Here is a 72,089-nt window from a genome sequence, read left to right as displayed (position 1 = left end):
CCATTGTAAGAGAATGTAGTCTTTCAGGAAATTTCCAATACAGTGATCCCTCATCTATCATGGGAGTTATGTACCAGAGACCCCTGCGATAGATGAAAATCTGCAAAGTAGCGGTGTTATATTTATTTTATTATTTATATATATTTTAAGGCTTTATAAACCCTTTCCACACTCCTATAAACCTTTCCCACTCTCTTATTAACCTTTCTCACATGCTTATAAACACTTCATATGCTCTTAAACACTTTCTACACTCTTAGACCTACGTAATTTTAACAACATATAAAATTCTATGTGGGTACTCACCAGTGAAGTATACAGTCATCCCTTGCTATATCACAGTTCACTTATTGCGGCTTCACTGTATCGTGGGCTTTAAAAAACCCTCAATACAGTGAAGCCGCAATAAGTGGACCGCAATATAGTGGGTGATGACTGTACTACACAGTTTATTAGATTAATAGAGAGAAATTCTAATAGAAATTGGATTACCATATTTTGCTGTGTGTAATGTGCACCCATGTTTTTGTGGGCATTGTAAATAGGATTATGTAATCATTATCCTCCTGTCTAATGCCCATCCTTATGTTTTCCTCAAAAATTTGGGCAAAAAGTGTGCATTATACATAGCAAAATACAGTATATATACCTGGGTGTGCTCAATTAATTTTGTTACCATAGTCATTCAATATTGATCAATTGTTTACTGTGCTAGATACTGGGAATATAACAGTGAATAAAGTTCATCTGCCTTCAAGGACCTCAAGTTCTCAAGAGCTGTGATGATTAATTTAATATGTCACCCTGACTGACCACAAGGTGCCCAGATTAAACATTATTTCTGGCTGTGTCTGTGAGGTTTTTTCCAGATGAGTTAGCATTTGATTCAGTGGACTCAATAAAGTCAATTGCCCTCCCCAATGTTAAGTGAGCATCATCCAATCTGTTCAGGGCCTGAATGAGACAAAAGTCAGAGGTAGAAGGAATAAGTCATTTTTTTTCTTCCTGTGTGCCTACTTGAATTGGGATAACTGACCTCTTTTCTAACCTTCAGATTAGGATTTAAACTATTGATTCTCCTGGTTCTCAGGCCTTTAGACTCGGACTGAATTTTACCACCAGCTTGCCTGAGTCTTCAGCTTGCAGGTGGCAGGCGATAGTACTTCTCAGCCTCTATAATCGCATAAGCTGGTTTGTCATAATAACTCAGTCTCTCTATGCACACACACACACACACACACACACACACATATATATATGTCACTTATCTATATCTATCATCTCCTACTGGTTCTGTCTCTTTGCAAAACCCTGCCTAATAAGGACCTTAGATACAGACTTTAGATCTTTCTCTTTACTCCTAAAGTCCAGATTCAGCTTAGTTGCCTGGACTGCCCAACAAATGATCCTTGTACATTTGAGGAAAGCTCTAACATAAAAACCATAGACAATAACAAACATAGATGACACAATGAGCTGAAGAAAACTTCCAAAAAATTACAATTTTTATACTCAGAAGGGGTGATTAGAATGAGAACAAACAGGACCCAGCCCTGAGGCCTGGTATTAGCCCCATTAGGTCATACCAGTCAATGAGTTCTAAACCAAACTCCTCTTACTTCCCAAGACAAAGCTCTTTTCCTGTGTTTCCCAAGCCACCGCCATAGCATAATGCTGTCATAGCATCATACTGTTAGTCACCCAGTCTGAGACCTTCACATTTTTCCCTCCCTCTCCCTTTGTAACCCCATATCCAATTGGTCACCAAGTTATGTGGGTTCTACCCCTGAAAATTGTTTCTCAGTTGTCTTCTTCTTATCACATAGCTGCTACCCTATTCTAGAACTACCTATATCTCTCCTATTGCAATAGCTTACCAACTAATCTCCCTGTCTGTATGTGGCCTTCCATTCATTCATTCTGTCCCCAGTTATTTATTTTTTTTAATATGGGACTAATCATGTTTCTATCTTGCTCAAAAGTCTCTGATGGTTCTCCATTGTATACAGCAGCAGTCCCTAAGGCTGCCTGAGTAAGAATCATAATCACCCAAGGAACTTCTAAAATATATATTTTGGCCCTGGCTGGTGTGACTCAGTGGATTGAGCACTGGCCTGCAGAATCAAGGGTCGCCAGTTGATTCCTCGTCAGGGCACATGCCTGGGTTGCAGGCCAGGTCAGGTCCCCAGTAGGGGGTGCACAAGAGGCAACCACACATTGATGTTTCTCTCCTTGTCTTTCTCCCTCCCTTCCCCTCTGTCTAAAATAAATAAAATCTTAAAAATATATATGTACTTGACACAGGGGACGTGCTTTTTCAGGTCAATCTTCTGCTATGGTACCCTCTGGTGGCAACTTCAAGCAATGGCCAATCATCATTTTACCCACAAATGTTCCCTCTGAGATTCTAATTCCGTGGATCTTCCTGTTAGTTGGGGGAACCAATATATTAGAAAATAAAGTCTTAGTATAGAGTGTTCAGTCCATCTCTCTGCTCTTCCCCATAACATCTTCTTTTCCTCACCATTTCTCTTAAACTCCCATACAGTCACACTGGATTGAGGAAGACTTTACCAACACGCTTCCTCTGTTTGGAATGTCCCTCCCCTCTGCCTCTGCATTGTTTAAGACTCATTCAAATACCCCTTCCTCTAGGTAACCTTCCTAAATTAACCTGATATCTCTTTTCTCTGTGTTCTCACAGTATTTCATACTTCCTCAGGGAAGCCTTCCCAAATTATATGCTCTCATAACTCCATGTCTTTTAGTGTTTTATGACAATTCTTTTTTTTTTTAAGATTTTATTTATTTTTAGAGAGAGGAAGGGAGGGTTAAAGACAGGGAGAGATACACCACTGTGTGGCTGCCTATTGTGCACCCTGCACTGGGGACTTGGCCTGCAACCCAGCCATGTGCCTTGACCAGGAATCGAACTGGCGACCCTTTGGTTCACAGGCCAGTGGTCAATCCACTGAGTCTCACCAGCCAGGGCATTATAACAGTTCTTAATGTAATTAATAGTTATACATTTATTTGTGAGATTTAAAAAAAATTTTTTTCTCCTACATTGGAAGTTCCTTGAAGGCAGGAGCCATATTGTTTACCATGTACAATTAGTACACAATATAGAAACTCAGTACTATTTGTTGACTAAGTAAATTAGTGTTAGAATCAAAATTATAAAAATCCTAGAAGAAAACATAGGCGGTAACATCTCAGGCATTTCTAGTAGCAATATTTTTTTCTGGTACATCTCCTCAGGCAAGGGAAACAAAAGAAAAAATAAACAAATGGGACTACATCAAACTAAAATGTTTTTGCATAGCAAAGGAAAACATCAACAAAATGAAAAGACAACTCACTGCATGGGAGAACATATTTTCCAGTATATCTGGTAAGGGGTTAATATCCAAATTTTATAAAGAACTTATAAAAACTCAACACCAAAAAAACAAACAATCCAATTAAAAACTGGACAAAGGACCTGAATAGACACTTCTCCAAAGAGGATATACATATGATCAATAGACATATGAAAAAATGCTCAGTGTCACTAATCATCAGAGAGATGCACATTAAAACCACAATGGTATATCACTTCACAACTGTCAGGATGGCCATCATCAATAAATCAGCAAACAAATGTGAGGATATGGAGAAAAGGGAACCCTCTGTGCACTGTTGGTGGGAATGCAGACTGGTACAACCATTATGGAAACAGTATTGAGTTACCTCAAAAAATTAAAAATGCAACTGCCTTATGACCTAGCAATTCTATTTCTGGGAATTTATCAGAAGAAACCAGAAACACTAATTTGAAAGAATATATGTACCCCTATGTTTATTGCAGTGCTATTTACAATCACCAAAATATGGAAGCAGCCCAAGTGTCCATCAGTAGATGAGAGCATAAGACAACCATGGTACATTCACACAAGGAATAATACTTGGTTGTAAAAAAGGAGAAATTTTTAGCCTTTGGGACAGCATGGATGGACCTGGAGAAAATTATGTTAAGTGAAATAAGCAAGTAACAGAAATAAAATTATCATATGATTTCACTCATATGTGGAATGTAATGAACAAACTGAACTAGTAAACAAAAGAGACAGACTCAGATGGAGAGAAGGATGACAGCTCTGGTGGGGGAGTGTTTGTGGGTGAAGGAATCGAGCAAAAGAGAGAAAGAATTCATGGACACAGGCAACAGTGTGGTGATTTCAGGAGGCAGGGAAAGGGAGGTGGGTAGAGGTGGAAGAGAGTATGGGGGGATAAATGGTAATGGAAAAAATATAATAAAACATAAACTATTAAAAAATGAAAAAATAGCTCTGGCTGGTGTGGCTTAGTTGATTGAGTGCCATCCTGCAACCAAAGGGCCACCAGTTCAATTTCCACTCAGGACACATGCCTGGGTTGTGGGCTGGGTCCCCAGTGGAGGGTACATGAGAGGCAACCACACATTGATGTTTCTCTTCCCCTCTTTATCCCTCCTTTCCCCTCTCTAGAAATAAATAAATAAAATCTTTAAAAAAAATGAAAAAATACAAAATGGAGATAATATTGTTGTAAGTAAAAAATGATTGTATGAGTAATATGCTTAACATGTAATGTGTTCAATAAATAGTATTCACTTTAGTCATTAAAAATTGAAAACATTATATGTACATCAATGTGGGATTGATTAATGATCTAATTAATGCATAATTAAATTAAGACAATTTAATTATAGTTAAAGCATCTTTAAAAAGAATCATATATCATGTGTAAAGATAAAAAAGGGACATTAGTCTGGTACATATCTCTGCACTAAGCCCTTTCTTTTTCTTGTGAAAGTAAAATAAAAACTTTGCTTTCTGAAAAAAAAAAGAAAATAAATATTAGGGACTTCTGGCCAAGAGGAAAACATAGGTAGATACACTTTGCTTCCTCGCATACCAAAAAGAAGAACAACAACCAATTTAAAAACAAAAACCAACCAGAACTGCCAGAAAATCTAACTGTAAAGAAGTTTGACAATGAAGGAGTTAAAGAAGAAAGATTCATCCAGACTGGTAGGAGGGATGGAGAGGACACTGAGCAAGACTGTCACTGGTGGACCCAGTGGGTGAGGCAGTGGATGGTGGCTGGGGCGGTTCCACATTTGAGTACAAATAAACCAGGAGGAACAACTGGGGATCGAGACCGACTGCACAACCCAGGGTTCCAGCACAGAGAAATAAAGCCCCAAAACCTCTGGATGTAAAAACCTGTTGGGTTTACGGCAGGGGGAAAAACTCTCAGTCTCACAGGAGAATCTGTTGGAAGGACCCATGGGGTCCTGGAATGTAAACAAACCCACCCACCCAGGAATCAGCACCAGAAGGGACCAATTCACTTGTTGGTAGCAGGGGAAGTGACTGAAAGTGGGGTGAGAGCTGAGCAAGCAACATTGTTCCCACTCTGAACCTTCCCCCACATACAGCACTATGTAAAGATGTGAGTTGCCCCACCCTGGCAAATACCTAAGGCTCCATCCCTTAGAATGTAACAGATGTGCTGAGACAAAGAAATGTAGGCCAAGAAAGAACAGATCAAAACTCCAGGAAAAGAACTAGTCAATGAGGAGACAGCCTATCAGATGCAGAGTTCAAAACACTGGTAATCAGGTTGCTCACAGAAATGATTGTGTATGGATACAAAATGAAGGAAGATGTGAAGGCTCTACAAAGTGAAATAAAGAAAAATATACAGGGAGCCCTGGCTGGTATGGCTCAGTGGATCCAGTGCCAGCCTGTGAACAGAAAGGTTGCTGGTTTGATTCCCAGTCAGGGCACATGCCTGGGTTGCAGGCCAGGTCCCCAGTTGGGGGCATTCAAGAGGCAACCAATCAATGTACCTATTGCACATCAATGTTTCTCTCCCTCTTTCTTCCTTCCTTAGCCTCTCTCTAAAAATAAATAAATAAAATCTTTTAAAAATAAATAAAAAGAAAAATATATAGGAAAATAACAGTGAAGACAAGAAAACTGGGACTCAAATCAATGATTTGGAACAGAAGGAAGAAATAAACATTCAAGCAGAACACAATGAAGAAACAAGAATTCAAAAAAATGAGGAGAGGCTTAGGAACCTCTGGGACAACTTTAAACTTTCCAACACCTGAAGCATAGGGGTGCCAGAAGGAGAAGAGGAAGAGCAAGAAATGGAAAACTTATTTAAAAAAATAATGAAAAAAACTTCCCCAGATCTGGTGAAGGAAATAGATGTGCAAGTCCAGGAAGCTCAGAGAGTCCCAAAGAAGCTGGACCCAAGGAGGAACATGCCAAGGCACATCATAATTAAATTACTCAAGATTAAAGAGAAGGAGAGAATCTTAAAAGCAGCAAGGGAAAAGGAGACAGTTACCTACAAAGGAGTTCCCATAAGACTCTCGGCTGATTTCTCAAAAGAAAACCTTACAGGCAAGAAGGGGCTGGAAAGAAGTATTCAAAGTCATGAAAGGCAGGGACCTACATTCAAGATTACTCTATCCAGCAAAGCCATCATTTAGAATGGAAGGACAAATAAAGTGCTTCCCAGATAAGATCAAGTTAAAGGAGTTCATCATCACCAAGCCCTTATTACATGAAGTGTCAAAGGGACTTATCTAAGAAAAAGAAGATGATCAAAAATATGAATAGTAAAATGACAACAAACTCATAACTATTATCAACTGAACCTAAAAAAACACACAAACAAACCCAAAACAGAAACAAAAGCAAACTAAAGAAACAACCAGAACAGGAACAGATTCAGAGAAATGGAGATCACATGGAGGGTTATCAGTGGGGAGGGGGCAGGGGGAGGATGGGGGGAAAGTTATAGGGATTAAGAAGCGGAATTGACAAGGGGGAGTGGAGATGGGAGGGAGGAGCAGAGGGCTGGAGGTGGGCTGGGATCGGGGTAGAGGGCAAAGAACTGTACTTGAACAATAATTAAATAAATAAAATTAAAAATAAAATAAAATAGAGGTTAATGCCCAAAATTTCTAAAGAAATTATAAAACTCAACACCAAAAAAAAAAGAGAGAAGAGAATTGATAGGTACAAAATAGGAAATAGACAGGGGGAGCTTAAGAATAGTATAGGAAATGGAGAAGCCAAAGAACTTATATACACGACCCATGGACGTGAACTAATGGGAGCAAATGTTGTAGGGAGGAGGATGAAGCGCTGAGGGGGGTAAAGGGGACAATAAAAATGGGATGACTGTAATAGTATAACCAATAAAATATACTTAAAAAGAAAAAGAAATATTAACAAAAATCAAATTGTAGATGTTCTGCATAATATCACATTTTTAAAAAACATCTAACATGTTTGTTTTGTATTTTGGTTATATGGAATAAGATCAAGGGTGATGGGCTTTCACTTTCCAATTTATAAACTTGTTTTTTAATTTTTTAAAAAGAATAACGAAGTGCAACATGTGATCCTGAATTTCTATTGTTTTCTTTCTTTCTATAAACGCCATTTGTGGGACAATTGGTGAAATTTGAATAAGGTTTCTAGATTAGATAATAGTATATCAACATTAATTTCTTGATTTTGATAATGGTACTGTGTTTATGCAAGAGAATGTACTTGTTTATGGGAAATGCACGATGAAATATTTAGGGGCATTATGTCTGAAAACACTGTCAAATGAAACAGAACAAATAATGATAGAGAATCACAAAGCAGATATGGTGAAGTGTTAACATTTGGGGAATCTGGTTTAAAATAAACAAGAATTATTCTATCTTTGCACTTTTTCTGTAAGTCTGATGTTATAAAATTAAATGTTTTTAAAGCTATAGAACAAAATAAAAGTATGTTGCCATATATATATAGGAGACTGTTTTGTGTGGCATGGCTCAGCTCTCAGTAGAAAGCAAGGTCTGATGCATAGGACCCATGCCCATGGATAGGTTCTCCCATGGGGAATCAGGCTTGCATTGTACCTAGGCTGCTTTGAAACTTGCTTTTTGCTAAAACTCCCTCACCTTGAATTGAGGCAGCAAACAGTTTACTGCATATCTTCAAAGTAACTTCCTAAAATCTATGCTAAACCTTCCAAGGACCAGTGTAACCAGTTCAACCACTTTTCCCTTTGCATTTGTAAATATTCTTCTTCTGTGATGTGATTAGTGGTGTCCTCTCCTTTGTTTTCTGTAAAAGATAACCACCTAAAGTGAACCTCTGCATAATAAATGAGGACCATCATGTAATGTGCCCAGAAAAGCAATAAAAGCTTGTCAAGGCAAAGGCCAGGGTGCTCTCCTCTTGAGAGCATGGCCGTGAAGTCCCTTTTCTTCCACAGGATTCAGTAGTCTGTGTGAATTTGTCATGTCTCATCCACAATATCGTGGACCCCACGAGCCGAGGTCTGCATCAATATATGTGTGGAAAAGGAAATATAGCATGTGCATATATTTGTAACTACAGAAATGACCTGTGAAAAGACACACAAGAACTAGCACTATTAACAACCTTTGGAAATGAAAATTTGGTGGTTGGGAGCAGGAAAAAAAGAAAGACAAACTTCTTATTGTATATCCTTTTAATTTTTACTAAGTAAATAATTTGCTTATCAGTCCTGAGTGATGGTTATTCCAGATTTTAGTTGCAATTTTGATGTGGTTGTGTGGAGGGGTGAATCATGTCTGTCTACACTGCCATCTTGACTGACAGTCTTTATTTTTTTTTTTAATCTTCACCTGAGGATATTTTTGTTAATTCTAGAGAGAGGGGAAGAGTGAAAGAGAAAGCGAAACATCGGTATGAGAGAGAAATATCAATCAGTTGTCTCCCACATGCACCCCAACCTGGGATTGAACCTGCAACCTGAGTATGTGTACTAACTGGGAATCAAATCAGCAACCTTTTGGTGTACAGGATGATGCTACAACCAACTGAGCCACCTGGCCAGGCCTGAACAATTAATTTTTTGAGAAATGCAATTTAGTTGAGAAAATACAATCTTTTCAATGAATAGTGCTAGAACAATTGAATATTCATTTGCAGAAAATACAAACAAAACCACAAATACATATACATGAAAGAACTTTAATCTATATCTCATGCCATATAGAAAAATAAACTTGAACTGAATTACATTCCTAATGCAAACCCAAAACTGTAACTCCTGGTTTCTAGAATTTCTAGAAGAAAATATGGGGGGAAATCTTTGCAACCTTGGATTAGGTAAAGATTTCTTCGATATAACATAAAAAATGCTCTGTAAAAGAATAAATTGATAATTTGAATTTCATGAAAAGTAAGACCTGCTCTTAAATAAACCACTATTAAGACACTGAAAAGACGAGTCACAGACTGAGCATATATTTGATAAAGGAGTCTCATACAAAGGTTTTTTCTCACTGCTCCTAGGAGAGAGGTATTCACCCATGTCTTCTTCCAGTTCTTGTGTGTTTCATTTTTATATTTCGATTTCTGACCCATTTGAAATATCCTGAATAATGTGAGAAACAGATCCAATATTACATTTTTCCAAATAGCTATTTAGTTGTCCCAACTCTATTTGTTAAGAAATTCACACCCTCCTCCATTGAATTCCCCACTTTTATAAATAAATTCCAAATATACATGATTCTATTTCTGGCTCTATTCTATCTAAGTCTTTCTTTATCCATGCACCAAACCACACTTTTTTAAAGATTGTATTTATTTATTTTTAGGGGGGGAAAGGAAGAAGAAAGAGAGGGAGAGAAACATCAATGTGTGGTTGCTTGCAGCCCCACACCAGGGACCTGGCCTGCAACTCAGGGAAGTGTCCTGACTGGGAATTGAACCCATGACCCTTTGGTTCACAGACCAGCACTCAATCCACTGAGCTACACCAGCCAGGGCCACACTTTTTTAATTATATAGGCTTTATAATATTGTAATACCAAGGAATGTCTAGCTTTCTGCTCCACATGACTCATGGATATTCTTGTTTGTTTGTTTGTTTGTTTGGTCATTTTCCATATGAACTTTATAATCATTTTGTTTAATCCTAGAAAGGCAACCTGCCAGTGTTTTTTGTTAGGATCATGTTAAATTGACAAATTAACTTACAGAGAGCTGACATCAAGATGTTGACTCATCCTGTCCAAAAACAGAACTTGCTTTTCCATTTTTTATGTTAACTTCTCCTTCTCTTTCAGTAATATTTTAAAATTTTCTTCACAAACATTTGCATATTTCTGTATTGCCTAAGGATTTTATCTTCCTTGTTGCTATTTTAAATAGCAACAAAGATTCTATTTTAAATAGAGTCTTTTCTCCCATTATGTCTCCCAGTTTGTCATTATTTGAACATGGATAGGTTACTTATTTCTCTTTGTTAATTTTATAACCTGTTACTTTACTAAATTTTATTATTTATAGTAGTTTCCCTATTGATTGTCTTGGATTTTTCAGATATATAATACAGTCATATAATCTACTAAAAGAAATATTTTTATCTTAACCTTTTAAATTAATATTTTGATACCATGTTAAGTGTAGTGGCATTCTTGCCTCAGTCCTGACTAGCAAGAATATGTCTAGTGTTTCCTCATTTAAAAAACTGGCTTTTACACACACACACACACACACACCTTTTAATCATGTCAAGGAAATATCCACTGATTCCTGCTTTATTGAAATTTTAAATCAGAAATGAATGTGAATTATGAAAATTCTTTATTGGTACTTGTGAAGATGATGTGATATTTATTTTTAGAAATATTACTATAATAAATTACATTAATGCATTTTATATCCTTGAACCATCTTTTCATTCCTATAATGAACATCACTTGGTTATAATGAGTACTTTAAAATATGTGTTATTGGCTTCTATCTACTAATACCTTATTTAAGATTTTTGCATAAATATTCACAAGTGAGACTATTCTGTAGTTTTCTTTTAGGTGTGTATACAGTCTTTATTGTTTTTAAATGTCAATGTTATGTTCATTTCATAAAATACTTTGGAAAGTTTCTTCCTTTTTCTATGGCCCAGAATATTCAATACAGTTAAGATCACATTTACAAAAACCATTTATGCTATGGTTTGAGTTGTAACCTGAAATAATAACTTTTTAATGAAACAGCATTTTTATTGAAAGAACAACTAACTATAGCTATTTAGACTTGGGTATTTGGTAGACGTTTTCTCAAAAATAAACAAAATGAGCTTGTCATGCCAAAGAAAACAAGGAACACTATCTGTTGTCAATGATAAAATTCAAGATTTAAGATGAAAATTAGAATTTGGGTTTAAAAAGTATTTTTTTTAATACATTGACTCACATATTCCCCATCCCATGCCTCAGAATTCTGTTCTCCCCCAGACAGGGCTCCAGCCTTGGCATTAACAGACCTGTTAGTGCTGAGAATTTAACTTTGTCTGGAGCTCTGCTTCTTTTACAATTTTATGCTAGTCCTGGTCTTCAGTTTTTTCTACCTTTCTGATGCAGGAGATGAGTCTCTTCATATGTTGTGAGGAGAACAAAAATAAAATTTAGAAAAAAGAAAGTTAGAATTTTGAAAACCTTATACTGCAGCTGTGAGCCTGACAGCTAGCTTCTCAATACTCAAAGACTTTCCTGGTGAGATAGGTAGTGATATTAATAAGAGTGATTTTTAAATACTGTGTGTGTCAATGTGCATAACTCAGTGAGCCAATATTTTCCAAATGACCAGTTTGGTCTACATGTAAGTAAGATGTTACATATTTATTGATCAGAATTCCATATTGCAGCTAGCTTTTAACAAACTCCCACTTCTTGAATTTTGGAATTCTGGTACAGTACCAAAGGAAAATGTTCACAATTATCTGAGTAGCTATTAAGATACTAATTCCTTTTCTAACTACATATTTTGGTGAGTCCAGATCTTGTTCACACACTTTAATCAAAACAGCATTCTGCAACAGAGTCAACACAGAAGCAGGTGTGTGAATCCAGGTGATTTCTATTAAGTCAGGTAGTAAGAGATTATAAAACTGTAAAACAATGCCACACTTCTCACTAAATTGATCTTATTTTGGAAAATATAGTTATTTTTCATAGTTTATATTACTATTTAATGGGTTTATCATTGTTTTCAAATGAATTAATAAATATTTTGTCATTCAGTTTTAATTATTAATATGGTAAATATTGATAGATACAATCCATATAAACAAAAGCTCTTTGAGGAGAGGGGCCCTCAATAATTTTTAAAATGTAAAGGAGTTCCGAGACCAAAAAGTTTGAGAGCCACTACTTAGCAGTTTCCTCAGGAAAAAGCTCATGTTCTTATTTTGCAAGTGGCCTTTACACCCTAAAGGTATAAAATATACAGTATAGGGGGAAATAAAATTCTTGGATCATATTTTCTTTTTTAAAATCTTAAAAATGCTCTTTCATTGTTTCTAGCATAAAATGCTGCTGTAGAGAAGTTTCATGCCAACCTAATTTTTTTTTCTTGTAAGTAAATAGTACCTTTTGCCTGGATGCTCAAAGAGGTTTTTTTGGTTTTGACTATCCTGGATCAGTTTTCTCCAATAGACAATATGCCTTTTTAATTTACAGATTTATATCTTATTTTATTTCAAGAAAAGTTTTGCAAAATTTGTTTTAAATGTTTATTCCGATACATCACTCTGGTTTTCCTTGGGGTAATAAATATTTATGTATGCATGTCTGTAAAATCTCTTGGTTGTTTTCTATACTCATCGCTTTCTCTTAAAACTTTTTATCTTTCTTTTTTCATCTTTCAGGCTGTAACTGTGCTTTCTTCCAGTTCTTTTCTGAAAAATGTTTAATAATTTCTTGCTGAGATCTCTTAGTTTTTATATTACCTGATTGTTCTCTATCCACACCACTTTTTAGCTTTTCTTTTTTAATATTTTATTTATTTTTAAAGAGGGAAGGAAGGGAGGGAGAGAGAGGGAGAGAGAGAAACATCAATGTGGGGTTGCTGGGGGTTATGGCCTGCAACCCAGGAATGTACCCTGGCTGGGAATCGAACCTGGGACACTTTAGTTCCCAGTCCACGCTCAATCCACTGAGCTACGCCAGGCAGGGCCGCTTTTTAGCTTTTCTAATTCTGATTTGTGCTGTTCTTTCAAAGCATCTATTATCACCTACTTCACTTGAAAACATTAGGATGAAGTTTGCATCTGCTTTGTGACCACAATTTTCTAGCATGTTATTGTCTACTGGAACATTATGAGGTTTACTGTATTTTCACCTCGTCGTTTCCACAGTAACATGTATGCAATTAGTTCATATTTCTTATTTGCTCCCAATCTTCAATGAGGTAGATATCCACGGACAACTACGCAGAACCTGTGTCTGCCAAGACAAAGGAACCCCGCCCCGCCCCCGCCCCCGCCCCCGCCCTCGCCCTCGGCCCCGCCCAGGCACTGAAACACTTTGCCCTGGCCCCGCCCATGCCTCGCACACGCAGCCGCGGGCCACGCCCAGCCTATTGCCTCTCCCTCCTACGAGGCTCGCTGTAAATTTTCCCGCCATTTGCAGCACTTTGAGGAGAACTGGATAATTTCGTTGAGATCCGCGGTCTTCTGGGATCATGGCGGCCAGTTGGGCAGGGAAGATAGTTGTAAAATAACTACTGGAAAATTTAAGACTCTGCCAAATCCCTGTCACCTCTAGAGACCAGGCAAGTCTTGTCCCACGAACCCTGTTAACTGCCTTTCTTATAGGGATTCATCTGCCCAACTCATTTGACTAAAATTGTTGTTGCCTCTAAACAAACCACGGCGTGTATAGTGGGGCCTTTTCAGTAGTTCTGCAGACTCACTTCCGGGTAGAAGTTAGTGTACAATGAGCAATAAATTGAAACCTGAAGCTCATGGCTTTGATTACATAATACCTTTGCATTGATTTGGTGAGTTATTTTATCGTGAATCTTACCTTATGTGACAATAATTTAAAGTTTGGAGCAAACTACCTACCATTCTTTCAGCAAACCTCCATAAACTATTTTAAAATATTTTTTATAAGACTTAGGTGTGGGGAAAATTACTTCTTTTTAAATTATTTTCCCAATTTAATTTCAAAGGATAGCCAAACTAGTAGACATTATATCCTTTTAAAAAGTTTTTTTTTTTTTTTTCCCTGACTGGTGTGGTTTAGTAGATTGAGCACCCGTTTGTGAACCTGGAGGTCGCTGGTTCAGCTCCCAGTCAGGGCCCTGTGCCTGGGCTGTGGGCCTGGTCCCCTGTTGGGGGCGCTCAGGGATAACCAATCCATGTTTCTCCCACACATCGGTGTTCCTCTCCCTCTCTTTATCCCTCCCTTCCCCCCTCTCTAAAAGTAAGTAAAGAAAATCTTTTTAAAAAAGTTTTTTTGAAGCATCATCTCCTTTAATCCTCACAACAGCCCTGTGAGCTCAGACCTCCTAATGAGCCCCTTAATGGATGTGGAACCTGAGGCTCAATCAGGCTCCAGTTTCTTTGAGTTCACAATGGCAGCACCTGTGATTCAAACCCAGATTTGCTTAAAAGATCAACTTTTGAACCATTTACTATAGGTATATATAATTACCAGGTCTTACAGATCATACTATTTTTGAAGATTATGGATAAATATAAAATTCAGAGCTGATAGCTAAGTAGGTCAGAAACCTGGCTCCTTGTCTTCCTTCACTAGAGTGGAGACTACAAAGGCTAACAACATCTTTTTAAAATAATATTTTATTAATCATGGTATTACAGTTGTCCTGGTTTTATCCCCTTCTGCCCCCTTCCATCTGGGATCTCACTCCCTCAGGCAATCCCCTCACCACTGTTCATGTCAGGGGTCATGTATGTAAGTTCTGTGGCTACTCCATTTCCTGTACTGTACTTTACATCCCCAGGGCTATTCTGTAACTACCTATTTGTGCTTCTGAATCCCCTCACCTCTTCATCCATTCCCCCATACCCCTGTTCCATCTGGCAACAATAAAAATGCTTTCCGCATCCATGATTCTGTCTTTGTTCTTCTGCTTAGTTTGTTTTTTAGATTCAGTTGATGGATGTGTATTTATTGCCATTTTATTGTTCATAGTTTTGATCTTCTTTTTCTTAAATACGTCCCTTTAACTTTTCATATAATAATGGCTTCATGATGATGAACTCCTTTAGTTTTTTCTTGTCTGGGAAGCTCTTTATCTGTCCTTTGATTCTAAATGACATCTTTGCTGGGTAGAGCAATCTTGACTGTAGGTCCGTGCTTTTCAAGACTTTGAATACTTCTTGCCAGTCCCTCCTTGCCTGCAAAGTTTCTTGGAGAAAATCAGCTGACAGTCCTCTGGAAACTCCCCTGTGGGTAACTAACTACTTTTTTCTTGCTGCTTTTAAGACTCTCTTTATCTTTTTAAACTTCGGCATTTTAATTATGATGTGTCTTGGAGTGGGCTTCTTTGCATCCATCTTGTTTGGGACTCTCTGTGCTTCCTGTTCCTGGACTTGCATGTCTATTTCCTTCACTAAATTAGGAAAGTCTTCTTTCACTATTTTTTCAGATAGACTTCCAGTTTCTTGTTCATTTTCTTCTCTTTCTGGTACCTCTCTGATGCAAATGTTGGGCCTCTTGAAGTTGTCCCAGAGGCTGCTTAAACTATCCTCATTTTGGGGGGTTCTTTTTTTCTTCTTGTTGTTCTGATTGGTTGTTGGTTTTTTTCTTCCTTTTGTTCCAAATCATTGAGTTGAACCTCAGCTTCATACTGTTGTTTCCCTGTAAATTGTCCTTTATTTCAATTAGTGTATCCTTTCTTTCTCACTGGATCTTTTTTATGCTGCTGAGGTCCTCACTAAGTTCCTTTAGCATCCTTATAACCAGTGTTTTGAATTCTGCATCTGATAGATTGCTTATCTCCATTTTGTTTAGCTCAGGAGTGTCCAACTTATGGCCCGTGGGCCTCAAGCAGTCCAGGATGGCCATGAATGCAGCCCAACACAAAATTGTAAATTTATTTAAAACATTGTGAGATTTTTTTGTGATCACATGTCACAATGTATTTCATATGTGGCCCAAGACAATTCTTCTTCCAGTGTGGCGCAGAGATGCCAAAAGTTTTGATGCGCCTGGTTTAGCTCTTTTTCTGGAGTTTTGGCCTATTCTTTCATTTGGGCCATGTTTCTTTGTCTCCTCATTTTGTCAACCTCTCTGTGTTTGTTTCTATGTATTAGGTAAAGCTGATTTGACTCCATGTCATGGTAATATGGCCTAATGTAGTAGGTGTCCTGTAGGGTCCAGTGGAACAGCCTCCCCTATCACTCAAGCTGGGTACTCGAGGTACACCCTTCATGTGGGCTGAGTACACCGTCCTCTTGTAGTTGAGCCTTGATTGCTATTGGCAGATCAATGGGAAGAAGTTACCCAGGCCAGTCAGCTGCAAGGATTGGCTGTGACCATTTACCACCAACCTCCACCTTCCGTGGAGGATCAGCTGTGCAGGGGCTGGGTGGTGGTGCTCTGACATGATCTGTAGCTGTTCACTGGCTTTGCTGGTCCTGGCATTTCCCAGGTGGTGCCGGCCAAGGTTAGCCCCGACCTGTGTTTTGCTCGGGGCCATTATGCCTGAACTATAAAGCAATCTGAGATGGCTGCTATGTGTGCTGGGCTTGGAGATTCCTAGGTGAAGCCAAGCGGTGAATCTAGGCTGGCTGCTGGCAGTACCAGGCCTGGGGCTCACTGAGGCCAGCTGTTGCTTGTGTGAGAGGGTTTAGGAAGTTGTATAGTATGAGCCAAGACCAGCCATTCATATGGAAAAGTAACTTGTGTGCACCCATAAGTTGGGTGGGGCAGAGTCTCTGGGGATTCCAAGGCGGGTCAAATAGTGTTAGCCATGTTGATGGAGTCTCAGATATGGCACCAGCTTGCTGTCTCTGTGGGGGGAGGGTTTAGAAAAGGGACAATGGCCTCTGCTCGCCTTGATGCCAGACACTATTTCCTCCCTTGTGCCACTGGTATTTTTCAAGCTGCTACCCCAGTGCTGGAGTTCAGAGCGAGTGAGTATGAGCAGGTGAGTCGATGTATGGGTTTTTTAAGAGGAAGTGCTCGGGACTCCAGAATTTTCTTTCACTAACTCAATCCCCACTGGTTTTTGAAGCCAGTTGTGGGGACTTATCTTCCTTGCACTGGAATCCTGGGCTGGGGGGGTACTGGTGGCAGCAGCTGCAGAGGTGGCACCCTGGGGTAGGGCAGGGCTGGGAGGTCCCTCCCCACCACGTGGACCGATATTACATTCTTAAATAGCATATTCATGTAATCAAGCATATGAATTCATTAAATATGTAATTATACCTCTGTATGTACCAGCTCAGTTCTGTATTTTTACATGTCAATATCTCCATTTTAAATCTTACAAAGTTACATAGTTATATATTTAACAAGTTATATGGAATTAGCATTGGCAGAAGTATAGGACGTATGGTTACCATGTCTAACACAAAGGTGTACTTAATGTGATAGCAAGAACTTGATGCAGGGAATAAGAGGGCAGGCTCTAATCCCAGAGCTGCCACTAAATAAAGATGGAATTTAGCACAAGTCATTGAATTTCAGTGAACATCAGGTACATCTTTTGAAAAATGATGGGACTGGACAAAATGTTAAATTATTTTCAAGACCCCTTGTGATTCTGAGTTTCTGCAGAGTAGCAGGGAAAGAGTACAAGCTGAGAAACATTATCATTCACAAATCATGTTTCCCTTTGTTAAAAAGTGGCCAATATGTGATCTTCTGTATTTAGTCCACTCTGCCTGATTCTACCTCCCATATCATAGGAAACTATTAGGAAAGAAATAGATGGTTCTTTTTTTAATTAAGAGATTAATTGTGAATTAATCCAGAAAACTTGGGAAAAAATGTAGAGGTAACACACACACACCCATGATCACATCATTCAGAAAGAATCTTGTCATTGTCCTATTACTTTTCTAAATATGTATATATGCATTTTTTAAAGCTTTTAATGAGCTTTTTAATAAAGCCTTTAAAGCTTTTTAAATAAGTCTTATTTATTTTTAGAGAGGGAAGGGAGGGAGAAAGAGAGAGAGAGAAACATCAGTGTGCGGTTGCCGGGGGCCGTGGCCTGTAACCCAGGCATGTGCCCTGACTGGGAATCGAACCTGCGATGTTTTGGTTCACAGCCCGCGCTCAATCCACTGAGCTTCGCTAGCCAGGGCTATATATGCATTTTTAAAATGGTATAACATAGTCTGCAGTCTGCCCTGGCCAGACAGCTCAGGTGGTTAGAGCATCCTCCTGATACAGCAAAGCTGTTGGTTCCATCCCTGGTCAGGGCACATAGAAAAATCAACCAATGAATGCATAAATAAGTGGGACAACAAACTAATGTGTGTGTGTGTGTGTGTGTGTGTGTGTGTGTTTCTCTCTCCCTCTCTCCCCTTCCTTTCTTTCTCTCTAAAATCAATTTAAAAAACAACAAAACAGTCTTTAGGCTGCTTTTTTCACTTCAGAGCTGTATGTAACTTTCCTACAACTGGTTGGAATACCCACAATAATATGCCCACATATCAATAAGATAGGACACAAACAAACATTGTTATATAGAGTTTGGAATGGCTATAATTCTATTATGCCCCAGGCTATTCTTACTCTTTTCTATTTATCTGCTTCAGAATGGATTGGTTTCACTGTAACCGGTGTTTCCGAAAAGATGGGGCCCATTTCTTTGTCACCAGCTGCGGCCATATTTTCTGTAAGAAGTGTATAACTCTGGGTGAGTGACTTGCCTGTTTTCAGAATTGGGCAAAGATGTTTTTAACTTGGAAATAATGATTAGCTATTTCTCTCTGCGACTTCGGGTAAAAATCAGTAGGACACAGGTGGTGTGGATAGAGTAGAATACTATCGATTATGGAAATTGGAGGAATCTATTAATAAAGAATGATTTAGCAAATGGGATACCAATTACTTGAGCACCAGAAGATACTTGCCAGTGTTTTGAAGCCTGAGGTAGTGAGAAAGCCACAAGATTATCAGACTGACTAGAAAAAAGACAAAAAATAATGAGTAGGAATGGGGAAAAGTTTGGTTGATAACAAGAGCCATATCTAAAGGGAAGTGGTCTAGCCTGTGAAATCAATTTGATTAGAAATGATGATGGTGGTGGTGGTGATGGTGGTGATATCTCTGCAGTTTAAAAAGTATTTTCACATGTACCAATTTTATGTATTCTCACCACAGTCCCAAGAGGTAATTATCAATAGACCCACTTTACAAATGAGGAACTGGTTCAGATAGGATAAGTGATTTAACCAAATTCTTACAGCTATTAAGTCTTAGAAGTAAGACTTGAATTTAAGGTGTTGTTTTTAAATGCTAAAATAGTTACAAGGTAAGGAAGTAACTCAGAAGAGGGACTTAGGGTAAGGTACTTTGATCAGGAAAGATTTTATAAGGAGAGATGTTGCTTCAATTGAGTTTTGAATAATAAATGGAGTTTGACAAGTGGATAGGCAAGTAAGGTCATTCTAGTTTAAGAGAATAACATGCATCAAGTCATACCACATCATAAAACCATAGTGTAGTAGACTACTCATGGTTGAGATTTGTAGAGTGTAAAAAGTAAGGTAAGATTTTTCCCCCTCTCTTAAAAAAATAGATAAATAAAATAGTTATGCCCTGGCTGGTGTGGCTCAGTGGACTGATTACAGGCCTGCAAACTGAAAGGTTGCAGGTTTGATTCCCAATCAGGGCACGTGCCTGGGTTGCAGACCATGTCTCCAGTTGGGGGTGTTCAAGAGACAACCGATGTATCTCTTGCACTTCAATATTTCTCTCCCTCTCTTTCTCCCCCCCTTCCCTTCTCTCTAAAAAAATAAATAAATAAAGTATTTAAAAAGAAAAAAAGGTAAGATTGGTGATTTCTGAGTCTAGATAGATAGGCAGTGGCCAGATGATGAAAGGTTGTATATTCTGGGCTAAATAACTGAACTTTATCTGTAGGTGATGGAGAGCTGTGCAAGTTCATTTGTTTTGTGTTTTTCTTAAATAAAAGAATGATTTGTACTTGCTACCTCACTCTGGCAATTATATGGAGGGAAGACTGGGAAAAACCTTTAATCCCCAAGGAAAGAAGGGTCAGGTTAGATAGCCTCTGGAGAAGCCTTTCTCTTTGTATCAGTGATTTTCAACCCGTGCGCCACAGCACACTAGTGTGCTGCAAGAATTGTTAAAACATGCAACATCTGAGTATTTAGTAAGGAGCAGTGACTTCTTTTCCCTTGGATTGTCAAATAAAAAAATGACAACAGCCAAAACAACAATAGCAGTCCAGTATGAAAGAATCAAATTTATATCAATTTTCTTGTCAGATCAGCAAAATATATAGTTTTTGGTGTGTCACAAGATTTTAGTAATTGCTTCATGTGTGCCATGGGATGAAAAAGGTTGAAAATCGCTGCTGCTCTATATGAACCTCATGAACATTTAAAATGATCTGTTAATGTAACAAAGCCCTGGACTATGGTGATAGCAGCTCACTTTGGAGTGGTTTGTCTCAGTGAAGCATATGCCATGTGGTATTTTCTCCTGACAAGGCATTTATCTTTTTAAAAAAGATTTTATTTATTTATTTTTAGAGAGAGGGCAAGGGAGGGAGAGAGGGAAAGAAACATCGCATCAATGTACTGACGTGCAAGAGAAATCAATCAGCTGCCTCTTGCACACCCCTAAATGGGGACCTGGCCTGCAACCCAGGCATGTGCCCTGACTGGGAATCGAGCTGTAGACCCCTTGGTTTGTGGGACGAGTCTCAACCCAGTGAGCCACACCTGTCAGGGCCTGGCAAAGCATTTATCTTAATAACTGGCACCGCTCAGATTTCAACTTACAAGGAAAAATTGGGAATTTTAATTTTCTCATCCTTCAGAAAGCGTTAATTAGAGAATGAGAGTAGGAGATCTGGGAAACAAGATGTAGGAATATTAGCAAAGTGAAAACAGGGCAGGAATAATTGGGGAGTTTCTTACAGTATGTAATGTGCACCTACTGTCAGGGAGGTGGGATAATAAAGAGTAACTTGAAATTGACATCATCAGTACTCTTGTACTCTTCCTAGTACTCTTGTAGATGTACTCCAGTACTCCTGCTGGGTCATTAGAACTGGACCTCGCCCACAGAAGAAAATTGGGAATTTGTAAACAGGGAGATGGGTAGAGGTACAGTGTGAAAATCTTACTTGTCATCAACACACAAGTTTGGAAATGCTGATTTAGAGAACAGAGCTCAAGTTGATGTCTTTTTATAGCAAATTGTATTCTAATTTTTTTTCTTCTCTTGCTAGCCTTGTTGGCTGTTACCATGTACTTTAGGAAAATCTTACCTCATATCCATGAAAACCAAACATTGTCCCCTTTTCTCCCCTAGAAAAATGTCCTGTTTGTGGAACTGCCTGCAAGCATTTGGCTCTTTCTGATAATGTAAGTTTTTCTCTCCCCCTCCTACCCCTGCAACCATTTTATTCCATTCCTGGCCTGTAGAAGTATATAAAGAGGATAAATGATAAGTGACTAAGCACTGAAATTTAAGGGAGGAAGAAAAGAAAGAAGAGACTTCCGGCAAGATGGAGGCATAGGTGGATACACCGTACCTCCACGCACAACCAAGATTGGAGCAACAACAATTTAGAGGCAGAATAACACCCAGAACTGACAGAGAATTTATCTGAATAGAAGTCGGACAGCCAAGAAGTTGAAGTGGACCTGTTCATCTAGACTGCTAGGAGGGGCGGAGATGAGCTGGCGGGTCACAGTGCTCAGAGTTCAGGGAGAGCTGGGCGCCTAAAGCAACCAGGAGCGAGTAAGCCATCCGGGGCGCGCAGCGGGTAGACTCTGAGTACGCAAGCGTCAACTGGTGGACCCATTGAGGCTGCGGTTGTGGACCAGGGCAGAACGCACAGCCCAGGATCCCAGGGAAGGGACTGAGATCCCAGGAGATTGGAGCTGCCGCCATTGTTGCCTCCTTGCCCCGCCCTCACATACAACGTCACAACCTAGTGACTGGGGTGCCCAGCCCTGGTGAACACCTAAGGCTCCGCCCCTCACTGTAACAAGAGCAACCAGACCAGGAAAAAAAGAGTGAGCTATGGCTCAAATAGAAGAACAAATCAGTGCCCCAGAACTCATCCTTTTGAGCAGCCAAGAAATAGCTAACCTATCAGATGCCAGTTCAAAACACTGGTGATCAGGAAGCTCACAGAATTGGTTGATTTTGGGCACAAATTACATGAAAAAATGCAGGTTACCATAAAAGAGATGAAGGAAGATGCACAGAGAACCAATAGTGATGGGAAGGAAACTGGGACTCAAAGCAACAGAGTGGACCAGAAGGAAGAAAAAAGAAACCAAACAGGAAATAATGAAGAAATAAGACTTCAAAAAAACGAGGAGAAGCTGAGGAACCTCCAGGACATCTTTAAATGTCCCAACATCCGAATTATAGGGGTACCAGAAGGGGAAGAGGTAGAGCAACAGATTGAAAATGTATTTGAACAAATAATAAAGGAGAACTTCCCCATTCTGGCAAAGGAAGTAGACTTCCAGGAAATACAGGAAGCTCAGAGAGCCCCAAAGAAGTTGGACCCAAGAAGAAACACACCAAGGCACATCATAATTACATTAGCCAAGGTAAAAATGAAGGAGAGGATCCTAGAAGCAGCAAGAGATAAGGGGACAGTAACCTACAAAGGAGTTTCCATCAGACTGTCAGCTGATTTCTCAAAAGGGACCTTACAGGTAAGAAGGGGCTGGAAAGAAATATTCCAAGTCATGAAAGACAAGGACCTATATCTCAGATTACTGTATTCAGCAGTTTTCATTTAGAATGGAAGGGCAGATAAAGTGCTTCTCAGATAAGGTCAAGCTAAAGGAGTTCATCATCACCAAGCCCTTGTTTTATGAAATGTTAAAAGGACTTATTTAAGAAAAGAAGATAAAGAAAAAACATGTATAGTAAAGGGACAGCAAACTCACAATTATTAACAATCACACCTAAAGCAAAACCAAAAGAAACTAAGCAAACAACTAGAACAGGAACAGAGCCACAGAAATGGAGATCGCATGGAGAGTTAGCAACAGGGGAGTGGGAGGAGGAGAGAGGGGGGAAAAGGTACAGAGAATAAGTAGCATAGATGGTAGGTTGAAAGTAGATAGGGGGAGGGTAAGGATAGTATGGGAAATGTAGAAGCTAAAGAACTTATGACACATGGACATGAACTAAAGGGGGGAATGTGGGTGGGAGAGGGTGTACAAAGTGGAGGGGAGTGAAGGGGGGAAAATGGGACAACTGTAATAGCATAATCAATAAAATATATTTTTAAAAATGGAAAAAAAAGAAAAGAAAGAAGAGAAAAAAGGAAAGAAAGGACTCGCTGATAGCAATTGTAAAAAAAAAAAAATAGAGTAAACAACAGATAGGAGAATTATTTGTGGCTGCTGTTACAGAAGCCCAGGGTTAGGATAATAAGGATAGTATAGTCTGCAGCTCCTAGAGCAGTGGTGATTGCTCTGCTCTCTCAGCACAAGGAAGTAGAACCAGGTGCTTTGGAAGGGGTGGTACATCCTTTGCCATATTGGGGAGTATTTTATTTCATTCCATCAATGAAATTCTTAGGAAAGTATCCCTTTCCTAAATGTGGATATGCTCAATGTTTCTGTTACTCTCCTCATAGCTGAAACGTCAGGAAAAGATGTACTTCAAAAGACCTGTGGAGACAGCTTTGCAGCATTTTAGTCACATCTCTCAGGTATGAGAAGCAAAAGTGAAAAAACTCTGATTCTCCAGGCAAGTTGAAACTGCATCTTATTTCTTTATCAAAGGTTCTATTTAGACTGCACATACACAGTGGACAGAATGGATTTCTCAGTTTGCTCTTTTCACTGATGATATAAAACTCAAAAGTTAACTTTTTTTCTCACTAAAAAAGTTAATTTTATGCAGGAACCACATAAAATTTAGTTTTAGTGTTTAACATTTAATAGCACAACTAACCAAGATCCAGGATGGGAAGTTACCATGTTCAAGAAACTGGGGGTGGAGGGAATCACTCTCTCAACTAACTACATAGAGTACGATAAGAAGAACACACACTTTACAATATAAAACCTGCCTGTGCATAGTAATTAGTGGCCAAAAGCCATTTTGTCCTTTTTTGGCTTATAAAAACAATGTTCCAGATTTTGGTGTAAATTAGCAACCTTCGGCTCTTCTGTGTAGCAGGCGTCTTGTTTCCACCTTCCACCTCCCTCCCAGCCTTTGTCATGAGGTCTGCGGTGTTTTTCTCCAGGAGCATCAATGCAACTACTCTTACCGCCATTTCTTCCAGTGATCTGGCCAGACATTCAACCACCATGGTTGAAATGTATCTTGCATCTGTTGCAGGAGTGTCTGCACCACTGAGGGTAGATCCTGCATGGTCTTGGGGTCCGTGTTGACCATATCCTCAGTTTCCAGCTTAGCAGTTAACTTTTCTCAACAGTTAACTTTTTACTGACCCAGAGTCTGTGAAAGGCTGTAAAAATTATTATGTATCTGACATCTTGCCTTGTACTTCCTAGTTCTGTTAAGTAATTTATAAGAATAAAGGAAGTTCTAGGGAGCTTTATTATTTTTTCTGTGCAGATTAATGAATCTTTTAAAAATTGATTTGAATACAGGGTCTGGCAGAAGTAACGTGCTTGACAGTGTGAGATTGGTAGGGGCAATAATATAGGTGTAATCATTTATAGTTTTAATTTGAACATTTCACCTGAAATGTTATGTGATGTGCTTGAGTGTGATATTATTAGGTTACAGTTACATGCCTATGACTTTGTAATAAAAAGGGGCATTATTTGTGCCAGACCCTATATATAAGCCTGACCCTGCAAACAATGAAGTTAGTGGTCTCTCAACCTTTTGCTTAAAGTTCAAGAATGGATTTCTTGTTTCCCATTCTCACTTTTCTTTTTTTTTTAATTTATTTTTTAAATGTATTTTATTGATTATGCTATTACAGTTGTCCCATTTCCCCCTTCTCTCCCCTCCACCCTGTACCCCCTCTCCCACCCACATTCCCCCCCTTTAGTTCATGTCCATGTGTCATACTTATGAGTTCTTTAGCTTCTACATTTCCCGTACTATTCTTGCCCTCCCCCTATCTATTTTCAACCTACATTCTATGCTACTTATTCTCTGTACCTTTTCCCCCTCTCTCCTCCTCCCACCCCCCTGCTGCTAGCCCTCCACGTGCCCTCCATTTCTGTGGTTCTGTTCCTGTTCTAGTTGTTTACTTAGTTTCTTTTGGTTTTGCTTTAGGTGTGGTTGTTAATATTTGTGAGTTTGCTGTCCTTTTACTATACATGTCTTTTCTTTATCTTCTTTTCTTAGATAAGTCCCTTTAGCATTTCATAAAATAAGGGCTTGGTGATGATGAACTCCTTTAACTTGACCTTATCTGAGAAGCACTTTATCTGCCCTTCCATTCTAAATGAGAGCTTTGCTGGATAGAACAATCTGGGATGTAGGTCCTTGTCTTTCATGACTTGGAATATTTCTTTCCAGCCCCTTCTTGCCTGTAAGGTCTCTTTGGAGAAATCAGCTGACAGTCTGATGGGAACTCTTTTGTAGGTTACTGTCCCCTTATCTCTCGCTGCTTCTAGGATCCTCTCCTTCATTTTTACCTTGGCTAATGTAATTATGATGTGCCTTGGTGTGTTTCTTCTTGGGTCCAACTTCTTTGGAGCTCTCTGAGCTTCTTGGATTTCTTGGAAGACTGTTCCCTTTGCCAGATTGGGGAAGTTCTCCTTTATTATTTGTTCAAATACGTGCTCAATCTGTTGCATTTCTCCTTCCCATTCTGGTACCCCTATAATTCGGATGTTGGAACGTTTAAAGGTGTCCGGGATGCTCTTAAACTTTTCCTCGATTTTTTGAATTCTTATTTCATCATGCTTTCCTGCTTGGTTGACTCTATCTTCCTTCTGGTCCACTGTATTGTTTTGAGACCCAGTTTCCTTCCCTTCACTATTGGCTCTCCTCCGCGTATCTTCCTGCATCTCTTTTATGGTAACCTGCATCCTTTCATCTAAATTGCACTCAAAATCAACCAATTCCGTGAGCTTTCTGATCACCAGTGTTTTGAACTGTGCATCTGATAGATTGGCTATTCTTGGTCGCTCAAAAGGATGAGTCCTGGGGGACTGATCTGTTCTGTTGGAAACATGTCTTATATCTTTCCCTATCTCTCCTCCTTTTTTTTTTTTTCGGTCTGGTCACTCTTGTTACGATGGGGGGCGTATCCTTAGGTGTTCACCGGGGCTGGGCACTCTGGTCGCTAGATTGTGATGTTATATGTGGGGGTGGGGGTGGGGGCGGGGGCGGGGCCGGAGGGAACAATGGCCATAGTTCCGTTATCCTGGGCTCAGACCCTTCTCTGGGATTCTGGGCTGTGAGCTCTGCCCTGGTCCACAATCGCACTGGGTCTCCAGTTGCAGCTTGCATACTCAGGGATCACCGCTGCGTTCTTGCGCCCTGGATGGCTGTCGCGCTGATTTCACGCCAAATTTCCCTGACCTCCGCGCGCCGCCGACCCGCGCCAGCCCCGCGACCGCCTAGCTGGTCGTCTCCTACCAGTCTGAATGTATGGGTCCACTTCGACTTCTTGGCTGTCTGACTTCCAGTCAGATAAATCCTCTGTCAGTTCTGAGTGATATTCTGTCTGCAAATCTTTGTTGTTCTAATCTTGGTTGTGCGAGGAAGCACGGTGCGCCCACCTATTCCTCCATCTTGCCGGAAGTCTCCCCATTCTCACTTTTCAATAATATTTCTTAGTAATGCATATAGATTTAATTTTTCATTTAGTGTTCATAATTGGTCACCTGAATTTTAGAGAAATATTTTTCTTTTTCTGGTGCATCATCATGTGTTGACATTACCATTGACTTGGCCAGGAGCGATAGGAATGTAGAAACACATACACGACAGAAGACAGGACAACTGTTTGAGAGAGCTCCCAAATTGTAAAGGCTTTGGTCTTTCCCTTCCACTCCAGTTCTCCCCTGAGATTATTTCACAGTCTCAGTGGATTCCTATCTTGGCGTGTTTCTGGAGGTTTTTATTGCTGTTCTCCTTCTACTCTCACTCCTCATTCTTAGGAGAGTATCCCTTTCCTAAATGTGAAGAGGAGCCTTAGTCATCTTCTGGCTGAATATGGTAGATTTAATTTTAATTTGGTTTCACTCCTCAATGCTGACTCTGGTGATAGAGGAAGGGGAATTGAGACTTTGGCTGCATCCTGCCTTTAGCTGCTGGGGTGAAACATCATATTTTAGGTACTATTTAACATTATGGGGAGATAAAATCCAGCTGAGGCTGAAGGAAAAATGTAAACAAGGTCACATGAACAAGAGAACGAGCAGACCTTTGGTTAATAACTAAACCCAGGATTAGTTAATTATTAATAGAGAAATTATACAGTCTGAATCAACCTACCTAATCATGGGACCAATTATACATGGTTAAATAATCAAGATAAAATAAGTGGAAAGGGTCAGTTAATCATCACTTTAGTAAAGGGCTAGTTTGATGAAGTCAGCAATGTCTGAAAATGTGTTTTCCTAATCTGTGGAGTTGAATAGCTGATCCAAGTAATACCTAGGCTGCCTCATTCAGGCTTCTGCTCAAATTTTCCTTTCTCAGTCAAACCTTTTCTGACTCTCCTATCTCAGATAATAGCCTCAACACTCTCTACTTGTCTTGCTTTATTTTTCATCATAGCTCTTATCTCTAACATTCTATATTTGTTTAGTGCCTGAATCTGGCACTGAAATGTAGTAAAGTCCACAAAGGCAGAGATTTGGTTGGTTTGCTTATTGTTATATATATAGCTCTTCAGATAGGTTATAATATGTAGTAGATACTCAAAAATTGTGGAATAAATGAATGAGTATTGATCTAAATATCCATTTATGTTTTAATCATCTTCAATCTCTGTAATGACTTAACAAGGTCATTTTCCTGCTGTACTATTCTGTGGCCAATAGTTGATTAAGCTGCTCATTTTGAATTCTTTACTCACCTCTAGATAAAACTATCTAACCAGCCCTGGCTGGTATGGCTCATTGGGTTGAGTGCCAGCCTGTGAACCAAAAAGTCACTGGTTCAATTCCCAGTCAAGGCACGTGCCTGGGTTGCAGACCAGGTCCCTGGTTAGGGGTATGCAAGAGGCAAATGATTAATGTTTCTCTCACACATGATGTTCCTCTCTCTCTGTCTTCTCCCTCACTTCCCATCTCTCTAAACAAACAAACAAAAATGATCCATCTATATTTAGGGATTGGAGAGCTCCATATGGATCTTTTAGCTTTCTTCCTTTCCAAGGTCATAGACTGCATGCATGCACTCTTATCCACAACTAGCCATATTTCAAATGCATGCCAGTAATTGTTCCTTCTTTGTTAACGCCTTCATTGATTCCTGTAGGCATATTTTTACTCATTCCTTTGTCCCACCTTGCTCTTAACTCTGCAAAGGTGTTTTGATTTTTTTGTTCATGTGTCTTTTTCTCTCACTGGACTGAAACTTTGAAAGGCAGGTAACATATTTGTATTGCCCACTGCCTAACTAGGTACCTGGAACAAATTAGGTACAGAAGAAATGTTTGTTAAATGAATGAATGCACATGTAAGGCTGTAAGGGTGGGAGAGAGGAATAATTCAAGGTAAGGTCAGAAAAAGAGGCTTATAGTATAGGGACTTGGAGGCCATGGTAAGGACTTTAGAGTTTCCTCTAAATGTAGTAGGTTTTAAGCAAGGAAATAGCATTATCTGATATATAATTTTCAAAGAGAATTTGGCTGCTGAATGGAGAATGGACCAGAGAGAAGTTAAAAGTAGAAGCAAGAAGACCAGTTATGAGACTATGGGAGAAAACTAAGCAAGAATGCTTGGGCCAATGTGGTGGCAACATAAATGGAGAGGGGTAATTAATATGAGATATGTTTTCTAGGAAGAACGAGTAGAACAGCTGTGGAAGGAGAGCTGTGGAAAATGAAAAAAAAGAGAAGCATCAAGCAAGATGTCTGGGTTTTTGTCTTAAACAGTTAAGTGGGATGACTGTACCCTTTACCAAGACTAAGAAGACCATTTTTGGGGGGATGCCATTTTGGATGTTAATAGGTTAAAATGCTTGTTAGAAATCCAGGAGGAGAAATCACAAAGGCAGATAAATTTACTATTCTGGAGCTCAGGACATAGGTTAGAAATAGAGATATAGGTATGAAACTCATCAGGATATAGTTTTTAAAGCCTTGGGACTAGATGAGATTACCCGGGAAAGAGTCCCTTTGATGTCTAATAATTAGGTAGAGGAGAAGTTAGCAAAGAGCAGCAAGAGAGAGAGGGGGAAACAGGAGAGTGTGGTATGACAGAAATGAAGAAAGGAAATGTTTCAAGAAGGAAGAAATAACCAGCTGGGTCAAATACTACTGAGAGATGAAGATGAAAGCAAAGGAAGGTTAACTGGATTTGGTAACATGAGGATTGGTGGTGACCCTCAGAAGAGCATGTTGAGTAGAGTCCTGAGAAAGAGGATGGCATTGGAGTGCAGTGATGGGCGTGTGTCTATACTCAGTCGTCTTCACCTCCCAAACTTTTCCTCAACCCTTAGCAGCCTGGCTTCAGATTGTCTCACTAAAACTGATCTTGCAAGAACATTAACAGCCTCCTTGATATCAATTCCAATGGAATCTTTTTGTTGTTGTTCTTACTGCTTTTGATTTCTCAGCAGTAGTTGAGGCCCACTCTCTACTCCTTAAACTATTTTTTTCTTCAACTACCATCACCAATTTCTGTTTTCTGTTTGCGCTCCTCTTCCTCTATCTCTTAAATAGTTATATTTCTCAGAGTTCTATACTAGATACTGTCTTTATTTTTTATACTGTACATGGGTAATCTCATCTACTCCCATGCTTCAGTTATCATCGATATATGGATGATTTCCAAATCTATTATCTCCAGTAAATATCTCAAATGCCACCTCAGAGGAGCCTTCACTGATCACTAGTACTAAATTAGTTCTCCCCCTTTACTGTCTGTCATAGCAACCTTTTTGTTTGCTTAATTACACTTGGGTAATATGCATTTTTAGTATTATTTATTATATATTTTTGTATCATTTATTATAAGTTTATTATATGCTCCATAGATTGTAAGCTGCATAGAAGCAGAGACTAACTTTGTTTTGTTCATTGTTGTATCCCCAGCAATGATTTTTTAAAAGATTTTAATTCTTTATTTTTAGAGAGAGGAAGGGAGGGAGAAAGAGAGAGAAACATTAATGTGTGGTTGCCTCTCACCTGATCCCCACCCCCGGAGACCTGGCCTGCAACCCAGGCATGTGCCCTGACTGCGAATCAAACCAGCGGCCCTGTGGTTTGCAGCCCAGTGCTCAATCCACTAAGCTATGTCAGCCAGGGACAGTGATTTTTTTTTTTCCACATAAGAAGCATTCGATAAAACTTTGCTAAATGAATGAGAGTGCTCTCTCTTTCTTCAGAGATATATATTCATTTGCCAATTTGATATTGTCACTAATTCAACATGTCCCAAACTGAATTCACTATTTTTAACAACCTTCACCATGCCCACCCCCACATATGCACAGGAAAACAAGCTATTCTTTCTGTTTATATCATAGTGAATGATAACCACCATCCACATAGTAACCAAACCAAAATATAGAGTCATTCTTATTTATTTATCCTCACTGGAGGATATATTTATTGATTTTTAAAGAGAGAGGAAGGGAGAGAGAGGCAGAGGAGAGGGAGAGAGAGGCAGAGGAGAGAGAGAGAGAGAAAAACATTGATGTAAGAGAGAAACATTGATTGGTTGCCTGGGAATTGAACTCACAGTCTAGCTATGTGCCCTGACCTGGAATCAAACCCAGAACCTTTTGGTGTACGGGACGATGCTCCAAACAGTTGAGCTACCTAGCCAGGGCTATAGAGTCACTCTCTTTTAAAATATATTTTTATTGATTATGCTATTACAGTTTTTCCATTTTTTTCCTCCCCTATATTCTCCTGTGCCCTACACCTCCTCTCCCACCAGCATTCCCCCACCTTAGTTCATGTCCATGAGTATTACACATAAGTTCTTTGGCTTCTCCATTTCCCATACTAGTCTTAACCTCCCCCTGTCTATTTGTACCTCATATTTATGCTTCTTATTTCCTGTTACCTTTCCCCCATTTATCCCACTCCCCTGCTCCTTCTCCCCTGATAACCCTCCATGTGATCTCCATTTCTCTGGTTCTGTTCCTGTTCTAGTCATTGCTTAGTTTGTTCTTGTTTTTGTTTTTTTTAGGTTCAGTTGTTGATAGTTGTGAGTTTGTTGTCATTTTACTATTCATATTTTTGATCATCTTCTTTTTCTTAGATAAGTCCCTTTGACACTTCATATAATAAGGGCTTGGTGATGATGAACTCCTTTAACTTGATCTTATCTGGGAAGCACTTTATTTGTCCTTCCATTCTAAATGATGGCTTTGCTGGATAGAGTAATCTTGAATGTAGGTCCCTGCCTTTCATGACTTTGAATACTTCTTTCCAGCCCCTTCTTGCCTGTAAGGTTTTCTTTTGAGAAATCAGCCGAGAGTCTTATGGGAACTCCTTGTAGGTAACTGTCTCCTTTTCCCTTGCTGCTTTTAAGATTCTCTCCTTCTCTTTAATCTTGAGTAATTTAATTATGATGTGCCTTGGCATGTTCCTCCTTGGGTCAGCTTCTTTGGGACTCTCTGAGCTTCCTGGACTTGCACATCTATTCCTTCACCAGATCTGGGAAGTTTTTTTCATTATTTTTTTAAATAAGTTTTCCATTTCTTGCTCTTCCTCTTCTCCTTCTGGCACCCCTATGCTTCAGGTGTTGGAAAGTTTAAAGTTGTCCCAGAGGTTCCTAAGCCTCTCCTCATTTTTTTGAATTCTTGTTTCTTCATTGTGTTCTGCTTGAATGTTTATTTCTTCCTTCTGTTCCAAATCATTGATTTGAGTCCCAGTTTTTCTTGTCTTCACTGTTATTTCCTATATATTTTTCTTTTTATTTATTTTTAAAAGATTTTATTTATTTATTTTTAGAGAGAGGCTAAGGAAGGAAGAAAGAGGGAGAGAAACATTGATGTGCAATAGGTACATTGATTGGTTGCCTCTTGAATGCCCCCAACTGGGGACCTGGCCTGCAACCCAGGCATGTGCCCTGACTGGGAATCAAACCAGCAACCTTCTGTTCACAGGCTGGCACTGGATCCACTGAGCCATACCAGCCAGGGCTCCCTGTATTTTTTCTTTTTCTTTTTTTTTAAAAATATTTTATTGATTTATTTGTAGAGAGAGGGAGGGGAGGGAAAGGAGAGAAAGAGAAACATCAATGTGTGGTTGTCTCTTATGTACCCCCCACTGGGGACCTGGCCCACAACCCAGGCATGTGCCCTGACTGGGAATCGAACTAGTGACCGTTTGATTGACAGGCCCATGCTCAGTCCACTGAGCCACACCAGCCAGGGCTATATTTTTCTTTATTTCACTTTGTAGAGCCTTCACATCTTCCTTCATTTTGTATCCATACACAATCATTTCTGTGAACAACCTGATTACCAGTGTTTTGAACTTTGCATCTGATAGGCTATCTCATCACTTAGTTCTATTTTTGGAGCTTTGATCTATTCTTTCATTTGGGCCTTTTTTTTTTTTTGTCTCAGCACTCCTGTTATGTAGTAAGGGGTGGAGCCATAGATATTTGCCAGGGCATGGCAACCCACATCGCTGTGTTATGGTGCTGTATATGGGGTGGGGTCCCAGAGGGAACAATGCCGCTTATCTGGCTGTCACCAGCTTTCAGTCACTTCTCCTGTACCCACAAGCAAATTGGGTCCTTCTGGTGCTGATTCCTGGGTGTGTTGGTTTTTGTACCTTCTAGGACCCTGTGGGTCTCTCCTACTAACTCTTCTGTGAGGCTGGGAGTTTCTACCACTGCTTCAATTCCCACAGGTTTTAACAGTAAGAGGTTTTGAGCCTTTATTTCCCTGAGCTGGAACCCTGGGTTGTGTACTCTGTCTTGCTCCCCATTTGTCCCTCCCAGTTTATCTGCATGCAAATGTGGGACCACTCAGTCCCCCAGCCACTGCATCTTCTAGTCTACCAGCTGCCACCTTGCGGCGTGTCCTTTCTGCCTTGGCTGCCCATCTCTCCCCCTCCTACCCATCTGGATGAATATTTCTTCCTTAAATCCTTAGTCGTCGGACTTCCATACAGTTCAATTTTCTGCCAGTTTTGGTTATTTTTATTTTTAAATTTGTCGTTGTCTTTCTTTTGGTTGTGTGAGGAGGCACAGTGTGTCTACCTATGCCTCCATCTTGGCCAGAATGTAGAATCACTCTTACTTTCTTCTTTTTGTATATCTAGTCCATAATTAAATCATGTTTATTCTGTCTCTCTAAAATATCAATACTTGAATCACTACTTCATCCCCAATCTCTTGGTCTAGTCCATCATAGTTTCTCATCTGGATTACTGCAGTAGTTTCCTAACAGATCTTTTGACTTCCAGTTTTTCCTTTTTGTATCAGTTCTCCATTAAAGCCAGAAAATTATTTTAAATAGAAGTATTATTGTTTTATTTTTCCATTTAAAATTATTTAATACAACCATTGCTCTGAGGATAAATCCAACCCCTTAACATGGCCCATAAGGCAAGACATGCTTTGGTCCCTGCTTATTTCTTCAGTCTTATCTCTTATTCTCCCCTCCCCATGTCATTTATAATATAGAGACTGAATCTCTTTTAATTATTTATATAAATAATTTTTCTGGTTGCTTCTGGGCCTTTGTACATGCTGTTCTTTGTGTCTGGAACATTTTTGTCTCCAAACATATACATGGATAAGTACACACAGTATAACACTATGTTGCTGCATTGTATTATAATTTTCTGTTTGCTTGTGTGCATCTTCCTATGAGGACAGGGACAGTATCAATCTTATTCATCTTATATATTAATTCCTGATATAGTATCAGGAATATAGGAGGAGTCAATAAATACTTTTTGGATGAACGAATAGAATAATCTTTCTATTGAGATTTTCCCTTAATGTATATGAAATATGAGAAAGTGGTAATACTGGGGAAATTATTGGAGAGAAAATATTAGGACTAAATCTGCCTGTTAGCTTGTAAACTGATTGCTAGCTTGTACTTTGTTTGACCATTCATACTCCCTCACATATAATGTGAAACAGTTATACTCATCTTAGCACTTACAAAGATGAAATGAAATAATGTTTGTGAAAGCATTCTGAGAGCTATAAAGTACTATATTAACTTAAAGAATAATGTGAGAAACACATAGTAGATTATAAAAGGTCACAAACATACAGGAAAATAGTGAAAGACCAGATAGGTAAAAAGAAGTTTGTATTGTTTAATTGTTTTAAAAGGGAAGTATAAAATACCGTGTCTAGTTTTTTAATAACAGCTTTATGTTTGCATACCAAATTCACCTCTTTAAACTGCAGTTCAGTGGTTTTTAGTACATTCACATAATTGTGCAATCATTACTACCTAATTTTAGGTTTTTATCACCACATAAAGAAATCATACCTGTTAGAAGGCAATTCCCAAATACTCTTTACCCTCCTCAGCCCTAGGCAATCAGTAATTTACTTTCTGTCCCTATAGGTTTGCCTAATCTAGATGTTTCATAAATATGTAATCATACAAAGTGTAGTTTTTTGTGACTGACTTCTTTCACTAAGTGTAATGTTTTTGAGGTTCACCTATGCTATAAGCATGTATTAGGACTTCATTAGTACTTTGTTCCTTTTTATGACCAAATAATATGCCATTATATAGATGAATATGTTTTATGTATCCATTCATCAGTTGAGGGATTAAATTAGGGTTGTTTCAACTTTTTGGATATTAGGAATAATGCTGCTAAGAACATTTGTGTACAAGTTTTTGTGTGGATGTATATTTTCATTTCTCTTGGATATATACATAGGAGTTGACTTACTGAGTCAAGTGGTAACTCTATGTTTAACTGTTTGAGGAACTGCCAGACTCTTTTCCCAAGTGCCTGTACCTGTCTGCATGTATGAGGGTCTTAATTTCTCCATATCTTTGCCAACACTTGTTTTTAACATTTTAATTATAACCATCCTAGTGGGTATGAAGGTATCTCATTGCAGTTTTGATTTCTATTTCTATTTATCTGATGACTAATGATATTGAGCATCTTTTCATGTGCTTATTGACATTTTGTATTTATTTTTTAAGATTTTATTTATTTTTAGAGAGGGGGAAGGGAGGAAGAACAGGAGGTCAAGAAACATCAATATGTGGTTGCCTCTTGTGCACCCCTCACTGGGAACCTGGCCCACAACCCAGATATGTGCCCTGACTGGGAATCGAACCAATGACCCTTTGGTTCTCAGGCTGGCACTCAATCCACTGAGCCTCACCAACCAGGGCTGTATATCTTCTTTAAATTAATGTCTATTCAAATCCTTTGCTCATTTTTAAATTGGATTGTCTTATTATTAGTTATAAAATTCCTTTACATACTCTAGGTACAATTCTCTTACCTGATATATGATTTGCAAACATTTTCTTCCATTCTGTTGGGCTCATTAACTTTAAAATTAAGAACAAATAACATAACTTGCCATTAAATAAATATAAATAGGAAAATAGACAAATAGGACATAAAATAGAGTAGGAAATAAAGAGGAGAGATTAAGATAAAAAGAGAAAGGTATAGATTCGCACAAACAAATTCAGAGAAAAAGATACACATGGATATTTAGAGACTTTCATAAATTCAGTGCTGCATTCGACAAACATTTTCTAAAAGGGGCAGTAAAGCCCTGACCAGTGTGGCTCAATTGGTTGGGTGTTGTCCCGCAAAGCAAAAGATCTCCCATTCTATTACCAATCGATGTTTCTCTCTCACAATGATGTTTTTCTCCCTCTCTTTCTCCCTCTCTTCTCCTCTAAAATAAATAAATAAAATATTTAAAAATACAAATAAAAATAAAAGGGCCAGAATATTTTAGGCTTTGCAGGGTGTACAGTTTCTACTGCAGCCACACAACTCTGCTATTGTAGCATGGAAGCATCCATGGGCAGTATGTAAATACATGGGCATGACTATGTTGCAGTAAAAGTTTATTTACAAAAACGAACAGGTAGCCATGGTCAATAGTTTGCTGACTTTGAAAACTTATGTTTTACTAACATATACATGAATAACTACCGTACATACCACTTGAATAAAATCAGGTCAAGGCCTGATCTGATCAACAGACACAACCAATTCTTCATCCCTTGCTTGAAGTAAAAAAATTGAAGAACTGAGATAATCAATTGTGGTTTTGAAGAAATGTTTTATTTATTTTACCTGTAAAGGAAAATGCTAATCTGTTAGTACTTATGACTTCTGAAACAGTATACTTGAGTTCTTTTTTTTTTTAATTTATACTGGTTTTTAAAAGATTTTATTTATTTATTTTTAGAGAGGGGAAGGTAGGGAGAAAGAGAGGGAGGGAAACATCAATGTGTGGTTGCCTGTTAAGCACCCCCTACTGAGGACCTGGCCTGCAACTCAGGCATGTGCCCTGACTGGTAATTGAACCAGAGACCCTTTTGTTCCTAGTCAAGCTCTCAATCCAGTGAACCACACCAGCCAGGGCAAGTTCTTTATTACCACTGAGCAAGAGGTTGAAAAATCTTAAGCCAGTATGAGAGGTAATATTGTTTTGATAACAAACTATACAACCTAAAACTTAACCCCCAACCTAGTGAGCTGTTGTTGCTCTCTCATTCAGAGTGGATACCTCTGACATCTTAACAGTCCTCCAATTGCTTTTGATAAGGTAGCATTTTTAGGGTTCTTTTTTTGTTCAAATCTATTCTCTCTGAGCAATACAATTATTTGTTTGTTTGTTTAAAGATTTTATTTATTTATTTTTAGGCCAGGGTAGGGAGGGAGAAAGAGGGGGAGAGAAACATCAATGTGTGGTTGCCTCTTTAGCTCCCCCTACTGACCTGACCTGACCTGGCCTGAAACCCAGGCATATGCCCTGACTGGTATTTGAACCAGCAACCCTTTGGTTCACAGGCCAGCACTCATCCCACTGAGCCACACCAGCCAGAGCAATAATCTATTTAATTCCAAATCTGAACATGAAATTGCCTTTTGGAAACCCTTTTATGGTTTCCCACCACCCAAGTTTCAGATTCTTGAGAGTGACACCTAGTTCCCTTAATGATCTGGTCCCTTCTGCAATCCCATCCACAACTACTGCCTCACATCTTACATGCCAGTGTAAGTTCTTAGGTAGGTTATTTATTACCTAATCTGTAAAGTATACTAATTTTTTTTGCACTTCGTTTATTGCCATGTAGTTTCATAACTGTGTGTCTAGAATGCCTGACTTCCACACTCTAAAGCCTGAATAGTTACCTCTTAATCATTATTTCTATTCTCTATACATACTACTGTCCTCCCGATCACTTTGTGTTTTATTTATTGGTTCACATGTCTGAATATCCCTTCTACTATATGGTGAAGAGCCACTAAAGGACAGGGACACATGCTATTCATCTTAGCATTTCCAGTTCCATCACCCTGCTTTACCAATTATTGGCCCATGGCCAGTCTTCCTCTCTCTATGCCTACTACCACCACATTACAGATTATTTTGAAGCCAAAATCAGATATTTCAATCTGTAAATATTTCAGAGTGTGTCTTTAAAAGATTGGGATGCTTTTCTTAAATAACCATGTCACATTAAAATAATAACTCACTAATATCATCAACTAATCAGTAAGCATTCACATTTCCACAGTTGTCTCATAATTATTTTATTTTTATTTTTAAAAGATTTTGTTTATTTATTTTTAGAGAGGGTGTTACAGGGTGCAGCCAAGAGGGGGGGCCCCAAATAGGCATTTGAAATGTGGTCCAGAACTTAAGGTGTCCAGGAGATTTTAAGATGTCTCCATCCCCCACCCCAGGGTGTGGGTTGGGGGAAGGGACAAATGAAGCAGGGCCATTGAGAGCTGTTTTGCATAGCAACAGCCTTGCAGCTAACCTCTGGGTTGGTCATTTAACATATCTATAGCCTTTGGCTGGGTGCATAGATATGTTAAGTAGCTGTGATCAGCTCTAAGACAGGGGAACAGAAGTAACTTCCCCACCCAGAAGTAACTTCCCCACCTAGATGTAACTGGGGGCAGGTCCCCTGAGTTACAGCGTCTGCGTGGGAGCTCAGAGAGGATTGGCTCCAGGACATGGGGCCACGCCTGCCCAGACTCATGATGGCAGCCCAGTAAAGCTAGAAGGATACGAGTTCTGGCATGTGAAGCCGAGTGTGGGAGGAGTCGGAAATGGGGCTGCAGAGGAAGATTGGCCTCGGGGATTTAAAACCCAGATTTGGCAGCCATTGAGAGGAGAACCGTGCTGCTTTAGGAAGGAGAACCTTGAGCAGCCCTGAGAAGAGAACCACGTGGCAGCCCTGAGAAGGAGAGAACCACGTGGCCTGGCAGAGTGGGGACCCCCACAGCTTTAGAAGGGGGAACCACCACCTGGTTTTAGCAGAGATCCCGGTGACTCAGCCGAGGGTGCCGGGAACCCAGGGAGGTCTCCCAGTGGAGATCGAGTACTAACTGGGAAGAACCAGAGGACTACCTAAGCCATGAGATACGGTACTCTGGACTGGGCAAAGGGGGAAGGAAGGAAGGACTGTGTCTGTTTGTGGGTATTTTTAGGGACTTTGGGATTTTGGTAAAGACATTAGGTCACTACTTTAAGTTTGTATAGCATTAAATAAACATTTCCTTTCCTTTTCACAAATCTCTGGCATTGAGAGACGTCTTTCCTCTGGCGGTGGACATAACGGACCTGGGGCCTTCTTTCAATAATAGTATATCATCCCAGGCCCCCCTTGTTGTGTTCTGTAACGGTTTTTGGCGACCCAGATGGGGCGATAATTGTCCGTGGCAGACCGACCCCCTCAGGTGTGAGAGAGTGAGACGTTGGAGTTTTCCCTGTCTCGAGAATTCCTCCGTACTCCTCCTGAGGGCATCGGCCGCCTATCATGCCTGGAAAGGTGAAAAGGAAACGAAACGGGGAGGGAGCAGAAACGTGAAAATGGTTTGGTTGAAAACTGGTTTCTGAATACCGTTTTGGAATAATGGAGCTGTGGATAATGGTTTGGTTAGTATGCTGCTCCCAGGTTGCCCCTGCCTGCTCACTTACAGTTTCAGTGAGCCCAGGTGCCAGTAAGGGAACCTGTGCTCAGGTTTGGGGAGAAAGCAAACCCCTAGGCTCTGTAAGCCAAGCCTGCATGTATGGTGGGGATTGGACAGCAAACCATGTGGGTGTGTCGCCATTTTGGATAAAATGGAGGATGAGCCACGTGAGTGCTCCACCGTGGAGGGTGGGTGGTGCATGGGCACCACCATCTTGGATGACCCGGCATGAATGGGCGCCGCCATCTTGGAACTGGACAAGGTGGTGGGCTAAGGGCTCTCTTCACATTATGGGCTGTATGCTGCTGCTGTGTTGGCATTGCATCAGTCAGGTTCTCTGCGTAACTGGTTCAGATGGGAATGGCTCTGGTTCTGAAGGTCATGAACTGAGGTACAAATGTGACCATCTGATTTATAGGATGTTTGCAAGGTCTAAGCTTCAGAAAGCTGCAGGATGTCCCTGCGAATCTAGGGACTTTTAGTGGAAGGTACCTGTAGTGTTAGGGACTTTTAGCTGCCACATGCTGAGTTTAAGTACTGAGTTTAAGTATAGTCCTTCCCAGTGTGGGAATGGAACCAGGATTAAGAGAGATTGATGGCTAAATCTGGATGTGAAAATTATGTGTAAAGGCTGTGAAAGTTTTAAACCTGGAGTAGAAGAAACCTGAACTATCTGTTGCCAGATTCATGGGAAAAGAGCAAATTTATCACATTGGTTTTGTTTCTGATCAGAAACCTGTACTTTGAGACCTAGGGAAAGGTCGTCGGTAACCGGTTGGGGAGCATGCCATTGCCACTCGGGACCCAGGAAGGGTCATTTGGGGCTGACGAGTGCTTCAGCCAGAGGCAAAGGAGGCATGTCTCTGCCATGAGACCGGATCGAAAGACAGCAAGTCTCTGCCATTGGTGTTGTTTCTGATCAGAAACCTGTATTTGGGGACCTAGGAAAGGTCACCTGTAACCGGTTGGGGAGAGTGCCTTTGCCACGTGGGACCCAGGAAGGGTCATTTGGGGCTGATGAGTGTTTCAGCCAGAGAGGCCAAGGGAGCATGTCTCTGGGAGGCACCAATGGATGCATTGGTGCAAGAGAATGCTTCTACCTGTGTATTATTCTGGAACTCTGTGTTTTGGATTTTGCTCTGTATCTGCTCTGAAAAGGAAATTGAGGATTCCAGGGAAGGTTGAAACTTCACACGCTGTAGGAAAGTTTTGAGAAGCCTGGTGGATATCAGAAGGAAAAGGATTTTCCTTCACGCTTTGTATTTTTCTCCCTACCTGATCCCTCCAGAATTTGGCATTCTGAAGGAATGAGTGATAATATAAGGTTTCTTTGCATAAAACCAATAAGACCAGTCATGAATAGTGGTTTTGTTAACCAAGACTTTGACTGGAATGTCACTCCTGAAGGAGGCATGTATGGGTTCTGGTCGTCACCAGAAAGCCCTGAGGAACTGAGATTGACTTGTGAAGCTAGCGTAAGCCCACAAAAAAGCCTGGTACTTTGGTTGGTTGTGTGGTTCATGGCAGTCTTTCCAGGGAAGGAACGAAGGTTGCTTTCCTGAAAGATGGCTGAAAGGAACCTGTAAGCACAATGGAAGCCTCAAGGATTTGAGTGAAACAACTGGTACAGGCGAAGCCAGATGGCAAATGTGTGGCTCGGCTTCTGTGCCCCAAGAGGGGTGGACTGAGAAGTCAATCTAAAGGCTCCCTGTGTGAGTTCCAGCAAGGTAGACACAAGGATCATAAGTGATCCAGGCTGCTCTTGGTGTGTTTATGCAAACGAACAGTCAAAATTAAAAGCAGGACTCAAAGTAGTCCCTGTAATAACAGTGAGGGCGATCTTAAGGAGAAAAATTATAGTTCAAGGAGAATCACAATGCTTAGTATTGGACATCAGAATGGTGCAGCTAACTGTCTTCAAAGTTTGTGTTCATTTGAAAGTTAAAACTGAGTTTGTAATATCACCGAGATGTACAATTTACAGGTATGGAGGACCTGTGAAATTGCCATTGCTAAATGTTATTGCAGGAAGGACCTTGCAATTGAATGTCTTCCCAAAAGATAGTCTCACAGGCACAGAGACTGGTTTGGGGATTGTTGTGTGAATTAACCTGTATGTTCTTCTGTTTTCATAGGGCATATGCCTATGACTTCATTACCTGAGTAATTGGTTGAATGAGTGAATGAATATAAACCTCGCTTAAGGAGCCCATTTTCATCATCACCCCCTGAGACTCAACGGTTTGGCTGAACTGAGTGATTGGGTTGGTGAATGGTTTGGGCGGTCTGTGGGCTTCACTTTAGAACTAATTTTGCCTTTTCTGTCTTGATGGCTTGGACAGAAAAGGCCCAGATATCTGAAAGGAGGGAAATCCTAACATATTCCCCTCAGCCCGAGTGAAGTATAGTGGGCCACAAGAGTTTTGGATAGGTGTAGCATGCCTTGTACACCTTCCTCCAGATAAGCCATTCTTTACTTAAGTTCCTGCCTTTGTCATTTAGTGGTTATGATTTAATTGTGCCTTCCAACTCTTTCCAAATCTGTCACCTCCAGAATATGACCAGGATGCCAATGGTCCAGTAATGCCAGCCTTTGGACACTGAGCCTGTGACTTCCTGGTGACAGCCAACTGACCAGGATTCTGTAAGGTCCTTCCCCTTACAGGAAGGACTCCCTCCGTGCTGCACCCCCCCCCCCCTTTTTCAGGGTACCCTTGACCCATGGGTGGGTAAAACAACGTTCACTCTCAGCTGGAAGCAGTTACAAGAAGATGAGACCTTCGTCCATTGTCCTTTAAAAGAATTTAAAGTGGGTGTATATCTGAAAGGAGGGATTGTTACAGGGTGCAGCCAAGGGGGGGGGCCCAAATAGGCATTTGAAATGTGGTCCAGAACTTAAGGTGTCCAGGAGATTTTAAGATGTCTCCATCCCCCACCCCAGGGTGTGGGTTGGGGGAAGGGACAAATGAAGCAGGGCCATTGAGAGCTGTTTTGCATAGCAACAGCCTTGCAGCTAACCTCTGGGTTGGTCATTTAACATATCTATAGCCTTTGGCTGGGTGCATAGATATGTTGAGTAGCTGTGATCAGCTCTAAGACAGGGGAACAGAAGTAACTTCCCCACCCAGAAGTAACTTCCCCACCTAGATGTAACTGGGGGCAGGTCCCCTGAGTTACAGCGTCTGCGTGGGAGCTCAGAGAGGATTGGCTCCAGGACATGGGGCCACGCCTGCCCAGACTCATGATGGCAGCCCAGTAAAGCTAGAAGGATACGAGTTCTGGCATGTGAAGCCGAGTGTGGGAGGAGTCGGAAATGGGGCTGCAGAGGAAGATTGGCCGCGGGGATTTAAAACCCAGATTTGGCGGCCATTGAGAGGAGAACCGTGCTGCTTTAGGAAGGAGAACCTTGAGCAGCCCTGAGAAGAGAACCACGTGGCAGCCCTGAGAAGGAGAGAACCACGTGGCCTGGCAGAGTGGGGACCCCCACAGCTTTAGAAGGGGGAACCACCACCTGGTTTTAGCAGAGATCCCGGTGACTCAGCCGAGGGTGCCGGGAACCCAGGGAGGTCTCCCAGTGGAGATCGAGTACTAACTGGGAAGAACCAGAGGACTACCTAAGCCATGGACTTCTATTTCCTTTCCTGAGATACGGTACTCTGGACTGGGCAAAGGGGGAAGGAAGGAAGGACTGTGTCTGTTTGTGGGTATTTTTAGGGACTTTGGGATTTTGGTAAAGACATTAGGTCACTACTTTAAGTTTGTATAGCATTAAATAAACATTTCCTTTCCTTTTCACAAATCTCTGGCATTGAGAGACGTCTTTCCTCTGGCGGTGGACATAACGGACCCGGGGCCTTCTTTCAATAATAGTATATCATCCCAGGCCCCCCTTGTTGTGTTCTGTAACAAGGGGAGGGCAGGAAGAAAGAGAGGGAGAGAAACATCAATGTGTGGTTGCCTCTTATGTGCCCTTTACTGGGGACCTGACTCACAACTCAGACATGTGCCCTGACTGGGAATCAAACCAGTGACCCTTTGGTTCGCAGGGTGCACTCAGTCCACTGAGCCACACCAGCCAGGGCAAATTCAAACAAATTTAATTTTAAAATTTTGTTTGAATTTGGGTTTTAGTAAGATCTATACAGTGGTGGGAAAAGTAGGTTTATAGTTGTAATACAAGTAAATAATACAATAATTAATAAATAATAATATAAGAATAAACTCTGTTTTATGTACTCACAACTGTAAACCTACTTTTACCCACCCCTGTATAGTTCAGTTGTTTATGTCTCTCAAGTTCTTTTTTTAACTATAAGTCTTGTTTCATTTCTTTTTTATTATTGTTGAAGAAAATTGTCTTTTGTCCTGTAGAGTTGTTCACAGTGTAGATTTTGTTCATGGAATCATTTAGCATGCTCATCTGTGCTCTGTTTTTAGTAAGTTAATAGATTTAGGCTTAATCAGAATCATTTGATTAAGAGGGGTGAGAGGCAAAAATATACTATAGTAGTGTTGTATTCCACCAAGAAGTATATCATTGACTTCCCTCTCTTGTTTTGTGTGATGGTAGCCATTGATGAATTTTATATAGATCCATAATGCATTAGGAGTTGCAAAATTCTGATATTTTAATTTTGTTATTCCTTTCTTATTTTTTAGTTGGAAGGAAAATATCTATAAAGAGAAATTTCCTTTTCTCAACCATATGATTACCTTGAAATATTATTTTAAAATACTAAGACCTTTACAACCCTGGCTGGTGTGGCTCAGTGGGTTGAGTGCCAGCCTGTGAACCGAAGGGCCACCGGTTCGATTCCTGGTCAGGGTACATGCTTGGGTTGTGGGCCAGGTCCCCAGTTGGGGGTGTGCAGGAGGCAGCCCAATTAATATTTCTCTCACATATCTCAGTGTTTCTCTTACTCTTTCTTCCTCCCTTCCCTTCTCTCTAAAAATAAATAAAATCTGAAAAAAAAAAGACCTTTCTGACTGATGTGAAGTGGTATCTCCTTGTGGTTTTAATTTGCATCTCTCTGATAGCTATCAATACTGAGCATCTTTTCATGTGTCTCTGGATCCTCTGTATGTCCTCCTTGGAGAAGTGTCTGTTCAAGTCCTTTGCTTATTTTTTAATTGGGTTGCTTGTCTTCTTAGAGTGGAGTTGTGTGAGTTCTTTATATATTTTGGAGATTAAACCCTTGCCTGAGGTATCATTGGCAAATATGTTTTCCCATACAGTTGGTTCTCTAAAACCACAATGAGATACCTCTTCACACCGGTCAGAATGGCCATCATAAACAAAGGAACAAACAAGTGTTGGAAAGGTTGTGGGGAAAAGGGAACCCTAGTGCACTGTTGGCGGGATTGCAGACTGGTACGACCACTATGGAAAACAGTATGGAATTTTCGGAGAAAACTAAAACTGGATCTGCCTTTTGACCCAGCAATTCCACTGCTAGGATTATATCCTAAGAACCCTGAAACGCCAATCCCAAAGAACTTATGCACCCCAATGTTCATAGCAGCACAATTTACAATAGCCAAGTGTTGGAAGAAACCTAAGTGCCCATCAGTAAATGAATGGATCCAAAAACTATGGTACATTTACACAATGGAATTCTATGCAGCAGCAAGAAAGAAGGAGCTCCTACTGTCTGCAACAGCATGGATGGAACTGGAGAGCATTATGCTAAGCAAAATAAGCCAGGCGGTAAAAGACAAATACCATATGATCTCACCTTTAACAGGAACCTAATCAACAAAACAAACAAGCAAAATATAACCAAAGACACTGAAATAGAGAACAGGCTGACAGTGACCAGAGGGTAGAGGGGAGGGAATTTCAGGAGAAAAGGGGAAGGGTTTGTGGGAACAAGTATAAAGGACACATGGACAAAAACAAGGGGCGGGTGGAAATGGGAGGGAGGTTTAATATTTAAAGACAGAAAACTGTACTTGAACAACAATTAAAATAATTTTTTTTTAAAAAACAAACCTTTACATATTATGGAACAAAGGAGTCAGTTTCATAAAGGATATATAAGGTGAACTAATAGGTTTTTGAGTGTCAAGATAAGATAGCAATACCTTTAAAGTAAATTTCTAAAACTTAGCAACTCTTTAATAAATGTTTAAAACATTAAGATTGCATGGGGTCCTGGCTGGCATAGCTCAGTGGATTGAGCACGGGCTGCAAACCAGGCATCACAGGTTCGATTCCTAGTCAGGGCACATGCCTGGGTTGCAGGCCATGGCCCCCAGCAACCGCACATTGATGTTTCTCTCTCTCTCTCTCTCTCTCTCTCCCCCCCACCCCCTTTCCTCTCTAAAAATAAATAAATAAAATCTCTAAAAAATTTTTAAAAAGATTGCATGGGAATATAAATCTTTAACTAAAAAACCTCTGATATTTAAAAATAAGAATTAGGAAGGCCATTTTTAAAAAGATTTAATTTATTTATTTTTAGGGAGGAGAGGAAGGGAAGGAGAAAGAGAGGGAGAGAAACATCAATGTGTGGTTGCCTCTTGTGTGACCCAAACTGGGGACCTGGCCTGCAACTCAGGCATGTGCCCTGACTGGGAATTGAACCAGTGACCCTTTGGTTCATAGGCCTGCGCTCAATCCACTGAGCTACACCAGCCAGGGCAGAAGGCCATTCTTTAGAACAAAAAAAATATAGTCAGTCAAGCTAGTATTCATTTCCAAAATATATATTACTTTTATAAACAACCAAAATCCCTGTTTAAAAATGAAACAGTAAATTGCACATCCCCACATTGGATCAAAATATCTTATGTTTTATCATAATAAACTATTGAGCTCCCCCTTTGCTTCCATTACAGTGCTTCTCTCAGTATCTTTCAATGGTTTCTCCCTTATTTTCTCCAACTTCTTTCCATTAACTGGACCTAATTCAGAACTGAAAAGTTTTAAAATACTTTCTTCAGGAAATAAAAATTATGTTCATGCTATCAGTTCTAAAATGAGTGGGAATCCAGAGCATGAAGACCAGATACCCTTACCTCATTCTAGTATGGAGATACAGGAGAGGAATCTGGGTCTAGAAGTAGGTAGTTTTATACATTATTCCAATAAAACAATATTTAACACTTGGAGATATCCACACAGTGTTTAATGTTATAACAGAACTACTTTCATTATTATTTGTTCTATGTTATTATATTAACAAAATAATCTCAGGTTTAAAAACAAAAAACAATCCTTGACTGGTTTGGCTCAGCTGGTCGAGGGTTGTCCTGCAAAACAAAAGGTTGCGGGTTCACTTCCCAGTCAGGGCACATGTCTGAGTTGAGGGCCAGGTCCCCAGTAGGGGGCATGTGAGAGGCAACCACATATTGATGGTTCTTTCCCTCTCTTTCTCATTCCCCTCCCCTCTGTCTAAAAATAAATAAATCTTTAAAAAGGTAAAATAAAAAGTAGAGCCTGACAAAGCTAAAACATTTCTAAATCTTAACTTTTGATCTGATTTGGTAAACCCATGATACACATATCAGTATATCAAATGGTTAAGTAAAGCAAAAGATAAAATTATTTGTTCATGCCCAGAAATAAAATTCAGGAATAGGTAACCCCCTTCCATGCCTCTTTGTCCTTTACTGTAACAGCATAAGCAGCCTGCAAGGGACTGTGTGTGAGTATCTTAGGGAAATTAAACTGGCTACCTGTACTCTGGAATGTGGAAGTTGACTCCAAACTTGTAAGTCAAATGCAAAGTAATCTGGTAAGTCAGATCAGAACCAATTCTAAGCTTGAAAAAGTTTTTTGGGTATCACTCTTCTTGCTCAAGATGAAAGATTATATTTTTAAAGGGCCCTTCTACTATGTCAGAATATTCTTGTTAAGATGTTAGGAAGCCATTGTCCCAGAAATGAAAAGCTTTCATTTTCCCTAGTGCTGAGCTGTCTAGTTCTGGGGAGTCATGACTTAGGCCAGATGCTCCAGAAGAAAATGATGAATAATAAAGTATGAGTTGATGAGTTCCCCTTTGTTGCCAGAAGTAAGGCGAAAGGAATTATGGGAGTGTTTGTCAAAGGTCTCATTTTCCTTCGTAGGTGTGGAGTTTCCAGAAGAAACAAACAGATCTCCTCATCGCCTTTTACAAGCATAGAATTACAAAGTTAGAAGCAGCCATGCAGGAGGCACAGCAAACAGTGACCAGCCAGAACAAGTAAGTGACAAACCAGTCACCAGAGAGCTTTTCTCTTTAAGAGATGCTAATAGCCCTAAATTCCTTATGGTCACAAAGGCCTGAACATTGCTCCCTGTGTGTTTATGTTTATCTTGGGCAGAGCAGGTACATAATTTTTGGCCCCCTCAAAATCCATTTTGTTTTTCTTTTCCTTTCCTCAAGTGGCACTCCTCATTTTACAGCTTTCCTCTTCTGCCTCCCCCAATCAAAAACTGCTTCAGAGAAATCAGACTTAGCTTTTTCGAAGTAATACAGATAAGAAATAGCATTTGAAATGTTACCTGCAGGAGGGTTTATTTTGGAAATCATAAGCTAAAAGATGGAATCCTTGATGGAAATTTTCAAATACCAGCAGACCAGGGGTATATGTGGAGAGGAAATGGGATTCTGTGTAAACTCCTCTGAAATCATGCCAAGCAACTGTTTACTTTGTCCGATTCTTCTCATCATCAAAAATGCTGCCATTGTCTCCTCACATCACTGGATCTCTGAGAGAAATACCATGAATAGAGACTGGCAGGCATCTCTCCATAAGCATTAACTAGATAATAATCAAAATCAGGTTTTTTTTATCCCGCTAACCAACTAGAGCTGATTGTTTTCATCTTTTTCCTAGAGAGCTGTCAGTCTTAAGGAAAGAGAATGAAGAACTCAAGAAATTTCTAGCCATCCTGAAGGTGAATGAAATAGATTTTCCTTATTATTTTTTTCCTCCTACTTTTCCCATCTAAACAGGTTCTGAAACTCTATTCTACTGAATAGAATAGTATTTCAGAACCTTTGCACATATAAGTGATAATATGTATATGCACACTGTAGTAAATGGATGAGAACATTCTGCCGGGCTGAAAGAGTCAACATTTAGCACACTGGTAGCCCATTCTTGATCATCAATGAGTCACAACATACCATTTGGAAAGCTCTCTTATAGAAGAGACATCTGTTGTAACTTAAATTTCTCTTCAAGACTCTGAAGACACCTTGGGCCCTTCCTATCCCTCAGATCATCCTTCCTGGACATTTCTCTTCTCCTAAGAAAGTTCTTTGTACTTGTGTAATGTTCCCCTTGATCTTGCTCCTGTAACTATTCTAGCACATTGTAATCCTGTCATTTTTTTTTTCTCTCCTCCCGTTTCCCCATATATTAGTCTGTGGGATCCCCAATGTGTTTTTATAATGAGGAACTAAAATTTTATCCCCCCTCTCCAGCTAAAAATTTCTAACAGAAACACTTGTTGCTATTTTTCTCTCCTATTGGAAGTCTTAGCAACCACAACCAGAAGACATTGTAACTTAGGATTCTTGAGCTGCAGCATCCTTCACTTCCATTTTTTTCACTTACAGGAATCTCCAAGTTGGTACCAAGGAAGCAGGTCAGTTTTATCCAGCCCATTCTAGCCCTATTTGAAAATTTCTGTTCTTACTTGACTCTTGGTTGTAACTCCTGTGTGGGCTCTGAGGTGAAGGAAATGGTTGATGAACTTATCTTTTACTTCTCCGAAAAAAAGTTACTCACTGGAAGTGCTGATGTAAAATCTTGAATGTAAGGCTTACCCTTGACCGTCACCTTATGAAATACTATTCATCCTTCAGAATTCAACTCACATGTCATTTCTTCTGCCAAGACTTCATTAAGCAGAGTAGATGTTTTATTATCCATTTATGCAATAAATATTCATTAAGTGACCACTGTTTATAAGTGCTGGTGTACATCATTTCATTGCTGGTATTCTAATTGCTGATGTTTGTACCCTACCAATTGTTAAATATTTTTCTTTTAAAAGAAAGATCCTATTTATTTATTTTCAGAGAGAGGGGAAGGGAAGGAAGGAGAAAGAGAGTGAGAGAAATGTCAATGTGTGGTTGCTTCTCACACCCTCCCACTACTGGGGACCTGGCCTACAACCCAGGCATGTGCCCTGACTGAGAATCGAACCAGTGACTCTGGTTCACAGGCCGGTGCTCAATCCACTGAGCCACAGTAGCCAGGGCCAATTGTTAAATATTTTTTATATTAGCTCTATATTTGGTGAATCAAAAAAGACATGGCCTCTGCACTCACAGAAGTGACAGTCTAGTGTTCTTAAATACTTCCATACTTATGCACATTATAACACTTTAACACTGATTTACTTTTTGTCTCTCTCCCACTAGCCTGTGAGCCTCTCAGAAACAGGAACTATATTATAGTAATCTTTGTAACCTCACCTAGAATGTATGAGCACTAAATAAATGCGTGTTGGATAGATGGATGAAGGATGGAGTGAGGAGTGGCAGATGTATGAATGAAGGGATAGATGGATAGATACATATAAAGCTGAAAGTACTTGTTAAGGCTCTGAGGAATGAAAGAAGGACTTCAAAACTTCTATTATGGGCAATAAAGAAGGGGAGAAATTTTCATTTGGGGAGTTAGTTGAACAGGCAAGGAGTCTTCTATGGAAACTTTGCCTCCATATTTTGGGATAATACCTGTTAATATATGATAATAAGCAATTTGTTCTCAGAGAGGAAGCTATTATTTCTAAAAACAATGATCTGATTTATCCTTTAATGTGAAACTTAACTTCTATTTAGAGATATTAGAGCTGCCTCTTTTGTTTTTGTTTGTTTGCTTATATGTTTGTTTTCCTTGCAGGTCAACCACACCTCGACCAGTGGGCATTACTTCCCCATCACAGTCAGGTAGAAAACATTTTCCCCCCAAATATATGTATGAGATGAATAAATATCCTTTTCATATATGAAAATGGTTTCCTCTCAGAGACCATAATAGTATGATTTTCCTAATCTTATGTACGACATGGGAAGATCGTACAACCAGATGCCTACTGGCAACAGATTAGCTAGGCAAGAGCACACTGTTGATGGCAACTTTCCACTCTGCACTTCTTTCTTTCTCAGTTACTCCACGACCCAGTTCTCAGCATAGCAGCCAAGTGGTCAGGTGAGTAGGAAGCAAACTGTTGGCAAAAGTTGGAAGATGAAAGAAATACCTACATGTGGCTGAGACAGGGACTAGGAGACTTTATTAGGTCTATGTAAAAGTTTAACACCAGGTTTGTTTTGTTTTCTTTTTGTCTCACCTTACACAGTCGGTCCTCCTCAGTGGAGTCTATCCCTTCTAGAATGGCTGGCTTTAGTAGCATAGGACAAGTAAGTAATAGTTGCCTTCTCTTTCCAGATTGAGATTTCTAGTGCTAAATGTAAGCAAAGATTTAAGGCAAGAATATTAAACTTATATTGATTTTGGCATAAAATTATCTGATGCCAACTAGAACTATCTTTTCTTTGGCAGTACATACCTGATATTAGAAGCTGACAGAGAATGAATGGGGTGAAATAGTGGAAATGTTTAAGGACTAAATTAATAGAATGTCCTATTTATTTCAGAAGTAGTAAAGTGACCCTGGCTGGTGTGGCTCAGTGGATTGAGTGCCAGCCTGTGACCTGAAGGACCGCTGGTTTGATTCCTGGTCAGGGCACATGCCTGGGTTGTGAACCAGGTCCCCAGTTGGGTGTGTGTGAGAGGCAACCAATTGATATATCTCCTGCACATTGATGTTTCTCTCCCTCTTTTCCCCTCCTTTCCCCTCTTTCTAAAATAAATAAATCTTTAAAAAATGTTTTTTAAAAAGTAGTAAAGTGTAGACTAGCATACCCTCTGGGGGAACAAAATGTGCTTCAATGTGTAGATACAGAGAAATAGCAAGGAATATAGAAGCCAGAAAATCAGAATATATTTATTAATTGATGTTTATTATTTGTTCATCAGGAAGCCAGAAGCCTTCAGGGAAGGAGCACTCCCAGAGATTCTTATAGTGGTGAGAGGGAAGAAAAAAAAAAGTGTCAGAAAACAAAATATTTTGTGCATATACCAGCAGTTTCTGGTTTTCTGTGCACAATATGCCATTTTACTTGTTCCAGTGATTCCAGATATCCAGACATATATCAGTACTTTTCAAATAATGATACTTCTGTTCTCAAACTGATAAGAATAAAATAAAATAAACGAATGCTAGAAAATCATTGAAAAACTCCTAGTCAGATGAGTAAAATAATTGACTTGGATTTTTTAAATTGCCACAAGATGGCAGTAGAAGTCAGGTTTAAAAGGAAGGTTAACTAGATGCTAACTTTGTTAGCCTAAAGGATATCTGACTTATTCACTGCGTATTAAACATAAAAATATCCCAGTGAAGAAATATTTGGTTCCACCCACTTAATTTCTTGTTCTTCCCCCTTAGAACTATTACTGTTATTACTATTTTCCAGGGCATTTAGCCAGTTCATAGCGAATACTTACCAGAGATTTCCCTTTCTTTCCAAAGAGGCAATTTGAAATTTTGACCATTTTTGAACTTTACCAAACAGTCTACCCCTAATTCTTTTATACTTACCTCTTTGAAAACTATAGATTCTAAGATTCTAGCCAAATTATTTCTGGTAGTTTAGTAGTAATATTCCCTCTTTCATTCCTGATTTTAGTTGAGTCTTCCTCCACTCCCCCCACCCCCCGGCCCCCCTGCTCTTGGACAACCTGGCTAAATATTAATCAGTTTTGTCTATCATTTCAAAGAACCAAAGATTAGAGCAGAACTTAATGAGCTAAAAAATAGAAAAACAGTAGAGAAAATCAACAAAACCAAAAGTTGGTTCTATGACATACATGCTAAAAATCTTTGACCCCAGTTCCTTTGCCCTGGCCCTAAGTATACCTGAATTTCTTCTCCAGTTCATGGATTATCTCATAGGCTCATTTTTATGCTTTTCTAGAAACCCCTTCACCAGCTTCTACTCACAGCCTATCTTATAGGTGAGTAACACTATGCTTCCTTTCACTTGGGATCTTTTCACACTGACATTCGGCCATCAGTCCTGGGGTTACTTCTCCACTGGCCTGGACCACTGAAGTTTATAATCTACCTTGTAAACAAAAGAGAAGTTTGAAAGGTACTGTGTCTAACGTACATCTGAATTACTTAATTTTATTCTCAATTGCAATCAGAGTCTCTGGCCTAAATGGACAGGTTCTTCCTTTTACATATGCTTACCTCTACCTTTCTTTTTCTCCACTAATATTTTTGTTTCCTTCCCATAGGACTTCATCTGCCTCTTCTGGACTGGGATTTTTTCTTTCAGACCATCCCTAAATGGTGGGGATTTGGGTCACACACAAGTACTCACCCCCAACAATTCAGGTAAATAACATTCCCAAAGGACTGTAGCTTCGACTCCTGACACATGTACAGTAAAATGAAGATTTTCAAGGGAAAAAGAAGTTGGAGTTCCCCCCAAAAGAGCATGGTCTCCAGTTTGACTCCTTAATATTCTTTAAGTTACCCCATTTCCTTCACATTGAGGGGAGGCTCTGGATTTCGCCTAAATAGCACTCATCCTGTCACCAGTTAAGTTTTGCTATGAAGCCAGAAGGTCAACCTGTAGAATTAAATGGGATTTTTTTTTTTGAGATCCCTGTTTGACTCTTGCTAGGAGCTCAGTCCTGAATGAGAACAATAAAGCCTGTATCCTATTTTCAAAAACGCACCTTTGCTACCAGTCCTTGTGATAAGAGGCTGTCCTCTTCTGTGGCTCACCAAAATCTTCATATAGTTTCTGTATCTTTTTACTCATAAAGTCAAATCTTTCTGTCTCCACCCCATCCTCACAGAAAAGAATGAACTGTATAAACCTCCTTTTAAATTGCTTAGCTAAGTCTTTTCCTTTCTGAGAAGTGTTTTGCCGATCAAGAACTACCCTGATCCACAAGTAACACTACCAAGGAACAGCCTGAGGAAGTTCATCTTTTACTATTCCATTCTGTCCTTCAGGTCAGAGGGAGAGTAGAGCCCCACTACAGAGTCTTCCTGGATTCCAGCTACCAGACCTGCAGGTGAGCCCCGGCTAGCCTAACTTGTCTGCATACGAAAAACTCACAGGTAGGTCTGCACACAGAATGCCTTATTCTGGTCTCCTGTTAAGGTGGTAGAGTGTAACCAGTGGAGAATGACATGGGTTTCAAATGTGGTGACCACATGTACACAATTTTCCATAATGGTCTCAGTTTCAAAGATTCTATCCCACTATCAGATTAGCTTCCTGGTTTGGGGTTTAAAAATTAGGTCATACCCTGGCTGGTGTAGCTGGTGAATTGAGTGCAGGCCTGTGAACTAAAAGGTCACTGGTTCGATTTCCAGGCAGGGCACATGCCTGGGTTGTAGGCCAGGTACCCAGTAGTGGGGCACGAGAGAGGCAACCACACATTCATATTTCTCTCTCCTCCTCCCTTCTCTTCTCTCTAAAAATAAATAAAATCTTAAAAAAAATAGGTCACGTAGTACTGAAGTGTTTTAAACTGAGAGGTCTTGGACAGGGTGAGCTAAGTGTGGGGACACAACCAACATTCCCAAGTTTCACATGCAAGAAAGTATTCTCAATGGAATATATCTTTTGCATAGAGGTACTGCTGGAACTAAGAAAACCTATGTTTATTTCTCTTGAGATAGCCAGAATAATGTTTTGTAAGTTTATGGGACCGTGATTCTGAATCCAGGCAACAAGGGGGAAAGGTCATGGGAATAAGAAGAGGTTTGGAAGGAGCTCTATTCAGTGTAAAGTCCAGGCTTGCCTTGTGAGTTAACTTTCATGGCCTTGGGTGAGGCTATTTAAGCTCTCTCTCCAAGCCAAGCTCCTGGTGACCCCAGAGACATACTAAGGTAGATAAATATTTTGTTCTCATATTCCAAGTTCCCTTTATTTCCATCAGCAAGAAATTAGGGTCTAAGCCCTAAGAGGCAAAACTGCAAAATGACCTCCTGCTCTAAGATCCTCACAAATGGAGGGAATAACCTATAGATGAGAAAAGACTTAAGAGATAAAGAAACCATCTGCAAAGGTATGGGCCCCCAATTGTAAAAAAACAATTTACGAAAAAAAAGTTGAGAATTGAATACCTGTTGGACATTTGATATTAAAGAATAGTTTTTTGATAGGTATAATGCTAGTGTTTTTTTAAATAGTCTTTTGTAAATACATACTAAAAATATTAATGGATAGGAAGTTAAATGATTATCTGGGCTTTGCTTTCGTTTGTTACCTCGTTAGGCTGACACTTCAGTAAGATGTTTACATTTCTCCCACAAGAAATGGAGCTGTCTCATTTCTACAACTTGAAACAGAAGTTAAAAATAGCCCTTTGCATCCTTGGGGGTGGGGTGGGAATAATATACTCATTAACTGTTTTATTTCTGGATTTCATTTCTTAGTTCTGCTATTATCTAGTGGAGAGGGGCAGTGAGAGTAGAAATGAAAAGCTGGCCTGAGTTATTTGTTGAAATGGGGTGATGAGTACATGTGAGTTCATTATACTACTCTACTTTTGGGTATTTATTAAAAATCTCCATAACAAAGCTTAAGAAAACAGTTGTTGAAGAAAGTGCCACCTCCCCAGAATAAATTCTGCTTCCCTGGGAATCATCTGTGGGTGTGGTGGTATGTTCTAGGCCTTCCAAAATAGTTTTTGATTTTCAAGTAGTCTGTCCTATTATCACCAAAAACCACTGAAAATGTCAGTTTCATAAGTAGCAACGAAGCCTTTGATACACTAGATCAGTGGTCCCAACTTTTTTGGTACCAGGGACTGGTTTCCTAGAAGACAATTTTTCCACAGATTGGAGTTGGTGGGGAATGGTTTCAGGATGATTCAAGCACATTACATTCAAGCTCACCTCCTGCTGTGCAGCCTGGTTCCTAGCAGGCCCAACCTGTACTTGTCCGCAGCCCGGAGGTTGCGGACCCCCGCACGAGATGTCTCAAATCTTAGTTTGGAGAAGTTAATTTTCATGCAGTGGAGAAAACTATGCAAAAGCAATAGTGATGGTTTGCTGTCCTGATAAATTTCATAAAATGGCTTGAGAGGGCCTACTTGCCTTTTTGGTTGTAACACCCAAGCACACCTTCTCTTTTCTGCTGTAGACTCTCTACCAACAAAGGCAGATGGGATTAGCCACGGGGAGAGAAGCATGGACCACCCCCAGATAGATCATCTTCAAGGTCTGATCTATACATACTGCTGAAGGACAGAAGGTAGCAGCCAGCCCCATTAAGCGAGATGGCCTTAGGAAATGCACCCCTGCCTCCTTTCCCGGTTTCACTTTGTATTTTCAATCTTCACCACATACACCCTGCATTACCTCGTTAGGGTAGTGCTTCAGGAAGATGTTTACATTTCTCCCACAACATAGAGCTGTCTCGTTTCTACAACTTGAAACAAATGTTGTAAAAATAGTCCTTGGCATCCTTGGGGGTGGGAGTAATATACTCATTAGCTATGTTTTATTTCTGGATTTCATTTTTTAGCTTTGCATATATTCTCCCATAGCCAACTCTGTAACAATTCTGTTCCCTGTCTTTATTATACTTGTTTGCCTGTTGTTTCCTCTATGCCTAGTTATTAAACATGATTTTCCTTTCTGTCTGATAATAGTTGGAGACAGACATTCAGCTTACTAAAGTACATAGATTATAAAATGGTGGAACAGGTGAAGAACACTACCACTGAGGGCAAATATTTATTCTTCTTTGGGCACAAGGGAATAGAAATAAGGAATTACATGGGTAAGCCACAAGCAGGCAGGCCTTAAGCAAAAATATTGAAAAAATGTGAAGATAGCATCTGCCAGATATAAGTTTGGTCTTAGCAGTGACCTTGTAGCTGAACTAAGATCACATTACCATTTCTGGAACTCTGAATTTATTTTTAAAGGTATTTCTAAACACACCTCACCTTCTGAACAAGGGCCTATGCTGTGCAGGTGCAGGAAACAATCTGCCTAGTGACACGAATACACTGCCCCTCAAAGTTACTGTCCTTTTACTTTACCTCAATATATCCTGCTGCTTCAAAAATAAATAAAATGTATACTACATCAGAATGTTAATGACTTTGGCTCCATTAATCTCTAAACCATACAAGTGGCAAAGTGGAGAAACAATTTTATTTTTGGCCTTTTTATTATTCTAGCAATTTGGGGCTTCCACTCTTACTTCTATTCAGTTAACCCACTGATATCATTATATCTGACCCCAACTGATAAAAACCATTCTTAAACATCACTCAATTCTGTTGAAGACCATGGTCCTCCTGTCCCCAAGGCAGCTCCTATAAAGAGAGGGAAAAGCCTCTCTCTGTATACAAATTGAACCAACATCAAACGATGAAAAATCAGTCTCTGTCAAGTCAGGCAGGAGGGAGTGTCAGGCTTGTAAAACCAAACCTGGAACCTGCCTGCAGTCCTCTGAACAGCAGAAACCATTCCCTCTCCCCTATACCTCTGTAACCTAATTCTACTTTTTTTTAAAGGACATCTCCCCTAATTCCCACCTTCAATAAATATCCAGTCTAAATTATTCTCCACCCAGTTATTTTTTTCACAAGCTCCATGGGGAAGATTTACCCTGAGACATAGTGAAGAGAATGGGGATTTTGGAAAGAGATAAAAAGGTACAAGGCAAAGTGGTCCCAGTATCAGAAATGAAAACATTCTGCTTCCTGTGTGACTCAACAATGAAGCAGGTAAAAGAGAGCTGAAATATTTGTTGAGACTGGGACATACTGAGATTTTAGCTGCATTACGCTCGGACTTGTGCTCAGAGAGAAAAGGAGAGGTGCAAGGCAGCCTTGTACTCCAGGAAAAACGGTGGGATGAGGGGGTGCATTGGAATCAATTCAATCAAAATTTTTCACTCCTCCTTTCCAGTCCTCCTATACACAGGGAACTCAAGTCTGGCCTCTCTGTAGTATACTAAAGGAAAAATCAGCAGACGAGAGCAACATCCTTTACCCAGCCCATGGTCTGGGCCAGATCTTAGCACTGTTTTCACTGAGGCTGGAGGTCTGGATTTTTTGCCCATTGAACCCCTACATTTGTGCCTTATGCTCATCCTACCTGGTCTACCCTCATAACATCCAGGTTTCCCCCAACCTCAAGAACACAAAGCTTTTCAGTTCTTTGCCACAAGGTAATTTTAAAAATGTGGTTTCTTTGTTTAAACAGTTACTAAGTTGGTTGTACTTTAGTAACAGACTGCCCCTTCCATAGCCCTCCATTCAGTCCTGTATGATCACATCATCATCGCTGTCATCCTCTTCCTCCTCCTCCTCTTCCTCCTCATCTTCTGGCACTTCTTCCTCCTCCTCTTCCTCCTCTTCATCCAGACAAACCACCACCTCAGCTGGCTCAGGTAATCGAGAATCAAACCAATCCAGTACTTGCTGGGTGCTAAGCCTTGACTCCTGACTCAGTTGAGGGATATCACTTTCCCGTAGCTGTTGGTGGGCTGCCCAGTACCTCTCCAAGGGCCGTATATCTGGCGGAGGTGGGGGCATTGGCAGAGGTGGTGTCTCAGCCCATTCATTCAAGGAGCGGGTTGAAGGCGATGGTGTGGGAACTGCTGGGTCCTGGAAACTAGGGGCACCGGGTACTGCATTATCCCGAAACCATTTTAGTTGCCCGTGCTTCAAGGCATAGCGTGTGTCACCAAACCACTGAATAATCTCAGGCCGAGGTAAACCAGTGATCTGTTCTAATTTATGGTAATCCTCACGGCGTGCCCATTGACACTGTAAAAAAAACGATTTGAGGATAGCCAACTGCTCTTTGGTTTTGCGCTTGGTCTTTCGCTGGCGTTGGGTATCTGGGGAAAGGTACTCAGCAGGGCCAACCCTATCTAGTACTGAGTTAGGCCTGAGCCTCTGGGGCCAGGCTGGCTCCACATGTGGGGGAAGAGCCTGTTCACTGGGTGACAGTGGCTGTGGGAGACAGCCCAGTGGCTGGAGGGGTACAGAGGTGGCTGTAGTTCCATTAGCCAGTACCTGGAAAGAGGAAGAAGAGGTAGAAGAAGGAGGAGTCACATTAGATGCTGACCCCTGCTTACAACTACTGGCAGATAATGAGGTTGGTGGGGGCTTATCTGGAGCATGTGGCTGGTGGACAGCTGTGGAGTGGTTCCAGGAAGCAGGACCAAGGCCATGAGACTGGTCAGGACCCCTGCCTGTCTGCTCCTTAGGGAGGCCACTGCTTTGAAGATCCTGCCAAAATTCTGACTGGTGAGAGAGTACTCCACTGCCAGGTGCAACCAGGGGCTCCTTGCTTTCTGATGACTCAGTGGCTCTGAGGGGTCCTCAGGCTCTACCTTTAATCCTTTCATCTGGGTGGGCTCACTAAGAGTCAGGGGCACTATTCCAAGACTAACTTGTTCTGGAGGTGGCAGTGGAGAAGGCACCTCCTCCGGGGGCCGCCCTGCATGATGAGTAAAAGAAAGAAGGGATTTGAAATGAAGTTGGTCCCTGTGATAAACCACTCGGGCTCGAGTCTCTTCTATTTCTTCAGATGACCAGCTGATACCACAGCGGAGGCGCTGGGCCATGAACCAAGTCTTGACTTTCTCCATCTGCAGCCCATAGCGTAGGCAGAGAAGGGCAATGTCAGCTAGACTAGGATAGGGGAAGTAGCTGAAGGTTTGTAGCAGGTGTTCATTGCCATCCAGCTCACTGGTCTGGGCTGCTTGAGTCCACACAAGCTGGAGGTCCTCAGAGATTGGAGGGAGACAGATGAGCCCCGCATGGGAGGTATTAAGACTGCTGGCCTCTTTGTTAGGAGGCATGGTGCTTTCTGCTTTGTGCCCTTCAGAGATAGCTGTAACAAGAAGAGAAAAAGCTCAATCATTGGGGTCCTCTTTTGGCTCACTGGTCAATTTCTACCAAACAAAATGCTGGATTCCAAAACAATCAACTTTCTATGTGTACTGTGCTGTTTTGTTTTTAAAGTGCCCTAACAGTTTCTTATTTACTTTCTTTCATAACCCTATCAGTTATCAGAGCCTGCTAAAATTCCCATTGTGTGAATGAAAAAAAACAAAGTCCTAATTATCCTAAGTAACGCGACTAATGAGTGCTTTTACCTTAGATGAAAATCTGTCTTTAGAAGAAGGACTTTCAGCCAGGATGGAGGTGCAGGTAAACACACTGTGCCTCCTCGAACAACCAAAATAAGGACAACAATTTAAAACAAAAAACAACCAGTATTGATGGAAAATTGAACTGTATGGAAGTCCGACAACCAAGGAGTTAAAGTAGACATATTCATCCAGACTGGTTGGAGAGCAAAGTGGTGGCTGGTGGACCCTGGGCACACATGGTGGCGGGCAGACTAAGCAAGGTGGTGGATTGTGGAGCGCAGTGCAGTGCACAAGGCAGCAGGCGGTCCCACATTCGTGTGCAGATAAACCAGGCAAAACAGGAGACAGATCGCGCAACCCAGGGTCCCAGCGCCGGGAAATAAAGCCTCAAAACACCTATTGAAAACACCTGTGAGGGTTAAGGTGCCGGGAGAGACTCCCAGCCTCACAGGAGAGTTCACTGGAGCGACCCACTGGGTCCTAGAATGTACATAAGCCCACCCACACGGGAATCAGCACCAGAAGGGCCCAATTTGCTTGTGAGAAGCAGGGGAAGAGACTGAAATCCGACAGAGAGCCAAGCAAGCACCATTGTTACCTCTCGGACCCCGGCCGCACATTCAGCACCACAACCCAGTGATGTGGGTTGCCCCGCCATGGTGAACACCTAAGGCTCCACCCCTTACTACATAACAGGTGTGTCTAAACAAACAAACAAAAAAAATGGCCCAAACGAAGAACAGGTCAAAGCTCCACAGCAAATACAACTAAGCAATGAAGAGATAGCCAATCTATCAGATGCACAATTCAAAACATTGGTAATCAGGATGCTCACAGAATTGGTTAAATTTAGTAGCAAATTAGATGAAAGAATGAAGACCATGCTAAGTGAAATAAAGGAAAATGTATAGGGAACCAATAGTGATGGGAAGGAAACTGGGACTCAAATCAATGGAGTGGACCAGAAGGAAGAAAGAAGCATCCAGTCAGAAAAGAATGAAGAAACAAGAATTCAAAAAATTGAGGAGAGGCTTAGGAACCTCCAGGACATCTTTAAACATTCCAACATCCGAATTATAGAAGTACCAGAAGGAGAAGAGGAAGAGCAACAGGTGGAAAAGTTATCTGAACAAATAATAAAGGAGAACTTCCCCATTCTGGCAAAGGAAATAGACTCCCAGGAAGTCCACGAAGCTCAGAGAGTCCCAAAGTTGTTGGACCCAAGGAGGAACACACCAAGGCACATCATAATTACATTAGCCAAGATTAAAGATAAGGAGAGAATCTTAAAAGCAGCAAGACAAAAGGAGAGAGTTACCTACCTACAAAGGAGTTTCCATCAGACTGTCAGCTGATTTCTCAAAAGAGAACTTGCAGGCAAGAAGGGGCTGGAAAGACGTATTCCAAGTCATAAAAGGCAAGGACCTATATCCCAGATTACTCTATCCAGCAAAGCTTTCATTTAGAATGGAAGGGCAGATAAAGTGCTTCTCAGATAAGGTGAAGTTAAAGGGGTTTATCATCACCAAGCCCTTATTTTATGAAATGTTAAAGGAACTTATCTAAGAAAAAGATAAAAAATATGAACAGTAAAATGATAACAAACTCACAACTATCAACAACTGAACCTAAAAAAACAAAAACAAACTAAGCAAACAACTAGAAAAGGGGTCCTGGCTGGTATAGCTCAGTGGATTGAGCACAGGCTGCAAACCAAATGGCCATAGGTTTGATTCCCAGTCAGGGCACATGCCTGAGTTTCAGGCCAAGTCCCCAGTGGGGAGCATGCGAGAGGCAACCACACACTGATGTTTCTCTCCCTTTCTCTCCTTCCCTTCCCCTCTAAAATCTTAAAAAAAAAAAAAAGCCAACTAGAAAAGGAACAGATTCATAGAAATGGGGATCACATGGAGGGTTATCAGTGTTATCAGTGGAGAAGGAAGGGAGGAAAATGGGGGAAACAGTACAGGGAGTAAGAAGCGTAATTGGCCCTGGCTGGTGTGGCTCGTGGATTGAGCACTGGCCTGTTGCTGGTTAAATTCCCAGTCAGGGCACATGCCTAGGTTGCGGGCCAGGCTAGGTGTCCAGTGAGGGGTGTGCATGGGGCAACATTGATTTTTCCTCTCCCTCTCTTTCTCCCTCCCTTCCCTTCCCTTCTCTCTAAAAAATAAATAAATCTTAACATAATTGGTAGGCACAAAGTAGACAGGGGGAGGTTAAGAATTGTATGGAAATGAAGAAGCCAAAGAACTTATATGTATGACCCATGGGCAGGAACTACGGCGGGGGAATGATGGTGGGGGAGGTACACAGTGGAAGAGAATAAAAGGAGAAAAAAAATGGGACAACTGTAATAGTATAATCAATAAAATATATTTTTTAAAAATTAAAATGTAAAAAAAAATTAAGTAGGGCCCTGGCTGGTGTGGTTCAGTGGGTTGAGTACCAGCCAGCAAACTGAAAGGTCCCTGGTTTGATTCCCAGTCAGGGCACACGCCTGGGTTGTGATAGTGTACATCTCACACACTGATGTTTCTCTCCCTCTTTTTCCCTCCCTTCCCCTCTCTCTAAAAATAAATAAAACCTTTAAAAAAAAAGAAAAACAAGCATCCTTATATAGCCTTTACCTTTCTAAGTTAAACTTATTTCACCAAGTTCATGGAACACAAGTCACAAAATGAAGGCTCAATCAACCACAGAAACAAAGGAGCAGTGATCTCCTCTTGTTACATATGTGTTAGCTCCTAACAGTTAATTTTTTATCTCTAGAATGTGAAGATGGGTTGGAAATACAACATATGAAAATCTAGAAGGTAAGTCAGCACTGTTTCTCAGCCCAATTCCCAGATCTCTTTTCTTTCCCTTCTCAGTGGTGGAGTGTTGGGGAGAAGAGACAAGACTTACCTTTAAGCCCTAAAACCAAACCCGAGAGCTTTAGTTTTTCTCTCTCAGTAGGACGAGAGAGAGGTCAGATATCTGGGATAAATGGGGCTTACCCCTCCCCCAACCCCTGTGAGGACAGAGAGGAATGTTCCCTTTCCCCAAATCATCCTCAGAACAAAGGTTATCCCCTCCCCCCAGCCTTTGTCTCTTCCAACTGCTCAGTCTCTCTCCAGGGAGCCTAGAGAGCTACCTCAGAATTTAACAAGCCCCTCCACACGGGGTGGAAAGCCTGCAGCTCTCATCTCTTCAGGCCGGCTTTCTTCTCAGGCTCAGGTGAGCAGATTCATAAATTGTAACCAGTTCCTGCAAACCACCCAGCAGCACCACTGGTTCTGGGTGTGGGGACTCCAAGGATAGCCCCTGACCATGCTTCATTTTTGAAATACCTGCTCAAGTTATTTCCCAGGATAATCCTGTTGACTGAATTTTAATTCAGCTCCCTGTGTGGGTTTTAGAGACTTTAACACATCTGTCAGCCTTTACCCTTAAAGAGATCTCATTTGAATTTACAGATACTACTTCTAATGTGTTAAAGATGGGACAGAATTCCTATGTAAATGCTACACATGAACCAAGAAAAATCTCAAGTCCAGAAAGTTACAAATAGAGCAGCATACTAAAAAGTTTTATACAATGATTAGATTTTAAAGTGTCACCATTCGCTTTTAAACAAGCAAATCTTAACTGAAGGCCATGCAGATCCCAAAGGCAATATATACTGAAGAGAACCTTAAGAAGGTAAATGGAGGCAGTATGGCACAGTGTGTAGAAATCTGATTCTTGAGTATGGCCAATCTGCAGTCTAAACCCCAACTCTGCCACCAGCTATATGAGCTTGGGCAAAAGTTACTGAACTTACATGAGCCTGTTTCCAGGCTCCATGTATAACAAATGGAGACAGTGCTGGGTAACTAACAAAGTTAATTATTTTTACTGAGCACCTACTATGTGCTAGGCCTCATGGGTAGGCAGGGCCTAAAGCAGCTGTTGGAGGTGGAAGTCTGGAGTGAAGCAAATCAGAGATTAATCAAAGCACTACCATTTCCTACAGTGGGGCTGGTCCTTGGGAAAGTTATTTAACCCCTCTGAGCTTTAGTCTCCCATTAGAAAAAAGGGAGATCATAACTACCTACTTCACAAGTTTATGACTAAGAAAAAATGTACTTGACATTATGCTAGAACAAAGGCTCAATAAATGCCAGCTTTTACTATTACAGCCTCATGAGATGGTTCTGATATAAGGTAATGCTCCTCCTAGACAACAGAGGAAATGAGACATAGACTGAACCTTTTAAAATCACTGTTTCCAATCTGCTTTGACAGAGTCCTAATTCTAACAAGCACAAGAGGAGACAAGAGTGTGTCTGTGGTTTTATACTTCTTACCTTTTGAAAGTTGGATATAAATCCAGAAAGGATTTTGCTGTTTTTTAAAAAGTATGAAAATCACTGCTTTAGAACTGAATCCATAATTTGGACGTAAGTCCTTTTTGATTACCAGGTGAAGTGCCAGTGTGTAGCTCTACTTTTGCCCTCCAGGTTCATCCCAGACACAGCTGAGTGAGTGGCCTGTGAGGAAATGCTTCCACAGCCAAGTCTAAACCTCTAGGAACACCACCAAACCTAATCTGGAGAATACTTATGCTTGCAGTATCTGACATCTACTTAACCTTATTTGTGTCCTGTTCAAGGATACACCACCACTTTGGATATGAGAAAGACGTAGCACAAAGGACTAAAGCAGTCCAGTATGAGGATGGACTGCCAGACAGGAAAAAGGCAGGTACAGCTCTAAGCCTAGGAGGAGGCATTCTGTTTTCATTTCTTCAGATTCTCATGGCATCTTCTCGATATATCAATGAACATTCAGTAATGCAAATACCATATTGGTGTACTGTATATGTTGACTGTTTTCCAACTACACAAAACACAAGTTATGGAAGACTTCTAATACAGATTGGTGGCTTAAATTAAGCCATAGCTGTATAGCTGGCTTTGAAATAGGAAGAAACTACAACCATAGAGTGTGACTCATGAATAATCATAACAAGTAGGGTAGACCCTATAGTGATCAAAACCAAAGGCCGACTCTCCAGTGACTTGTGCCTCCATTCGGAAAGGGTAGGAAAAAAAAGGTAATCAAAGCTGCAAAAATGACTCCTACAGGCAGAGGTAGCAGTGGTGGTGGGATTATCAATTCTGAATAATTACTCAATTTGTATCCTTATTAAATATGCCAGATATGCCCTACTGCTCCTTAAAGTCACTAATAAAACACACGGGATATAGCCCCTTTTCCTTTTGGACCTTCCAGGCCCCTGAGCAGATGGCAGAAAAGAATGGGCTGCCTTAAATCTCCAGCCTAGGTGTTCACACAGTCCTAGGAAAAAAGGTGTTCAGAACTTCAGGCTTGAGCCTAGGCTCACGGTTAAAGTAGGAGAGATGGTTCAAGTGACAGCCTAGATATGATCCTGCTAAATTTTCTAAATCTTTATTCAGAGAATTGAAGCACTAGTTGCAATGTGTTTTGCTGATATAGTTTTAAGAGCCTTAAAGGACTTCTAGTGATATTCAATTTATGTGCTTCTCAACTTTTTAGATCATGAACCACTTTATGAATGAGGTAAAAGTTATGGGCCCTCAGAAAATCATGACTACTCCTCCAGCCTCAAATAAACATTCACAGTTACACATTATATATGTAATCTCAGGCGATGCACTGGCTACTCAGAAGTCCAGCTTAAGAACCTCTGTCTAATGTTCTCCCAACTTAATAAAGGCAATGATGGTAAGTGCTTGATGTGAACAAACAGCTTGATGTGAATGAATGGCAAAAGTGGATGGAAGACTCAAGAGAATTTAAATAAGTGGGTATGGTGACATTATCAATAGTTGGACAGAGTGAAAGAGAGGACCAAGAGCCTGGCTTCACTGACCCACTGGATTATAAGACCAATACCCACAGTGCACTGGATACTAGAGGTTGGAAGGCTACTGTCTAGTGTGCCCAAATCACCTTCCTTCTGATGCCCTGTGTCTGTGGGCCGGCTATGTGTGCTTCCAAACCTGCTTATGCCCCTTGTTGTTCTGTATTTATATAACAATTAAACACCACATAAACGTATGAAAAATTAGTGCATTAAAAATGGTTCCTATGAAGACAAAATCAAATGCTTGGGAAGACATAACACAAAGGATATACATTTTAAAAATTCTTGAGAGTAGGCAAGACAACTATAAAAGACTGGAGGGGCAGGGGACTTAAAAATATCTCAGAAAGGATTCTGCATTGAGATTGCTTCAAGTGTTTGAAGTTCTCACTCCACTTTAAAGAAGCCAAACCTGAAAATCATAGATGATGAGAGGCAGTGGCTCCCACACCAGATCACATTAGAACTACCTGGGAAACTTAAAGAGGGGCACCCTCCTCATTTTGACTTAATTAGTCTGGACTGGGGCTCTAGCATCAGCAGTTTTAAAAAGTCCTCAGGGTGCAGCCAGATTTGAGATTTGCTTGTGTAGTTTATTCTAGAAAGACAGTTGAGAACTCCAATCATCAGACTTCTACAAAGAAAACGCGGGGACTACCCCAAACAGGTTGGTGAAATGAATATACTTTTAATGGTGATGTTTAGCTATGTATGCATCATTTTTAAAACTCCCAACTTTAACTGGCTTTTTAATTTTTTTCCAATTAGTGCCATCTACCTATCCTAGTCATATAAAAGGGCTTCACAGGTGTGAAAAGGAAGTTCGTGTGATAAAAGATCTCCTGATTTGGGCCCATCTTACCAAACCGGTCTCAGCTTGAGTCTTCTTTTGGTTTTTTAGTCTCAGATTAGGACGCAACACCAGGAACCTCTGAGGACTCGCGTTCTCACTTTCTTGGTTGGTTTTCTGAATACATCTGGGTAAGCGGGTCAAAAGGGGAGTTTCTCCTAAACCTTCATTCTCAAAGACGACTGCTACCCAGAAGTAAGGCCAGGTTTCTGTGCGTGTGTTGAGGTCTCCAGGAGATAGTCATGAGGAGGAGGGAGGCCTGGGAAGGAAACATTTCTCCTATTCTCATTTCACAGGCAGTCTAGAAGGCTCCAAACTGGGTCAGAGAACAAAAAGTTTCTGCACTTGGGGCGACGAGCCCCAGGGAGCAAGCGAATCTCAATCCTCCCCTCGCCAAGGGCGTCCCAACCCAGGCTTCCCCTCCTCCTTACACACCCACTCAATCCTCTCCCAGTTACAACAGGGAACCTAAGAGTCTATAGGATAGAGAGAGAACCGAGCGAGTTAGAAACTCGCATTCTACCCCCCACCGCGCAGGGATAGGGTTCCGAAGGTCGCAGATCGTACAGTGGGGCTGGGAGGGGAAGTCGTAGGGGCTAGGGAATCACTCACCGCGGTCCGGCCCGGGCGGCCGCTCCCAGACTCGCACCATGGGCCGGGCGAAGAAGGGGAGAAAGGGCAGGGGGCCTCCGAGGTGGAAGTGGGGTTCCCGCCCGGTGCGGCCTGCTCCGAGCCCACCCGCACAGAGGGTCGGGACCACTACTGCCCCTCCCGCCCCGAGAGCGCGCCCGTCTAGCCTAGCCTTGCTCTTTCTGTTGGAGGCGGGGCGGTTGGGTGGGGCGGGATCCAGGGGCGGTACGTAGGTGGCCCGAGTTGCGATTCGTGGACTCGGGTGGGCGGGCGCCGGAGGAACACACTGAGCTGGCCATTGGCTGCGTGGGTCTCAGCTGAAGTCGGCAATTGGCTGCGTGGGCCTCAGCCGGAGTGGCTATTGGGTGCGTGGGGCAGGGAAGATGTCCTCCGCGGCCAGGATACCTTCCCCCACCCTCGACCTAGCGGCGCCGGAGCTTCGGAATACGCGAGGCCACGTTCCTCCGGAAGTTCCCCAAGGAATTCACAACACTTTGCCGAACTGTCTAGAAGGCCTACAACTACTTCGCATTTGTTTGCTCAAGAGGGAAGGTTTTTTCCGCATCCCTTTAACAGCCTTACACGCAAGCGCGCCTTTCCAGCAAACGGGGCAACCGCGGCTAGCAGCGTCACTGTGAATGAAGCGCCAAAAGCAACCGGGAACTCGTTCTTGAAATGGATCAAATAAATGTCATGCCACCCAGAAAGACGAGGAGGATACTAGGAGCGTGACATTTTCTGCTTCCGGGGTCCGGCTGGCACCCGACAGGTGTTCCCATGGAAGCGCTGGAGGGGTCACCTCGTTGGGATCTACCAGATCCCGTTACCTCCTTGTGCGTAGCAAAGAAAACCTGGAGCTCTGCCTCATATTTAAGGGGCTTAGTCTTCGCGATCAAAAAGCAGATGACAATGAAATGGACTTTCCACAATGCAATATTCCACACGCTCTGGAGTTCCAGGCCAAAAGTTTCTACAGTTAGGATGCCGAGTCTTCTAAAACTTGGGAACAGTTCTTTTTGTAGTTTCTCTCCTATTTTATGCTGGTCTTTGAAAAAGTCTCTTCCCTATTCAGGTCAGTCAGTAGACCTATTTTTTTCCCACTGGCCCTGTGTTTGCCTCTGCCACTCTGCTCTCCCTCATTATGTTTAGTAACAACCTCAAATCCTAAGAGCCAGCCCGACGTCCTTCAAATTAATATTGCAAAAACATAAGAGTAGGCAACTGAAAGACATACTAGTGCAACAGAAAGACTTTACAGTTGTGAGAAAGCAAAACAGTTTATTCTTGTATTATGTATTAATTATTGTATTATTTTCCATACAACTGTAAACCCACTTTGGTCCCAACTGTATATATAGCGTTAGAGTTAGAAGCTTTTGATCCCTCAGGGTTTAAGCCAGGGCTAGTGATACATATCAGGACCTTCTCAATCATGATTATTATAATGCCCCAATGAGCAGCAGCAGCCCTCAGTTTTCAGTGAAGAGGTCATTCTCTCATAATCCAAACAATTTAATTAGACTGCATTGACTGGGAAGAACATATGCTTGTTTGGCTTGAAAGCCAGGCAGGGACTGGCTGTGGGAATCTAGTGCCTGACCCTAGAGGATTCAGTCATTCTGGGCAGACTCAAAAGATTTAGTTATGGAGTACAGGCTGATGCCTCCTTCTTTTCTGTGAGTTTCACTCTAAAGCTTTAGAAGATGGAGTGCACTAGGTTGGGGAATGGAAGAAAGGAGGAGGCTGACAATATTAGAAAAGGGAGGCTCCCACGTTTAGCAGCACAATAACACTCCCAGATCTTCCAGGGACTGATGCTGAACAGTGAAAATTCATTCTATCTTCCTCAATGTAGGAATATAATCCCCCATGGTTGGCAGAAATCCTCTCTCCCTTTGCATGGCTCAGACATTAGGAGGACTGACCAGAGGCACATTTACCTTCTAGAAAAGGAAGATGAGTTTCACAGGCCATTTCCAAAAGCACTGGAGGAGCCCCAGCAATGCATTAACATGGTCATTGGTGATTTTTTTTTTAATATATTTTATTGATTATGCTATTACAGTTGTCCCATTTCCCCCTTCTCTCCCCTCCACCCTGTACCCCCCTCCCACCCACATTTCCCCCTTTAGTTCATGTCCATGTGTCATACTTATGAGTTCTTTAGTTTCTACATTTCCCATACTATTCTTGCCCTCCCCCTATCTATTTTCAACCTACATTCTATGCTACTTATTCTCTATACCTTTTCCCCCTCTCTCCTCCTCCCACCCCCCTGCTGCTAACCCTCCATGTGATCTCCATTTCTGTGGTTCTGTTCCTGTTCTAGTTGTTTACTTAGTTTCTTTTGGTTTTGCTTTAGGTGTGGTTGTTAATATTTGTGAGTTTGCTGTCCTTTTACTATACATGTCTTTTCTTTATCTTCTTTTCTTAGATAAGTCCCTTTAGCATTTCATAAAATAAGGGCTTGGTGATGATGAACTCCTTTAACTTGACCTTATCTGAGAAGCACTTTATCTGCCCTTCCATTCTAAATGAAAGCTTTGCTGGATAGAGCAATCTGGGTTGTAGGTCCTTGTCTTTCATGACTTGGAATATTTCTTTCCAGCCCCTTCTTGCCTGGAAGGTCTCTTTGGAGAAATCAGCTGACAGTCTGATGGGAACTCCTTTGTAGGTTACTGTCCCCTTACCTCTTGCTGCTTCTAGGATTCTCTCCTTCGTTTTTACCTTGGCTAATGTAATTATGATGTGCCTTGGTGTGTTTCTTCTTGGGTCCAACTTCTTTGGGGCTCTCTGAGCTTCTTGGATTTCTTGGAAGACTGTTCCCTTTGCCAGATTGGGGAAGTTCTCCTTTATTATTTGTTTAAATACATGTTCAATCTGTTGCTTTTCCCCTTCCGATTCTGGTACCCCTATAATTCGGATATTGGAACGTTTAAAGGTGTCTTGGATGCTCTTAATCTTTTCCTCAATTTTTTGAATTCTTATTTCATCATGCTTTCCTGCTTGGTTGATTCTATCTTCCTTCTGGTCCACTGTATTGTTTTGAGACTCATATTCCTTCCTTTCACTATTGGCTCTCCTCCGCGTGTCTTCCTGCATCTGTTTTATGGTAATCTGCATTCTTTCATCTAAATTTCGTCCAAAATCAACCAGTTCCGTGAGCTTTCTGATCACCAGTGTTTTGAACTGCGCATCTGATAGATTGGCTAGTTCTTGGTCGCTCAAAAGGCTCAGTCCTGGGGGACTGATCTGCTCTGTTGAAAACATAGTTTTTTGTTTTTTGTTTTTCCCCGTCTCTCCTTTTTTTTTTTCCGGTCTGGTTGCTCTTGTTACGGTGGGGGGCGGAGCCTTAGGTGCTCACCGGGGCTGGGCACCCCAGTCGCTAGATTGTGACGTTATATGTGGGGGTGGGGTGGGCGGGGGAAAACAATGGCGGTAGTTCCGTTCCCCTGGACTCAGACCCTTGTCTGGGCTTCTGGGCCGCGAGTTCTGCCCTGGTCCACAATCGCTACCCCTCTGGGTCTGCCAGCCGCAGCTTGCGTACTCAGGGATCACCGCTGCCTTCTTGCGCCCCAGGATGGCTTTTGCGCCAATTTCGCGCCAGACCTTCCCCCGACCTCCGTGCGCCTCCGACCCGAGCCAGCCCCGCGCCCGCCGGCTCGTCTTCTCCTACCAGTCCGGATGAACGTGTCTACTTCAACTTCTTGGCTGCCTGACTTCCATTCAGATAAATCCTCTGCCAGATCTGGGTGTTATTCTGATAGTAAATTATTGTTGTAAATTATTGGTTTTCTAATTTTGGTTGTGCGAGGAGGCACGGTGCGTCCACCTATTCCTCCATCTTGCCGGAAGTCTCCATTGGTGTTTTTTAAAAAGATTTTTTAATGATATATTTTATTAGCTGTGCCATTACAGTTGTCCCACCCCCCCTTATTCCCCTCTGTCCTGCACACCCTTTCCCACCCACATTCCCCGCCTTTAGTTCATGTCCATGGGTCATACATATAAGTTCTTTGGCTTCTATGTTTCCTATACTATTCTTAACCTCCCCCCATCTATTTTCTACCTACCATCTACTTAGTCTCTGTACCTATTCCCCCTCTCTCCCCCTCCCATTCCCCTGCTGATAACTCTCCATGTGATCTCCGTTTCTGTGGTTTTGTTTCTGTTCTAGTTATTTGCTTAGTTTGTTTTTGGTTTAGGTGTGGTTGTTAATAACTGTGAGTTTGTTGTCATTTTACTGTTCATATTTTTTATCTTTTTTCCTTAGATAAATCTCTTTAACATTTCATATAATAAGGGCTTGGTGATGATAAACTCCTTTAACTTGACCTTATCTGAGAAGCACTTTATCTGCCCTTCCATTCTAAATGAAAACTTTGCTGGATAGAGCAATCTTGGATGTAGGTTCTTGCCTTTCATGACTTGGAATACTTCTTTCCAGTCCCCTCTTGCCTGTAAGGTCTCTTTTGAGAAATCAGCTGACAGTATGATGGGAACTCCTTTGTAGGTAATTCTCTTTTTTTCTCTTGCTGCTTTTAGGATTCTCTCCTTCATTTTTACCTTGGTTAATGTAATTATGATGTGCCTTGGTGTGTTCCTCCTTGGGTCCAACTTCTTTGGGACTCTCTGAGCTTCCTGGACTTCCTGGAAGTCTCTTTCCTTTGCCAGATTGGGGAAGTTCTCTTTCATTATTTGTTCAAATAAGTTTTCGATTTCTTGCTCTTCCTCTTCTCCTTCTGGTACCCCTATGATTCAGATGTTGGAACGTTTAAAGATGTCCTGGAGGTTCCTAAGCCTCTCCTCAATTTTTTGAATTCTTGTTTCTTCATTCTTTTCTGACTGGATGCTTCCTTCTTCCTTCTGGTCCACTCCATTGATTTGAGTCCCAGTTTCCTTCCCATCACTATTGGTTCCCTGTGCATTTTCCTTCATTTCTCTTATCGTAGCCTTCAGTTTTTCATCTAATTTGCGACCAAATTCAACCAATTCTGTGAGCATCCTGATCACCAGTGATTTGAACTGTGCATCTGACAGGCTGGCTATCTCTTCGTCGCTTAGTTGTATTTGTTCTGGAGCTTTGATCTGTTCTTCCATTTGGGCTATTTTTTTTTTTTTTGTCTTGGCACACCTGCATCCACACAACTGCGGTTCCTTAGAAGAAAGTACGTTCTCGGTGGAAGGGATGGATCACAGCTCTTTTCTTTCCAAGTTTTCCTGGTCATTGGTTTTTGTAAAATTTTTTAAAAATACTTAAACTGCAATTG

General features: G+C 40.9%; 2 protein-coding genes across 2 annotated transcripts; one reads left to right on the top strand and one right to left on the bottom strand.

Annotated features, from left to right (window-relative positions):
- Window positions 1–18,634: 18,634 nt before the first annotated feature.
- On the top strand, window positions 18,635–56,169 carry RNF212B (ring finger protein 212B). Its single transcript, XM_028507118.2, is given in 15 exon segments — window positions 18,635–18,734; window positions 21,386–21,438; window positions 23,688–23,762; window positions 47,373–47,488; window positions 48,126–48,186; window positions 48,854–48,882; window positions 50,148–50,194; window positions 50,414–50,456; window positions 50,605–50,665; window positions 51,285–51,333; window positions 52,286–52,325; window positions 52,611–52,630; window positions 52,633–52,710; window positions 53,341–53,402; window positions 55,484–56,169. Coding segments are annotated over 15 exon segments (900 nt in total). The 3' UTR covers window positions 55,550–56,169.
- Window positions 56,170–56,489: 320 nt separating this feature from the next.
- On the bottom strand, window positions 56,490–67,013 carry HOMEZ (homeobox and leucine zipper encoding). Its single transcript, XM_028506173.2, is given in 3 exon segments — window positions 56,490–58,660; window positions 58,663–59,205; window positions 66,802–67,013. Coding segments are annotated over 3 exon segments (1,626 nt in total). The 5' UTR covers window positions 66,842–67,013; the 3' UTR covers window positions 56,490–57,617.
- Window positions 67,014–72,089: the final 5,076 nt, after the last annotated feature.

The sequence above is a fragment of the Phyllostomus discolor genome, chromosome 1 (assembly GCF_004126475.2).
Source record: "Phyllostomus discolor isolate MPI-MPIP mPhyDis1 chromosome 1, mPhyDis1.pri.v3, whole genome shotgun sequence".
Classification (NCBI taxonomy): domain Eukaryota; kingdom Metazoa; phylum Chordata; class Mammalia; order Chiroptera; family Phyllostomidae; genus Phyllostomus; species Phyllostomus discolor.
This window is presented reverse-complemented; position numbering and strand designations above follow the sequence as displayed.